A 64,419-nucleotide genomic window follows, 5' to 3' on the forward strand; every position below is an offset into this window, starting at 1 on the left:
CAATATATAGGCACATACGATGAAGGAAGGGTTGCCATGGCAAATGACATGCATCATTTTGGTTGAGTAGCAGGATAAATAAGTTTGCAAGCGCTACCTCAGATGCCTCTGTGGAGATGCAATAATGTATGCCCTGCTGTTTGAATGTTTCTCTTGAGCTTCTTCTCCTCCACCTTTCCATTATTCATTAAAAGTACAATATTCTCTTATAATAAGAGTTTAAAAGGGCAACTTGTTGCTCATTTACAGCACAGATTTACCCTCCTGAATTTAAGACTTCTGTAGAGCCTGAGGGTTTAAAAAAAGAATAACACAACAGATCACAAACATGCATCAAAATATACAGAGAGAAACATCAAATCAAATCAAATATAAGCACCAATTCTGTGAATTGGCCATATTTCCACTGGTATTTGTAGCACAATACTACTTATAATGTCATATTTTTATAAACTGCTTTCTGGTCATTGACAGTATTAAAGATATTTGATTTGATTTGACAGAGAGAAACATCATCAAATGCAAGATATCCACATCTCCAAAGTGTGTGTCAGTATTTTGGTCTACAATTCAGCAGCTGAGAATAAGCGCTTTCTTGTTTCTTTTTGCTGGGTAGCTGTATTATCATAGGCTCATCTTATCTACTGGGAGGCTCCTCTTAGTGGAGAAGTGGAGCCTCTCCTTCCCCATTCTCTGCCTTCATTATGAGAACCGAGCTACTCTGTCACTATAATTAGTTAAAGGGGAAAATCAGGTTGCATAACTTCTGTTCAGGCCTTCTTGGTTCCATGTTGGTCATCGTGAGAATGGTGAACGCTTGCAAACAAAGGCATTGTTGAACGCCTGACAGGTTCTGCAGACCTCCTAGATAATATACTTTCTATTGCACTGAGCTGCCTAAACATTTAAGACCTTTGTACAGTCAAACCTTGGTTGTCAACCGTAATCCGTTCTGGAAGCATGTTTGGCTTCCAAAATGTTCGAAAACCAAAGTGCAGTTTCTGATTGGTTGCAGGAGCTTCCTGCACTCTATCAGAAGCTGCGTTGGATGTTTAGCTTCCAAAAAACATTCAAAAACCAAAGCATTTACTTCCGGGTTTTCAGCGTTCGGGACCCAAAACATTCCAAAACAGAAGCGTTTGGGATCTGAGGTTTGGCTGTAACTGTGTAATTGTAACTGTGGGCTCATCCACACTGCTATTTGCCCCACCATTTTCTCCTGGGGAAATCCAAATTTGCTGCTGAATCAGACCAAATGACAATCAGGTTTTCTGCCAATTGCCATTTGTTCCGACTCAGCAATGAAGAGCATGTTTTCCAGGGGAAAGCTGTAGCTTAAATGCAAAACCACACAAACCCTTGCCTAGAAATAATGGGACGAGCAGAAGTGTGGACGAACCCTGCAGTTTGATTTACAGCAATTAATAGATCTTAAGGAGGAGAAGCGCCCATAACCCAATGGAAGAGCACATGCTTTACATGCAGAACATCCCAGGTTCAGTCCTTTGGCTTCTCCAGTTTGGACTGGGAAAGATGTTTCCTTTCTGAAACATTGGAGAGCTGCTGATTGATACTCAGTGACCGTAGACAACACTGTGCAAAATGAACCAATGGTTTGACTTTGTAAGAGCTCTCCATGCCTCAGCTGTAGATAATCATGCTTCAAATAATATATATATCAGCAGGTCCTTTGCTTTAACATTTTGATTTTGTCCTTCAGATAGCATTGATAAAGATAACTGAGGTGTAGATTCAGTTGTCGATAAGATGGTCCTTCATACCTTTCACTGGAGATGGATGGAGGAAGGCACAGGATCACACTCATTGACCCTGCCACCTACACACAGTTTGGATGCAACACTAAACCAGGGATGGAAAACCTGTGGTCCTTCAGACACTGTTGGGCTTCAGCTCCCATCACCCCCAGGCAGGCATAGCTAATGGTTACGGATGATGAGTGTTACAGTCCAACAACATCTGAAGGGCATCACTGGTCTAAAGCAGTGTTTCCCAACCTTGGGCCTCCAGCTGTTTTTGAACTACAATTCCCATCATCCCTGACCACTGGTCTTGCTAGCTAGGGATGATGGGAGTTGTAGTCCAAAAACAGCTGGAGGCCCAAGGTTGGGAAACACTGGTCTAAAGCAATGTGAATTATAATCCAAAAACAGCAGTAGACTCAAGTTTCAGAAACGCTGGTCTAAAGGGTTTTCCTCCCTTCTGAATAGCAAGATATCGTTGCACGTAAGGATGGGGGGGTTAATTTAGTTCACATTTAATTTTTTTCTAAATGATATGCAAACCGAAGCACAGCTATTCTTTAAAATTTGCACTCCTCCAAACTTCATAATGTAGTTCTCCAACCAAAGGAGGGAGACAAAAAGAATATATTAGGAGTAAACATGCACAAGAATGCATGTGTTCATGAAAATTGCATATACTAGGCAAGATTGCGTACAAAAATGGGTATCTTGAGAGAGTTGCACATGAGAATGTTTGCACATTGTTGTGTACAGGGGTGTTTTTATAAAGAAAATTGCAAACTGATACAGTAGTAAGAGGGTCTGAATTTAAGACTGGGAAAATTAAGAGCTGAGAAAAACCAGCACTGACAAATTTGTCCATTGCTAGCTTGCACACAATATAGTCGTAACAACATCTGTATATAAAAAATAAACAACTTCAGAAGTTATTTAGAATGGAAAATTATTAAGAAACCTTCAGCACATGATGAGTTAGTACAGCCAAAAGAGATCCAACTCCGTGGAGAATCATATTCCAGATGTAATGTGGTAGAAATACTACCCTTTAAATGTAAGCTACTTCTCATTATATAACTGAAGTGATGCAAAACGATTCGTGTAAACATTTTGCTCCTTCTGTGCAAAAAAATAAAAAATGAGGCAATGGAGGGGGTGCTTGATTTAGTGCCGATGAGCAAAGCCTCCCCCCTCCTTCTTCTTCTTTTACTCGCCTTTGGTTTGTGATCCATAGAAAATGATTGATGTGCAGCATTTCACATTGATCCTGGCTCACTAAATTGTTCCAGCTGAAAAAGCAACATTAAAAACTAACAATTTCCCTAGCTGGAAAAATAACAGATGACTTTATATGTTGGGTGAGAAGCTGTCTTCTGTCGTTAGTGTATTAGAAAAATCACCTGTATGAGCAAGCATGCATGAGCATAGTTTGAATGGCTGAGCTAACAGTAGGAGCATACCAAGGCTTAGGAAGAAAGGATCTGGGCTGTCTTCTCTTGCCAGGGACACTGGGCTCCCCTGCACATATTTTTAAAAGCCAAGGAGCCCTCTGCTGTTTTCCAGCCTTACCATTTTTTTTATTGGCCAGATGGGAACAGGAGGCAGTCAAGGGCCACTCCAGTCAAAGCACATACGATCTTGAGAACTGTAGTTTGTTAAGGGGGCTGGGAATTACAGCTCTGTGAGGGAGAAACTACACTTCCCAGTGCATTGAATATACCTTAAATGCACGGTGTGGATCTGCCCTCAGTCAGCAGAGGGTCATTTTCTTCCCTCCCCCCCCCATGGCCATTTGAAGAGGGTAATGTGGATGGCAGGTCAAAGGCTCAACCCTGAATACTCAAAGCAGCCCGCCAAGTAATTCTACTGGGCAACAGCTCAGTGACAGAACATCTGTTTTGCTTGTAGAAGAACCCAAGGTCAATCTCCAGGGAAAGAACCATGTCTGAAACCTTCAGGAAGAGTGCACCAGCTCTCTAGACAATTGGCCTCGTTGTCAAACTATTCAGCTGAAATGTACCTTCATTTTACGTACATGTCTGTTCTATTTAGTCCTGCCCTCTAGGACAGCTAAGGACAAGTCTTTCCCCTTTTCTATGGGGCCTTCCATGTGTACTTTTTATTGTACACTCATGATTCTATTGGGGCAGTCATACGTGATCCCCTTTTCAAAGCCGTTTGTGCCTGAGGAAGTTTTGAGGCAGTCACACTGTTTTATTTCCAGTTATATCTGATAGCTTTCCGTGGAAATCCTGTAACGTTTTACACCACAAATGTTCTGGCTTATTTATTTATTTTTGTCCCGCTTTTGTTACATTTTTGTCCCTCCAAACAGCAATAGCGTGGTAGCATTGGGGAAGCATCCCACAAAAACTAGTAAAGGTAAAGGTACCCCTGACCATTAGGTCCAGTCATGGCTGACTCTGGGGTTGTGGCGCTCATCTCGCTTTATTGGCCGAGGGAGCCGGCGTACAGCTTCCGCGTCATGTGGCCAGCATGACTAAGCCGCTTCTGGCGAACCAGAGTAGCACATGGAAATGCCGTTTACCTTCCCGCTGGAGCGGTACCTATTTATCTATTTGCACTTTGATGTGCTTTCAAACTGCTAGGGGGGCAGGAGCAGGGACCGAGCAATGGGAGCTCACCCCGTCGCGGGGATTTGAACCGCCGACCTTCTGATCGGCAAGTCCTAGGCTCTGTGGTTTAACCCACATCGCCACCCACGTCCCTACAACAACTAGTAGAGCAGAATAAATCCACCACAAATGCGCTACTGTGTCAATAACAAGTTGCAGAATGCACCTGCAATAAAACATCGATCTGTACAGGCCCTGGTGCAGAATAAAGTGGAGCTATCACTTTTTGCATCTTGGAAACAATGGTTCTGTGATGGAACCTAAAACCACATTTGCCTTCTATGAAGCCACGTCATTTTTCTGAATCATGTTTATTTTGTAATTGGCTGCTATCCCAAGATCCTTTTCACATGTACTACTGCCAAACCAGGTGGTTCCAATCCCTTGCCTCTGCATTTGATTTCTCTTCCCTGGTGCAAAACTATGCATCTGTCCCTGCTGAATTAAATTTTGTTACTTTCAGTCCAGTTTCCCATTCCATCACAGCCATTTTGCATTTTATTCCTGTCTTCTCAGGTGTTATCTATTGTTTCCCTCCCTCCCCCCATTGTGTGTCATCTTTATATTGCGTAGTGATTCCCCCCAGCCTTTCATCTAAGCTATTGATAACTTTTTTAAAACATTGAAGAGTGCTGAGCCCAGGACAGAGCCTTAGGAGGCTTCCTTCACCAATTAGTTTATCTAGCACTGGAATTCCACCTAGCGTTTCTGAGCTTATTAAAATCAGCTTTCCTGAAATCCAAGGCACATGTTTGACTACACACACCATGAGCCTTCCATGAGATCAATAATTCCAGCATTATATGGTCACTTTCCCTCACAGTTTACACTACTTTGATCTCATCAACCACATCTGCCCTATTGGTCAGGTTCATCCAGGACAATTGATTCCCTCATTCCTTCTTCCACCACCAGAAAGAAGTTCTCAGCAAGGCATGTCAAGAATTCTACGTTAGAGTTGTTTGGTGGAATCCCTGATTTGGACCGTCTTATATTTTTCACAACATTCATGTTCTGATGGGTTTAATAAAGCCTTTAAGCGGTTTGCAAAAAAGAGTAAAATATGATAATTATTTAAAAAAATTAGTCCTAGTCTGGCACTCCTACCCCTGCACCACATTGCTCTCCAGGGAATCAAACTCAGCTTGACCACACACACACACATGGACTGCACCTTTCTTGTAGCCAGGAGCAGTCCAGTGGGGTGAGGTAGCCCCATGGAACTGCCTTTCCAACACCAGCATCACTGCAGCTTACCTGGACTGGTGTGGGGCAGGGCGGTTGTGAGGTTGGGGCTGTGTGTGGTGGGCCTGTGCAGCCCCAACCTCCCTGCAGTCCTGTCAGGTAAGCTGGAGTCAGGACGGCAGCTCCATGGCTCTGCCCCACCATACTGGTAGCCAGTGGAGGCTGGTTCATAAAGGTTCACCAAAGTCAGTCGGCTTTCTTACTTTCAGCCAATCAGGGAATGGTTCCATCTGTCATTGGGAGTGGCTCCACCCACGTCTGGTCTCGCTGCTTTCCACCCCACCAGTCATAACAGGCACCAGCCACCCCTGGTACCATACCCTACTGTCTGCACTCCTGCACAAAAGCAGGCCCTAAACACAAATATTAGAAAGTCTGTTTGAACTCAACCCAGGAAAGAACCTAAGCAGAAAAATCAGAAGACCATTGGGAATAAGTGCAAGAGTGAAGCTCCAGTTGCAATCCAGAGGAGGACTGTGTCCCATGTACCAAAAGGTCTAGGAAACACTGATTTATTGTATGATTAACCTCAGGACTGCAAAGATCAGAGAAGAAATCTTATCCCATAGGCTTGTAAAATCTGAAATATAGTAACCAGAAGCATGAAGATGCTTGTGTTCTTCTGGAGCATATGAAGAACAGGTTATCTCTGTTTATTATATCTACAATGCAATAAATGTAACTGGACATATGCAAGACTGAAAATAGAACAGGTCTGCAATGGAACTTTACAAGGCGAGCTTTACCATCCAAGATCACACTATATGTCTAAGTTTATTTCTTTGGCGGTTTATCACTGCATAGCTTCATGGGAGAAGAAAAACTCGTATATTAGACATTTTTCTCTCTCACACACAGCTGTACTATGAGGTCATCTATTCCATCACACTGTCAATGCGAGATTGTTCCCTACAGGGCAATTCTGAGTCTGCTGTCTAATCCACTTTTAAGAGTCTCAAGCAACGGGGTTCCACCACTTGCCTTGGGAATCTGTTCTGCACTCTGGCATTCAAGTTACATTAAGTTTCACTCAGATTCAAGAGCAAAGAAGTGCTTTAGGTTGAACCTTAAAAATTGATATTTGGCAAGTATGTACTAGGCTTTAAAAAAATTTAAAAATCCTATCTCTTAATCAAACAATGGATCTGGAAGTACCACCAGAGCATGACTTTAGGGAAGAGGTCCAGGGCCACTCTCAGCAGAATGAGCAGGAGGGCTCCCAGGTATAGCAAGGTGGACTTAGCCCATTTTGGAGCAAGCGAGGATGTCCAAAGGACCATCTACAGGGGCAACCCCATATTCGTTCAGAGTCACACTTTGAGCAGACTCACTGAAAGCAATGGACTTTATAGTCATGATTTAGTTAAGTGCATTTTGAATGCGTCGACCCTGAATATTACCACTCTTATTGTTTACATTTATGAGAAGACACCTGACCAGCCACAATCCCATAACACTATATTTGCACAGGAACATGTGATCATTTGAAAGAGTCCCCCACCCCCCAGCAAGTCCCTTCAATCCAATTTTGCAACATACCAAAGGAACATCCTGCTTTCATATGAAAATGAATGAACTGCGATGGAAGGCTAAGCCATCCATGTCCACACTACAAATAAGAGTGTACAGCCAGTTCCAAAAATACTTGTATACACATGTACACAGGCAAAGGCATGTGAGTTTTGGGAAGGTTACACCTAGGGATGCTTCCTGGCAGCACTGTCCCTCCAGAGATTATTCTTCTGCAGCTGCTGACACATCTAAAGCTCTGGCCAGCTGCCCTTTGCCTCCAGGCACCTAAACTACCAAGCCTGGGACCTTCCACGAAGTGTTAGTGGAGTGAAGAGTGTGATCCAGTCAAAGAAATGTCTGTGCTGGCCATTAGAGCTGGAAGAGAGGGGACACAGGTGAACTGTAATCTTTGGTGCATTCAGTCAGGCACAAGTCCCTAAATTCCATGAGACTTGCTCTCTTGTCTTGGACATCTACTGCAGCTCTGGAAGGCATATTAAGGTGCAGCCAGCTTTTATGCCTCACCAGCTGCCTGGGCGTGCATGCAGCCAATGCCCTTTCTGCCAGAGAGGCACCCCCCCCAGAACAGGCCACACATTGGCCAATTTGAGGTGCAGCAGCTGGTGGGAACTTGAGCCAGCTACCCATGCAGCCAGGGGAAATTCCCTCAATGGCCACCTGGCCATGAGCATTCTGTTCTAGCTGTCCAAGGATGGTGACCGAGCATGGGGATCCGCAACAACCACCCACCCAGAGGAAGGGGTAAGCATCCACTCTGGAAGGAATATTTGCGATAGAAGCTTACATAATTTTATAGCAGTTTGACTGCCACAACTCCTTCTACCCCCTGAAATCCTGTGAACTGTAGTTTGCTAGGGCTGCTGAGCATTCTCTTGAAGACTCAAACCCTCTCACAGAACTACAGTTGCCACAGTTTCTCAGGAAAGTGAATGTCTATTAAACTAGGATAATTCTGTACTGAGACTGGCATCCACATGCACTATTTTTGGGCAGCTTCATTTGCCTCATCAGGGCTAGGCCTCCTAGAAAGAGCAGCTGAGACCATTAAGCTTGGGCTAGGGTTTCCTTGAATAAAGATTTAACTGCACTGACCTCAGGTGATTGTTTTTGTTGCTGACTTATGCCTGACAGCATGGGAATTAAAATTATCCCTCCCCGAGTCTTGGGACCACAATATCCTTCTATGTTGAGTCAATTGTTGTGCTGCCACCGCCAAGTAACCACATGGCCCCAGAGGTTGGTACTTTGTCAAAGGAGAACCTGCAGTCTGCCTCGAGGCACAGAGTTTCATTATGGCCCCTCTGCAAGGTTACCCTTGGCTTACATTTTAAGCTTTAACACATCCCTGTTGTTCCTCTCTTGAAAACCTTCAGCTTCCTAGGCAATTTCTTGCACTGGTGAACTGCTCTAGTGATCTTTCTTAAGGTGCCTTCATCCAGATGACCTATTCATTGACCATTCATCCTGATTTGTTCACACCACAGTTGCAGGGAGGTTAGACAATGTTGTGTCAAGCAATTGTTATCCCACGCTTTCCTGTGCGTACCTTCCCTACTGCAAAAAGATTGGTTTTGCGGGGGGGGGGTCAAGTTATTGTGCAAATCCACGCTAGTTGCGCATCCCAAATTTGCTGGTATGCCACTGAATCCCTCTCCCAAAATGACAGCAACCTGGAAGCAGTCAAAGTTTTTGGTTCAGATCTACCTTCCTGTCTTTTGGCCTCACTGTTTCTTTCACCGTCCTTCTGCTTTATGACACCCTTTTAAATATTTCAAAGCTGGAAACAGAGAATATCCATATCTATTTAAGAAATATTCCATTAGTTGCCCAGATTTAACTCCTCTTTCTCCACCTGTTCTCCCTCACCCAAAACCTGCAGCTAACCAACCACCGCTTATGAGGAAAAATGCTGACAACATCTTAAAAATCCCAGCCTCTTGCCTGCATGGAGACTGTCTCTCTCCAGCATGGCCTCCTGTAGTGCTTGCAGGTGTACGTCTTTAACCTTTCCCTCACTTGCCGAAACCATCTAGCCCCTTGCAGTGCTCAGCAATCCATAGCTCCAGCCTCCTCTTGTGTACACAGCTCAAATGTTGCAATTAACTTCTCCGCAAACCAACGGGGAATGGTTCTGAAACCACTGACCAGAGCTCCCTTCACATAATGATTGCAGAGTTTGTTTGTTTTTAATGCAATCGTATTAAAGGGTGTTTCCAATTAAACTGAGCTTAAGCTCATTTAACTGCCATGGCTTAACTGTCATCTTGACACACACAAAGGTGCACACTCTCCACCAAACACATTTGTGGAACGAGAATGAATAGGGAAATGAGTAGAACGCATTCAGATGTTGCTCATTTTTCATCGTTCATTCCAGTCACAGAATCTGGGTTTTCTGGTTGCAGAACTTGGAGGCTTCTAGTGCAGTCCTTGATCTCAGTCCTGGTGTCACTGCATGGCATCCTTGGGCAGGTGCCAGGGCCACAGCTCCCAAACAGGGTCCACAGTGGGCATCTTCACTGTCCCCGCTTTTTAAAAATAAAAAAAGAACAGATCTTTGATGATCAGGGCCAGGTGTCTAGGAGCTGCTACTTTAGTTTCTCACAATGTGCATGAGCAATGCTATATTGAGGCACTGATCAGAGAATGGCATTTTTCTGCTGCTACCACCAGGGCTTGGTTTTAGCAGGGGACCCCACCAGAAGTCACTTTGCTTAGGGACGTCTCATAGTTAAAACCATGTGGAAAGGTGACCACTTAAATCCTTCTTGCCACTAAAGCATTTCCCAGCCAAAATCAGGGTGACAATTTTGTGTAAAGAATCCATAATGAAACTGGCCATAAGAACATTGGAAGAGCCTGCTTGATCAGGCCAGCGGTCCATCTAGTCCAGCATCCTATTCTCACAGTGGCCAACCAGATGCCTATGGACCCAAGCAGGACCCAAACACAAGACCACTCTCCCCTCCAGCAACCGGTATTCAAAGGCATTGCTGCCTCCAACCGCACAGGCAGACAGTATGGTAGTCTTGTTACTGAGTGACAACGTTCATAGCTCAGTGGAGTGGGAGGCCAGCCAGCCAACCAGAAGAGTCTCTGAGGTGTACTTGTCTGAGGGAAGAGTCAGCATCCACAGTCAGGTTCAGTCCTAGGGTCAGGCAAACAGGAATCCACATGCTCAGATGGTTCAGGGGTCAGGGAATCCAATGATCATGGGGTCAAGGCTCAAGATAAGCAAGAAGCAGCAAGGTAAGGCCAGGAACTACAAGCATTGTTACCAACATCTGACTGCTGATGGAAGCTCTGCTTAAGAAGGCTGAAGCCACCTGATTCCCAGCAGAGCTTTCTCCTCCATGCCCTTGAAGGCTGATTAGCTGCAGGTGGAGTCACTCTGCCCTCTCCCAATCCCCTCAGGCTGCTGTTCAGCAAGCAAAGCTGACACCTGGCCCAGACAGGGTTGGCCCAAGACATTTTGGCACCCCTACCCACCGGGAAAGAAGGAGTGAGGGAAGATCTACATCAGGAACAAGGAGGGGAAGAAAGATTGACATCAAGATCTGCTGCCCCAGTGAATCCTGCCACCTGAGGCAACCACCTCACCTTCCCTCATGAGTGGACTGGCTGTGAAGAAAGATCTACATTGGGATCTGTGGCCCAGTGAATCCTGCCACCTGAGGCAACCACCTCACCTTGTCTTATGAGTGACTGGTCCTGGAGGCAGAGCATAGCCATCATGACAAGTAGCCATTGATAGTCTTTTCCACAAATCTGCTGAATCCTCTTCTAAACCCATCCAAGTCAGTGCCGATCCTCAGTTCCTGAGAGAGAGGGTGCCATAGAAGCTCAAGTGAAGAAGTAGATTAAGCTCTGTTGGAGGTTCATGAGTGCAAGTGTTCTGAGAGATGAAGAAGAACTTTTCTCCATCCATTTTCTCCATGCCATGCATAATTCCATCAACTCCTAACTTTCCACCTCTCACTTGCCTTTCTTCTAAACTAAAAAGTCCCTGTCCATGTGGCTGCAGGCCTTTAAACGTTATAGCAGCGTCATGGGGGGGACCCACAGGAAAAAAGGGCTCCCATTGTTGTTGTTCTTGTCATCCGTCTGTCTCAGGAGACTGCAGACTGCTGTGTTTGCAGGACTAAATTGACCTCCCCTTGTGCTAATGCAACACTTACAGGGGATCCAGGATGTCACCACAAAGGACTGAGTGGTTTTCCTGCATCTACTGAAGCAACAAGTGGCAGGCTGTGCCTAAGCATCCCTTTCTGATCAACACAATCCCAACGAGTTCAAAAACTACAGAGACACTCCCAGGTTCGTTCAAGTGCTTGAGGTATCCCTGCTAGAAAACAGTTGAGAATCCCAGTTCTGTTGTCTTTGGCAGAGCAACAGTTGCAGCAAACTCTCCTCAGGGAAACCTGGGGAGATATTGGATACCTTGCATTCTGCTGGTCATTTTCTATTACAGTTTCTGTCAAGTCCAGCAGAGCACGTGGACCGTCTTGAGGGAAATAAATCTATGGCACACTTGGAGGAACAAGTCCAACACTATATTACTGGCTGGGCTCCAAGCGCCTGCTTCACACTCGGTAACAGCTTGTGCACTTACTAATAACTGATCCTAGCAGCACTGCTGGGCTTCTCAGGTTACAGCCACGGACAGGTTTAAAGGGACAAAGCATAGCAGCCAGTTCTGCTCAAACTGGTGCCGAACCATCTGTCCTCAAAGTGTTCACAGGCTTTGAAAACACCTTTTTTGATGTGAAAGCACTGCAGTGCCTTACATGGCAGCAGAAGAGGGGAGCTTTAATGTATCTGATAGTTATCTCATGGTTAATATTCTTGTGCACACCCCAATCACAGAGTAGCAAGAGACTCCAGGGGTGTGTGTTCACACCCAGTGCTCAGTATCCTTGGAGCAAATGTCCGTGGAGACTCTGGTGTCTTTGGGATATAGGTCTTAATTTATACATATATGCCACCTGAGCATAGGATCGAGGGGCTCGCAGAATTAACACCCCAACAGAACTTGCTTCCCACATTGTTTTCAGAGAAGCCACAGCTCTGGGTCCACCACAAAGCAAGACAAGCCTCTGTGTCTCCAGCTTCCAGCATCTAATTTTGCAAAATAAAATAGATTTTCAAGCTGACGTGCAAATGTAGAGAAGTGAACGTGAGACTGGAAAAATGAGAAACTGAAAGAATCTGATAGATTTGCCGTTCTTTTCAAACAGGTGTTATATACTCACCAGTCAAACTGTTGCATTCCACAGAAGCTGCAGCTGAATTCAAGGGCCACCCAAACAGAGCACCCAAACAAGGGCCACCCAAACAGAGCATGTAGCAGCAATCCAGCTGTGAAGTTACCAATGCATGGTCCATCATGCTTAAGTTGTACTTGTCCAAGTAGTCCTTGCCATAGAGGCTACTTGTGCCTTCATCAACTGTAGGAGTTGTCAGGGACCGTGAGGAGCCCAAAAAGTGGAGGGATGTGTAGGCAGAGGAGACAGGTAGGGAGAAGGATGATCCAGGAGAACAGGCCAGTGATTTGTGGGGTCCTGTGCCACGCATGAGGCAGCTGCTGGTGGTGAAGGAGGAGGGCACTGGGCAACTGGAGACGGCGGAGGAGACAAGAGAAGAACCTCAGATTCTGGAGAGACTGCAGCATGGACAGAGAGAGTCATTGCTTTGGAAACCCCTGAGTCCCCCCTGCACGCTTGATTGTCTCCATATTGTAGGAGAGGCACCAAGATCAGCTCAAACTGCCATTGAAGAAGAGCCGATGGGTGCTTGAGCCAACCACATCTGACAAGGGAGTTTAAGAAGGGAGTGTTCTGTCCAAGATGGAACACGAGTCTGCAGTCTTAGGTGCCTAAACAGCTAGTTAGCAAGGACTGTTGATGTATTCACTTGCACATTAGGAGCTGATGTAACTGAGTGCTTTGCCAATAAAGAACTAAAAATCCAGTGGCTCATCCTCATTGGTTGGGGTGTGTTTGAACAAAAGTACTCTCCTCTCCTCCTTACAGCGGTGTTTCTCAAATTTGGGTCTCCAGCTGTTGTTGGACTACAATTCCCATCATCCCTGATCACTGGTCCTGCTAGCTAGGAATGGTGAGAGTTATGTGTACCACGTGGTCTGCCTAAAGTGTGGTGGAAAATGCTGACCTGTCACCAGTGTTGAAGTAATATTCAACTGCCAATCTGTGTGGGATGTGACATCACAGAAAGCAGTCAAATACAACATTTCGTGTTTGCCCAGAGTGGACATGCAGGGGGATGTTACTCCAGCCTGGAGGACTTCCTGTCACACCTGTCTGGAGCATCCTCCCCCTGCATGTGACCAGGTAGATGGGCATAAGCCTGGGAGATCCCATAAAAGGGCTGGTCACACAGCCATCTTCCCTTCTTCTTTGCTTTATTCCAGGCTTCCTCAAACTCGCCCCTCCAGATGTTTTTGGCCTACAACTCCCATGATCCCTAGCTAGCAGGACCAGTGGTCAGGGATGGCAGGAATTGTAGTCTCAAAACATCTGGAGGGCCGAGGTTGAGGAAACCTGCTTTATTCCATCTGGGTGTCTTTTGCTGTCTGCTAGCTCTCAGCCAGCAGCACATGGGCTCAATCCCCATATGGGATGAACCCACACTCTCTTCTGTAACCAGAAGCTAAAGCCTGCCTTCAGGATCCTACTGTGAACTGAATGTAAGTAAACTTCTTATTACTTTGAATAGAAGACTGTTATGTCTTTACTCTTTTTAAGAGGGAACAAAAGGGGATTTACCAGGAACTAAACCAGACCGGATTGCTTAATTTAAGAAATTCTAACGAATCTACCATCTAGCTTCCTGCAATATAGCGTGAGTGAGGAAGGATAATATTTAAGAAATATATCCTCTCCCACTATCCACAACGTTCCCACAATCTGGACATCTGGACATGGATTAGGAGGCGGTGCCATCATGTCCTTTTCATCAGGCAACAAAATGTCATCCATGTTTGTGTGTCTATAATAGTGTATTTTGAGCCTGGTTCTGAAACAAAATGGTCTCCTGAAGCTGCTTGCAAATGAAAATCCAATACAGAACATACAACAATGTGGACAAGTGCTGCAATATATATTTCTGGCACTTAGGTCCATTTAATTGTTTATAACAATAGAGTGTACTAAACCACTGTATTGGCCAGCAAAATAGATACTTCCAAATGAGTATCCCAAGTCATATGAAACATTAGGTTGGGGGGCGGGGAGGCTATTCTGTGCCATCCCTAAATGGCTTTCTAAAACATTACTTTGACAAGTGGGGGAAACTGCCCCATCATCTCCCACTGCCGCCTCAACTGGCAAAACTCATTACCTTCCTGGGTTATAGAATATCATGAAATATTACTGAAAAGTGAGTGTAACCAAATACACGACTGTGAGCTGGTGCCAGTTAATCCTGTATTAATATTTGTAAAAGCCGATCACCTGGGACCTAAATGTGTTCTATGAGCACCGGGAGGAAAGAAAGAGACAGTTAATGGGTTTTTCGCTGTGCTGCGCATATTGTTCCCATGTTGTTCAAGCTGAAAGTTGACTTGCTGCCAATACATATACAAGCAATAGTCAACAAGATTTACAGTTACTTTTGCACTAACACAGCAAGAGTGGAAAGGTTAAATGAATTATGTCATTTGAAGTTCAGCACTAACAACCGATAGGCCATAGACACATCCATCTGTGAGGTGCTATAATCTGTCACGGAGCAAAGGAAAACCATAGAAGCCTTGAGATGGAGGTGGAAGGTTTCTTCTCAGCCATCCAGTCCACCCCCACGGCTCAGTACAAAAAATCCAGACTTCAAGCATCCTCAGCAACAAATGGCTGTGCAGCCCCTGCACCTTTTTTGAAGCTAAGAGTCATAGGGCTGCATACATTCAAATGACATTTTCCCTGCAAAGAATCCTGGGGACTGTAGTTTGTTAAGAGTTCTGGGAATTGTTGATGACTGGCCGCTACCACGTTTTGTGGTTGTGAATTTCAGAGATAAATTATGCACTTTGTAAAGAAGTACTTTCTTTTTGTGTCTGTCCCGAATCTTCCAGCATTCAATGTCCAGGTTTGAGTATCTTGATAGAGAAAAATATCTCTCCATTCACTTTCTTCAAATCAGGCAAAATTTTACGCACCTCTATCATGTTTGCCTTCACTCACCTTTTCCCTAAACTAAATGGCCCAAATGTTGTAACCTTTTGTCACAGATGGGGCTTTTTTTTCAGTCAGAACTCACCAGAACTCTCAGGTGGGCACCATTATGAGAGAACAAGGAAGGCGTTCATAGTGAGTTCTGGCACCTCTTTTTCTAGAAAAATAGCACTGGTAATGGGGAAGGTGTATTCTAGACAGCGGTGTCACCTGAAGCTATCACTGACCATAAGTGACATCACAGGCACTATCCAATACGTGCCTGTGACTTTCATGTAATCAAATTCCAGGAAGCACTAAAAATCACAATGGCCCCACTAGCTGGGGGAAACATTTCACTTCCCCAAGAGTATATTGTTGATGGAGTGCTGGGAAAATACAACGTCCTGAGGAAAGAAGAGCTTCCTTAAAGGAAAAGGTGTGGTGGGATTCCACATAACAAATGAGCAACAACTGCTTAATGAGGTGATAGGTATGGGTCAAGTTGATCTTTCTTCTAACCTACTCTGGCCAGATGGTGAGTTTACCAGCAATAATGACTTTTTGATCTTCCACAGATGGAAGCCTCTATGTATGAAAATGTAAAATGGATTACATTCAAATTTAGCAAACATTGTGTACTCTACAAGTCGCAGCAAGCTGCCTCAAAAGTAAAGGATTGTTCCTTAGCCAAATATATGGCATGAGTGCACAGCAATGGCTAAAATCGAGGAGCGGCCAATTCTGCCCCCACCTGGATCCAAGCTGTAAACTTAGAACGTATATGATCTAGTCCACGGGTGTCAAACACAAGGCCCGCGGGCCGAATCCGGCCCGCCAGACCTCGTCATGTGGCCCGTGTAGCCGCCGCCGGCCGCCAGCCTTCACCATTTATTCTCGCTTTTTTTTTTTTACACAAGAAAGCCGCCTCTTCAGTGCATGCGCGGCAGCCTACAAGCCAGAGAACGTCTGCCCTCTAGCGGCGCCGGCCGTTCTACACAGGAAACCTCCACTTTACATGCATTCAGGAAACCTCCACTTGTTTTTATATTGAGTGCAACTGGCCCTTTGAGGGTGACCAAACTACTGATGCGGCCCCCGATGAAATTGAGTTTGACATCCCTGATCTAGTCAATCTCAAAACGCTATTTGTTACAAACAAATTATGCCAGACAGATTGAGCTTCCGTCTTTGATATGGCAATGTAATAACGACAGAGATTAGGGTACATGAAAAGTAGATATGATATTGACTCCAACACTTCCTCTTTTAACCAACTTCCATAGGGTGACTGAAGAGTCTTGAGAAATGAGACTTAAAAACAGTGGGGGTTTTCCAGATGACTTGTGGATTTGGGTGGGAAGTCAGGATCTCCCAAAAAAAGGATTCTCAACTGTAAGGGCTTCACATGTCTTCCCAGTAGCATTTAAGGCTATGACAAACAACTTTGATGTAACTTTCATTTACCAGGAAATATCTGATGGTCACACCACCACCTTAATTCTAGTCCAGGATAAAGAGAGGGCAATCCTTCAGTGGGGCCTAAGATTGGAAGGGTTGACCAGCAGTACTGGACAGTGGTGATTCTAAAGAAAGATGCCGATGTTTCTAACAGTGCTTTCATTCCTTTGCCCTAGGTATGAGGAAAGTATCCAGAGATACAGTCTTATCCACATGGCATGATTATGTCATGCTGCTCCCATCATGCACTCAGAGCTCCTGATTTTCCTGGACCTGCCTTCTGTTGCCACCTCCTGTTCCTGCCTTAAGGCTGGCAATTCTACTCCCAGTTCAACCGAAGAGGTGGTGGCTGGGCTCACACTATACCTTCAAAGTTCATTCAAAGCACATTCTTTCGCTCAAAGAACTCTGGGCACTGCAGTTTGTTAAGAGCTGCCAGGAATTGCAACTGTGAACCTATATTTTCGCAGGCCCTGCCCTGTGGAACTTCCTACTGGTAGAAATTCTGCAGCAATGCTTTGCCATCCCTTCTAAGACTTCTGAAAGCTGTACTGTTTAAACTGGCCTTTCGCAATTTGAATTTCTCTTTTTTTTACCAACTTGCAATTCCTGTTGTTTTATTGATGTTTCTGATTATGATTTATGGATTGATTTTATTAAATATTTAATGTTTGTAAGCCATCTTGACATACTGTATACCTGAAGGAGCGTCTCCACCCCCATCGTTCTTCCCGGACGCTGAGGTCCAGCGCCAAGGGCCTTCTGCCGGTTCCCTCATTGCAAGAAGGGAAGTTACAGGGAACCAGGCAGAGGGCCTTCTCGGTAGTGGCACCTGCCCTGTGGAACGCCCTCCCATCAGATGTCAAAGAGATAAACAACTACCTGACATCTGAAGGAAGTTTTTAATGTGTGACATTTTAATGTACAGTGGTGCCTCGCAAGACGAAATTAATTCGTTCTGCGAGTTTTTTCGTCTAGCGAATTTTTCGTCTTGCGAAGCACGAAATCCCATAGGAATGCATTGAAAATCAATTAATGCGTTCCTATGGTCAAAAAAAGTCCAAACAAAGCCAAATTTGGTACAACAAGAGTTTATTAAGTGCTCTTTAAAGTCACACATACTGTAAAGAGCATTTCAAAATTCAAACCCAGAAAAATTTTCAAAAAAAACCAACATGGCCCAATGGTCACAGAAAATCAAAAGAATTCCCCACAAGCTCCCAGATTGCTGCAGAAACTCCACCAACTGTTCCCCCAGCCACCCAGCACACAGAAATTCAAACTCAGAAAATTTTAAAAAAACAACCACATGGCCCAATGGTCACAAAAAAATCAAAAAATTTCAAAAAAAACCCACAAGTTCCCAGATTCTCTTAAACCCGCCCCCCCAACACCAAGTCCTTGAATCCCAAACACCCCAACCCAAAATCCGAAACCCCCCAAAAAAGTTTTAAAAGTTTAACTTACCAAATGGATGCAAAAGAAGTTCTGGAAAAGTTTTGGAAAAGCTTCAAAAATGAGCAAAGTCTGAGAAAAGGCTACCAAACCGCATGCTAACAGTTGCTCCTCGAAGTCAAGTCGCAACTGCAGCTGTTCGAGCAAAGCACCCTTGGTTTTAACGGTTTTAAGACAAAGGAAACGAAGTCGCAAGACGTTTTCGTCTTGCGAGGCACGCCCATAGGGAAATTCGTCTTGCGAAGCGATGCAAAAACCGAAAAACCCTTTCGTCTAGCGAGTTTTTCGTCTTGCGAGGCATTCATATTGCGGGGCACCACTGGACCGTATTTTTCACTCTATAACACGCACCTGACCATAACACGCACATAGTTTTTAGAGGAGGAAAACAAGAAAAAAAAATATTCTAAACGAAACAGCAGGTGTATGATTTTTGTGGTTCATGCTGTGGCCACAGACATGTGATCTGATGGTGAGTTTGGGGTAGCCCAATGCAAAAATCCTGAGGATCCATGTGGATCCGTGCTTTGTAGCCACGTTTTAAGTGGGGAGGGAAGGAAAAGCACTCAAGGGACAAGGAACACGCGTGGGGTGGGTGGAGAAGGATGCTGTTAATAATGCAGAAGAGGGGTATAAGAGGAGAAGGCTCCTCTCCTCTCCCGCTTTGCTCCTTTAAAGCAAGCAGGCTCTCTGTCCCTCTCTCCTCCCCACTCAGCGGCTCTTCCCCCGCTTTCCTCTTTCAAAGCAAGCCACGGAGGAGGGAAGAAAGGGGAACCATGGATCCTCTGCTCACGACTACAGCAGATCCCCCCGCCATCTGTAGGCATTTGCTCCATAACACGCACAGACATTTCCCCTTACTTTCTAGGAGGAAAAAAGTGAGTGTTATGGTGCAAAAAATACGGTATTTTTAATCTTTGTTAGAAGCCGCCCAGAGTGGCTGGGGAAACCCAGCCAGATGGGCAGGGTACAAATAATAAATTATTATTATTATTATTACTGTATGGAAGAGCAATTTAAAAATACTTAAATAAATAAAACTATTGTTTAGTTCAGGGATGGGGGAAACTGCAGTTCTTTAGATGCTGGACTGCAGCTCCCATTCATGACCATTAGCCATACTGGCTGGAGTTGACCAGAGCTTGAGTTCAAAAACACCTGGAGGACGTCAGGTTCCCCATCCCTAGCTTAGCATTTCACCCAACTGGCTGGTTAAGAGGATGAGTAACACTGAAGTGTAAAAAAATAAAATAAAATAAAATAAAGAATATCATCCAAGTAGCTATAAACCTTAACCCCTGGTTAATATGCCTCATGGAAAAAATGCCCGGACACTTCATTTAACTATTTATGTGTGAATATTGCCATATATTTGGTAAGTTGTCAAAGTATTATTTTCATTATTCCAATAAATACTATAAAAGTCAAAATAAAAATGCTACAAGTTCTGGAACATGTCCTATCTAAATCTATACGATCTGGAAATATTTGGCAAGGGAGTTCAGTAATACAAAACAGAAACAGAAAGGGTCCTGGGCTAAACTCAGGGGAAATGCCAAACTATTAATTACACATTAACTGAATGCTTTTTATTTTTCTGTTTAATAGCAACTACTCAGAGCCTGTGTTACAGTTTAACAGTACATTGATTTCCAATCTAAGTATGTAAGTTCAGGCCATCTTGGTCCCGAGAGTGAAAATGACGAAATAAAATTGAATTGCCCATTTTAGATACAAGTTAGGGAATAAGAGACGCAAATTCTGGTCCATTAGCACATTATTTGGCAAAAATTAATGATAAATCAAAGCTGAGGGCTGGCAAATATTCTCACAATTGGAAGATTGGCCACTTACTTGCAAATTTATTTTCTTCCCAAAATTATTTCACCCCCCTTGAGAAATAATTTGATAAATTACCCAAGCTGTAAAATATTTGCATTGAGCTGTATAACCAGCCAAACATTCAAATATATTTGTTCACTTCGGCCAGTGCAAGCAGGACTCCAGCAAAAGGGTTAACCCATCTCAGAGATTGCAATGCCCTTCTTGAGCCTTATCAAGAAAGAATATCATGTAAGGTAGCTCCATACTCATGGATTATGGGAGACAGCAGATCGGAGGAAGGCATCTAGCTCAGTGGTTGAGCATTCAAAAGGTTGCAGGTTCAGCTCCTGACAGCTCTCTTTAGGACCCCAGGTTTCAGCAAAACCGCCAGAAACTTCTGCCTGAGGCCATAAAAAGACATTGCATGTACTGTGTGAAAAGTCCTAATTGCTCTGTAACTCAAAGAGAGATACCACTCAGTTGTTGAGAATGCAAAGCTAAATCTTCAGCATTATTAAAACTGTCAGGGGAATATAAACAAAACATAAGTGACATGAGTTTCTAAGGTTTTCTCGACTCCCACTTTTTTTTAATGCTTTTTTATTAAATTTTCCACAAACAACAAATAAAACAATCTTTTACAATCAACATTTTGTGTCATCTTATTTACATTGCGTATCTTCACGCTGCGACTTCCTTCCTTCCCTGTGTCGGTTTTCTTAAAATATATCTTCTCTTGTAGATTCTTATTGACCTTCTATACACATCACAGGATTTATGTTAACCCTGCCGTAGTTTTTAAACTTCTACAGTTATTTCTTATATATACCACAAATTTACCCCACTCTTCTTCAAACTTTGTACCTTTTTGGTCTCGAATTCTATATGTCAATTTAGCTAATTCTGTGTACTCAAAAAATTTGGCCTGCCATTCTATTATTGTTGGGGTCTCCTGTAATTTCCATTTTGGGGCCACAAGTATTCTGGCTGCTGCAGTAGCATATTGAAATAATTTACGGTCTTCCTTTTTTACTTCCTTCCCTATTATCCCTAATAAAAAGATTTCTGTTTTTTTCGGAAATGTGTACTTGAAAAGTTTTTTCAATTCATTATATATTAGGTCCCAAAACTTTTTCATCTTTTCGCAATCCCACCACAAGTGGTAGAGATCCCCATCTTTTAATTTACATTTCCAACAGGCTTTATTGTTCAATTTATACATTTTGGCCAATTTGACCTGGGTAATATACCACCAGTACATAATTTTTCCTAAATGTTTTCTCGACTCCCGCTTATGGGTCCTTGATCCTAGAAATTTGGCCAGTCTTTCTCATTTCAGCCAAATTCTTTCTCATTCAGCAAAGCCTTGGAACCATTAAAAGCAGATTCCATTGGTATCTTCAATTATCTGCCTTCTTTTGGAGCTGAAGGCCAATAAGCACTTAAGTTGCAGAAACGTAGAAGAAAGATGAATGAAATAACATGTGCCCAAAACTTCATTCACCCCCCTTGGGGCCCCAATCTCATCCTGCACATCTACAGAAACAGAGACAAAAATATAATACTACCCTACCTTAGAAGGCTTTGTAAGGATTAGTGACATGATATACGCAAAGCGCTTTGAGCACTCAGGGGAAGAATGCTACATAAATTCTGATCTTTCCCCATTTGAAAGGACAGCATCCAGATTTTGAGGACTCTCTATAATAATAAAAATCAATTTTATTTATATCCCGCCCTCCCCAGCCGAAGCCGGGCTCAGGGCGGCTAACAACAATAAAACAGTACAACACAACACAACACTCTAAAATCATTCATTATAAAATTAATCCAAATCCAAATCTTAAGGGCTTAATAGAGCATTATTGCTTCCCCCTTCACGTTTGGGACATGTGCAGAGAGTTGCACACCCAAGCAGTGTACTGGGGCATTCCAGGGAACAGGAGATTAGTGCATGGCTTCCATATCACAAACCAGCCTTTTCTATTGCTCTGTGCTGCAAGTTACTCAACACCAAGCGTAATTCTTCAATATATTTTTTTTAAAAATAAACACTGGCAGAAAATCAAAGAATGTACTGAAAGCCCATGAAAGGCGTTTTCAAACTAAACATGGAAAGAATGCTAGAGATAGAAGTGGTTCTGTGGTATCAGATGATGTCCAGCTTTTGTAAGAGTAACATTTTTCCTTCATTATATGCTCCTTATAGAAAATGGAAATCTCTACATTCCCATATGCTCTGTGCCTTGGGTGTTATTCCTTAAACTTTTCTTTAAATTTCATCTCTCTCTCTGTCATGCACACATACTGTGCTGAAAAATGGACAGTGTAGCTGTAAATATTTTTCACTCTTTTAATAGGAAATCAGAATTCACATTTTTAACAGGTCTCTGCACACCTAACCAGTATACCTACCTTCTTCATAAGTATCTACAGGCACCACCACCCCAACTTACGTAGGGGTTACGTTCCGGGCCCCTGCATGCACAAGTGAAATTTATTAAGTGGGAGCACCCTCTAAACACCCTTTAAACATCCTCTCTGCTGCTCTTTCTTCAATCCATACCAAAAATACTGTATCCAAATATTCACAACTGTATCCAAAATACTGTATCCAAAAATACTGTATCCAAAATACTGTATCCAAAAATACTGTATCCAAATATCCACAACTAGAATTGAAGATCTGGGGCCAGCAGGAGGCAGGAGCAAGCGAGGGAAAGAGGCTGCGGCTGCTGCTGCTGCAGTACCCCACACGTCAGCTGTTGGATGGGAAGGCTGAGCAGCATAAATAAAGCCCCGCTGCACCTCTAGTCTCTTCAGGGCTTCATTCACCCTCAGTGACATTCTCTTCTAGCTCTAGGGAGGGTCTCCTCACAAGAACTCCTCCCCAGTTCTCTCCCGCCATTTCCGGGTTTGAATTGAATTATTTACATCCTACCAACGCAGGTATATGTAGTCACGTGTGAGTGATTGTGCATAAGTTGCAGAATGCCTGTACTGTATTTTGGAGTGACCTCCAACTGCTGCAAAATCTATATAAAAAAAGAAAAGAAAGCCTGACATCATTCACCTGCAACCCAGCACCGGAGATCTGCAATAGTTGGCCAATGCTTATAGGCACATTCCCAATCCCCATTTTGATGATCGTCCAGGCGTTTGTTGAATCATCCAAATATGTATTTTGGTGCAAATTGGAATGTATACCTGACGCAGGGCCATAAGTTGTAACACATGGCTAGCCCACAGTTGCAGCTGCTTTGAGGTTTTTACTACAATCAAGCGTACAAATGTTATTACCTAAATAAATTTCAGGCACCAGCATTTTGTGTTATTTTCACGAATAAACACATTTAAGTGCAGAATTTACTCCACCATATACATTTTTCTACACGTTAGTCAAATGGACAACTGAATTGCAAATTTCAAAGGATGTCTGTGTCTTGATTCATATTTCATTTAAGGAAGGGCAGATTAGATAGGTTCACCTGTAAATGCAACCCAAAACAAATTTATCCCATCCCTAACTGCAGCTCACCTGAATGGTGCTTTTGTTTCTGCCATTAGTGGATGTCCATATTATGTTTTTATATATGCTGTAAGCTACCTAGAGTGGCTGGGGAAACCCAGCCAGATTTGGGGGGATATATATATATAATTATTATTATTATTATTATTATTATTATTATTATTATTATTATTATTATCATTATTAAGCTAACACACACATTATTGTCCTTTGTTCCATGCTTCTCAATGTACTTTTTCCTTGCTCTATTTATCCTGCCACTGGCTGTCTTCTGCTTTCACACTTGTGTTCTTTCTTAATTCCACGCCTCTTCATATTCTGTCATTCTTAGGTGTCCATACTGACTGCAGTGTAAGTACGGTATGTTCTTCGCTCTTGAGCCCCTAAACAGTATTTGCCTGAGTGTCTGTGAGGGGTGAACCTCTAGACCAGAGGTTCTCAACCTTTTTGAATCCACAGCTCACTTGACCAACTACATTCTTTCTGCAGCTTCCCTGTGGGGCTCAGGAGCCCAGTTATGTCACCCCTTGCCTGCGGAGCTGGCAGCCCCACACCCCTTTTCAAACCCTTGAAAACCCTTGTGGAGTGTTCCTTCAGCCTCCTCTCTTCTCCCCTCTCCTCAGGAGTTGTCTGGGCAGCCACAGCTGCCACCCCTGGTCTCTGAGTTGCCCCCGCTCCCCCAAAGAGAGGTGCCTCCTCACACTGTCCTACAGGGGCCTGGGAAGCACCCACTGGCCATCCCCAGAGGCAACATTCACCTGGGGAGCTTGTAACTGGGACTGCTGCACCTGTGCAAGCCTTTGGGAAGCAGAGACGTGAGAGAGACGTTAGAGGAAGGGTGGAAGGAAAGAAGAACAGAGGCCAGTGTTGCCCACGGCACCCCGGTTATCATTCAAGGCACCCCAGGGTGCCACAGCACAATGGTTGAAAACACTGCTCCAGGCTGCTTACCTGACTCCTGTGTCGGCTTTCTTTACAGCGCAGGTGAACTGAAGTCCTTCTGCTGCTTCATCTGCCACTCCCTTACAGTTAGCAGGTTTGCGCAGGGCCTCACCTCAGTGGATCTAGTTGAGATATAAACAAATGAGAGTGTAGTTGGGCTTGATAATACGAAGGTCAAGATGTCAGCATTTCCCCTCCCTTTTGCTTTCAGTGGCTGCAGGCAGGGTTGAGTCATCTTGTATAATAAACTTCTTTTTTCAACTCACGTCCCAGAGCATGGCAACATACTTATTACTCAAGGCCAGGGTTGGTTCCTATAGGAATTGTGATAAATAAGAGGAAGCCCATGATGTACACAGGAAAAATCTGCAAGAATCCATGATTCATGTTTTCTGTCACAGCGATAAAGAAAACATAGCCCTGCTGCAGGTGCAACTATGCTCCTTTCTCTGGAAAATAAGCACAGCTCATCACGATTTTTATAACTGTGTAGGATATTTCAAAAAACATTTTGCCCTTTGTCACTCCCTGTTAACCACTAGTTTTCCTGCAGTATATTCAGTGTTTTTTTCTAAAAAATACGTTTAGGGGGACTCTCATTTTCCTACTCATATTGAAATACTGCTCTACAATGAGACCAAACTTAGATTCACAAAATGTTTAGGGGTATGCGTACGCCTGCGTCCCCCCCAGAAAAAAGCACTGAGTAGATTTAACCAAAACATTTATAAAATGCTCAATATCGAAACTGGATCATATCAAGCATATTTAGACTAGAGACAAAGAGCTGATGAAGGTATAATAGAGACATGGTTGCAAATAAAATCAGATTTGTAATCTTAGAGCTTGGAATCATACAAAGAAATGCACTTCCACGCAATGCAATTCAGGACTGCCAAAAGGACATACTCCTTAATGAATGGAATTAGCTATCATAACATGCAGCGGTGGTGAAAGGCTTAGATGACTTCTTTATTTTTTATCAAGATTTTTCAAGTAAATGAAGATCGTATTTGCATAATAGCAAACAAGACGCTTAAGACATAACGAGGAACTTAGTCCTGATGCTACTTGCGGATGCACAGGAATAAAAAGAAAACACACACAATCATGAAAAAAATATACAGACTGCAATATGGAAAGCCAATGATGATAGTTTATAGATTTTAAGCTAAGGACCAAAATTGTTTAGGTACATAATGGGCAATATAGATTTGAGGGGAAGACTGTTCCCTGTTGTCTCAAAACAAATTCAGCAAACAGAGATAAAGGGCTTATTATCCAAATTTACCTTTCCTCCACTCTTTCCAAGCGTGGACAGTGATTTAAAACAGCATGTTGGAGCACCTTTTTTTCCCTTTTTTTTTTTTTTTTTTTTTTGCTCCAGAGCTTTCCTTGCAAAAGCCCACTCTTTAAAGCTCAATTGGAGCAAACGTCATTCTGTGGAAAACATAAATTGACGTTTGTTCTGATTAAGATTTAAAGAGTGGTTTTCTCAGGACAGATTTTTAAAAAATCCATTTGGACATGGAACTTTAAAGTGCAGACCTCTGCCTGGCAAAAGAGGGACAAAAAAGCAAGTGTGGATAAGACCCAAGTAACTGAGAAAGATTTTTTTAGATTTAACCTCTCTAAATTGTCTGTTAAAAGTGCCCCTTTTTTGCAGCTGGCCTTCTGACGTGTTAGTAGGGCTTCCTTGCAAGAACAAAAGTAATCTTGTATCTCTGCTGTTTCTGAAAGTTATCCTCTCACAATTTAGATGAGTATCCATTATTAATCTAAGATGAGCTATCTGTAGACTGGAACCTTTGAAATGTAATATCTAATAATGGATATTGGCACTGAATGCTGTTCTTTCCATGCTTATCATCTGGGGCCCAGGACCTGCACATCTCTGAGGGATTTCTGGAGGCCAGATAGGTTTTTTAATATAAAAAAGGTATACACATTTTTTTAAGTTCCATTGTGCATTACACATTTATGCAAGGCTCTTTGGTAGGCTAAGAAAAAAGCACACCAAGTGGGACCTCTAAAAACGATTATGAACAATATCTTAAAGAAAGGAGAAACCCCAGAGACCTGGAAAGAGGCATATATTACGTTTATCCCCAAACAGGATGCAGATTCAACCCAGGTTAAAAATTACAGACCAATTTCACTCCTAAACACAGATTATAAGATATTTGCAGGAATTCTGGCAAGAAGGCTGAAGATTTTGCTATCAGAAATTATTCACAGGGACCAGGCGGGATTCCTGCCAGGTCGGCAGATGAGAGACAACACAAGAAATATAATTAATATGCTAGAATACCTGTCTGTTAGGATTGACAAACAAGCTATAATGGTGTTTGTAGATGCCGAGAAGGCATTCGATAACGTGATATGGAACTTTATGTTGAAGAACTTAGAACACATGGATGTGGGTAACGATTTCTTTAATGGGGTAAAAACAATATACACAGAACAGAAGGCCAAATTGATCATAAACAATATGGTGACGGAGGAGATAAGGATACAGAAGGGAACAAGACAAGGATGTCCGCTTTCTCCGTTACTATTTATAACTGTGTTAGAAGTCCTTATGAACTCAATAAGACAAAACGATAATATAAAAGGAGTATCAGTAGGACAGAATGTTTATAAGACCAAAGCCTTCGCCGACGACTTAGTAATAATGACAGAAGAACCAGCAACGGCAATAGGGGAAATATTAAAGGAAATAGAACAATTTGGAGAAGTGGCAGGCTTTAAATTAAACAAGACAAAAACGAAAATGATAGGAAAAAACGTGGACCCAAAGATAATTGAAACAATCCAACAACAATCGCAGATAGAGATGGTCAAAAAAGTCAAATATCTCGGCATCTGGTTAACACCTAAAAACATAGACTTATTTAAAAATAATTATGAGCCGATGTGGAAGGAAATAAAGAAAGATTTAGAGAAATGGGGAGGGCTAAAATTGTCACTCTGGGGAAGGATTAATGTAATCAAGATGAATGTCTTATCAAGGTTGATGTTTCTATTCCAGACCATCCCTATAATCAAAGGGAGTCGAATCTTTAAGGAATGGCAAAGGATAGTCTCAAGATTCATATGGCAGGGCAAAAAACCCAGAATTCAGTTTAAATTACTGACAGACGTAAAGGAAAGAGGGGGCTTTGCCCTGCCGGATCTGAAACTGTACTATGAGGCATCATGCCTATGTTGGATAAAAGAATGGGTAAAATTGGTGAATACGGAGCTGCTCGATTTAGAGGGCTTCGATAATAGATTCGGCTGGCACGCGTACTTATGGAAGAACAAAAGGAAAGAACACAAGGGGTTTGCGAATCACATTTTTAGAGGGCCGCTAATCGAAGTTTGGGAAAGATATCAAAATCTGTTAGAGCCGAAAACACCACATTGGCTTTCACCTCTCGAAGTAATGAGTACAAAAACCATTAATATGAGAAGCAATTGGGCAACTTATGATCAGCTACTAACTAAGGTTGAAGGGAAATGGAAGCTAAAACCGTATGAGCAAACAAAGGAACATGTTTACGATTGGCTACATCACCATCAGGTGAATCAGATGTTTAGTAGAGATATCAAAGAAAGAGGCTATGCAGATAAAGACTCAAAATTCCAGACAGAAATAATAAACAATAAAGTGAAAATTATATCTAAGATATATAGGATGTTGTTGGACTGGAATTTAGGCGATGAGGAAGTCAAATCGGTGATGATCCATTGGTCAAGGGATATAGGTCATAGTATACAGTTTGAGGATTGGGAGAAACTTTGGAAGGAGGGGGTAAACTTTACGGCGTGTACTTCGATAAGGGAAAACGTCATGAAGATGTTTTATAGGTGGTACTTGACACCCATGAAATTATCAAAAATGTATAAAGTGGATAATAAGTGCTAGAGATGTAAAGACATAGAGGGCTCCTTCTACCATATGTGGTGGGAGTGCAGAAGGGTGAAACAATTTTGGGAGAAAGTACACACTGAATTGAAGAAGATATTAAAGTACACGTTCATAAAGAAACCAGAAATCTTTCTTCTAGGGATATTAGGACAAGAGATAAAAAAGGAAGATCGCAGATTGGTATACTATGCGGTTACGGCAGCAAGGGTAGTATTAGCCCAGAAGTGGAAACTACGGGAAACCCCAACGGTGGAGGAGTGGAGATCTAAGTTGTCAGATTACGCAGAGTTGGATAGATTAACAGGAAAAGTTAGATACATAAGAGACCAAGTGTTCACCAAAGATTGGGAAAAGTATGTAGATTATCTGGAATGTATTAGTGAAAGGCAAATAACGCTAAAGGGATTTAGAGACGCACTGTGAAAGACTAAGAGTTATTGTGCAAAGCAAACAGGAATTAGGAATCGGTATAATGACAATATAAGTAATGAAACGTGTAATTTTATTTATTGCTTCGAATGATTTACGGACAGGCTGAAGGAAGCCCCGTAAGAGACAACTATGTTATGGATGATATGGAAATGATAATTGCTGTTTATTATTTTTAACTTTTCTTTTCTGTGTATTTTCTTTGTATTTGTGTGTTACCTTGTGTTCTTTTTGGAAATAACTAATAAAAAAGAATGAGGAAAAAAAAAAGAAAAAAGCACACCAAGAACTCTGGCCAATATAAGTTTCAATAGTGGGAGTGGTCCCTACTTGCAAATCAATAGTCAATTGTAACAAATACTAATCATTCAAAAGTATGTATTCTGACAAGGATTCCAAACTCAAATAGAGATTCCAAACTCAAACAGAGATTTCAAACTCAAACTCATAAGGATATGTATAACACAATAATTCGTTACAGTATTAGAGATAAGAGTTTATGAGTAGAGATAAGTTCATGTTAGTCCATAGTCAAATCTGATGTGAAGATCTTAGTTTCAATCATTGAGTAGAAGTCAGAAGTCAATTATGGATCAGAGACCAGGACAGGGCCCTGTGTCTTCCTGAACACGCAAACACTCAGATGGTGGACAACTTTGACGGCTGTAAAAAGAGGATTGGACAAATTCAATGGTACTCTGAGCCATGTTGACTCTTGCCCTCCTTCCACGGTCACAGACAGTCATGTTTCGGAATGACACTTGCTAGAGACCACAGGAGGGAGGAGTGCTCTTGCACTCGGGTCCTGTTGAGAGTTTCCCATAGGCATCTGGGTTGTCACTGTGAAAACAGGATGTTGCACTAGCATACTACGCAACTGTCCCATTTTAAGCATTACATCCTAGCTTCTGATCCCAATCCCGGATGCCCTGTTTTGGCTGCCATGCTCTGACCACGCCAGAAGACAGGACCAAAAGTTGCAGATTTTTTTCATCCTGCGCTGTGGAACATGTCAGTTGGAAGTAAAACATACCTTGCCCCCTCCCCCACAAGCCCACATCACCAATCTTCTTCCTCCTTCCACCATGGCTTTCCAGCCAATGTACTTCCGGAAGCCATTACCGCTGCGTTTCAAATCTTAGGAAAATAAACTTTATACTGTTTCGCTGGTTGCTCATGGAGCTAACCTAACATAAAATGTAACCAGCTCCCATAACCTTAATTTTATAGTAACAAACAATATTTCAAAGGACTTCTGCTTATCATGGGAATTCTGAGACTTCACTGCACGCTAGGTTTACAGATAAATGTGCCATGAAAATAAGAGACTTTTTGATTGCTTTGAGGTGTTGTTTTTTCTACAATCAAGCAGTGTATGAAATAAAATTAATTTTTGGCATTTAAAAAAAAAGAAATCAACCTGCAAAAGAAAATGCCTGTTTGATTAAATTCAGAGCTTAATCACATAAGCCCAATATTTCCTCTCTATCAACTTCAGGCCTCTTCTTGCGTTTTTAAAGGCAAGGTTCACGGCTGTCTTCTCTCACAGTTTTCTCTTGGAGGTAAATTCATTAATTATAGCTGCATGTATCTTCAAACACAGGTGTGGCTTGTGAAACTGTACCCATAAGTAAAGATTTATTTCCTCACATGTACATTCTGTTTTCTTTTTTTTCCCCATGACTGTGCTTGCACTGGCATTCTGCATCAGTTTGGGATATATATATATATATATATGCACACAATCAGCTCAATCCAATAATTCCTTGCAGGCACAGAACTTCCATCGCTCATACAAACCCGCAAGCGTTTTCCCATACGCTTTAGTGGAGGGGGGAGTTCTGTGCATACATCCCTTTGCTTTCCCACTACATCTCATTAACCTACTTACAGACCTGTTTTGCACCATGTCTTCTTCTTCTTCTTCTTCTTCTTCTTCTTCTTCTTCTTCTTCTTCTTCTTCTTCTTCTTCTTCTTTTCTCTCTCTCTCTCTCTCTCTCTCTCTCTCTCTCGTACTGCAAAACATACAACTGCAAAGAATAAAAATGTGGTCTACTATGAATGGTTTCACACAAACTATACCACTGGCGGGAAACCTGCAACCATCAAGATGCTGCTGGACTTCAATTCCTGTAATCCTTGCCTACAAACAATGCTGGCTAGAGCTGATGGGAGAGTCAGGTGGCACCTGGAGAGCCACATTTCTAGAGTAAAGGGGAACTCCTGCATCTCGTGCAAGAGGGAAGTCGTGTGAAGAGCTATGTATGCTCCCAGAGCAGAAGCCACTCATGTACCTCTCGGCAGGCAGAGCAGGCAAGTTGTCCCTTCGGCTGACATCACACTGGAAAGGGACAACCTTTGCATGCAGATAAATGTTTGATCCCAGGCAATTCTTGTCAAAGGTGTCATGCAGAAGGTGGTGGCAAAGAACTCTGTCAAGCCCCTGGAGAGCCACTTCCAGTGAGATTGGCAATGCTAGGCTAGAGACGGAGAAATAGTTTGAGATGGTAGAATGAAGCTTCCTTTCGTAGAATCACAGAATTGTAGAGCTGGAAGGGACCACAAGGGTCATTTAGTTCAACCCTCTGCGATGCAGGAATCTCAGCTAAAGCATCCATGACGTCCAACCTCTGTAATCCTTTGTTTACAAAGAGAACTGTTCATAAACCATCATCATCCCATGGTGATGCTATGCACCACGTTTAACTATTAAACTCTCCTGTGTTAGATCTGTTTTCCATAGGAAACTGCCTTATGTCAGGGCAGTCTATTTGTCCACCTCAATCAGAACTGTCTGCTCTGAGTTTATTCTGTTCATATATATATATATATATATATATATATATATATATATATATTGTTTAGTTGTGTCCGACTTTTCGTGACCCCATGGACCAGAGCACGCCAGGCAATCCTGTCTTCCACTGCTTCCCGCAGATTGGTCAAACTCATGTTCGTAGCTTCGAGAACACTGTCCAACCATCTCTCTGTCATCCCCTTCTCCTTCTGCCCTCCATCTTTCCCAACATCAGGGTCTTTTCCAGGGAGTCTTCTCATGAGGTGGCCAAAGTATTGGAGCCTCAACTTCAGGATCTGTCCTCCCAGTGAGCACTCAGGACTGATTTCCTTTAGAATGGATATATATATTATATATATATATATGCTTTCGTAGATTTTCACGGGTACAGGAATGCAGGTTTTGGTGTCCTCGGGTGTCTTCCCGTGTAAAAGTTGGGGTGTCTAGGCGACGTTTCGACGAGGTCTCACTCGTCATCTTCAGGCTGGTGCTTTCGGCTAAATATATTCTATATTCTAAATATAGCACATTAAATATGGCCATGCTATATATATATAGCACATTAAATATGGCCATGCTCAGATTCTGCTCAGTATCCTGCCAATGCACCAAAATCTGAGAAGTTTCACCCAGAAATAGAAGTTATTTCCACAAATAATTGGCCAATTTCAAAGCTGTTAGGAAGATTGTTACCTAGCACCACTGGTGTATCTCCATAGTGAAGGGTGCTGTAGACATTACTTTATGAGCGCACTCCCTAAGAGATCCTGGGCAAAGCCTCAAAGGATACCAATGATTCAGAATAATTTGTGCATGTGTGCCATTAACCGCTAAATTTGTCAGTGCTTTGCACGCTATAATGACTTAGCAATCTTTGCATGTTTTCTAATTACTGGAGCCCCTTCTTGCTCTTAAAATTATGCCTTCATGTTCTATGTAATTACCCTAAAGGGGTGAGATCAGAAGTTGTGCGTCACCTGCAAGATTAAAAAACAAAAACATGGATTTTATTCTTTCTCCCTTTCATTCTCTACCTATATTGGCCAACTAATCATATCAATAAAAGTACCTCTTGCTTTTCAACTTGCAGGTGATAATTTGGGCATTTTCCAGAGACAGTTACTAAAGGTTGAACCTGTTTGTACTGAAATGATTGCTTCAAATGTAATTCCACTTGTGTCTTGCTCCTTAAATGTCACACTGCAGTGCCCCCTGCTGGTGGAGATATCCTAAAGTTTGAACAAAATCATTGGAGTTGCTTGTGCTTTTTAGCGACGCTCTTCTCACAGCAAGAAACATAATATTTTGCAACAATCTTAATCTCATAGTTTTTCTTATCCCAGCACTTTGGGAAATCTCACAATTTCTCTTCTTGAAAAAGACATAATTGGTGCCTGTGCAGCAATGCTGTCTTGCCAGCTGTGAACTACATCCCAAATTGGAGCTCTGTTGCTTAAGCGTTTCATAGAATTGTAGAATTGCAGACTTGGATAGAGTCCTGAAGATCATCTAGTCCAACCCCTAGCAATGCAGGGATCTCATCTAAATCATCCATAACGGATGGCCATCCAAGCTGTCCAAGAGGAGGAGTTTGTCCAAGAGGAGGAGTTTGGATTTTCCAGGGAGTCTTCTCATGAGGTGGCCAAAGTATTGGAGCCTCAACTTCAGGATCTGTCCTCCCAGTGAGCACTCAGGACTGATTTCCTTTAGAATGGATATATATATATATATATATATCCATTCTAAATATAGCACATTAAATATCACTACCCGAAGGAGTCTCAAAGTGGCTAACATTCTCCTTTCCCTTCCTCCCCCACAACAAACACGCTGTGAGGTGAGTGGGGCTGAGAGACTTCAAAGAAGTGTGACTAGCCCAAGGTGCTGCATGTGGAGGAGAGGAGACGCGAACCCAGTTCACCAGATTACGAGTCCACCACTCTTAACCACTACACCACACTGGCTCTCCAAGGAAGGAGATTCCAGGTCCTTTAATTGCAGGTGTCGAGGCCTGACGCTGGAATCATTTGTATGTGCTCTACTAGCAAACTGCAGTCTCTCCCCCCACCCCAAATGTTTGGAGGAGCCAGGTTCACCTCCCTCCCAGGAGTGGTTAAAAGCAGCTTCAGACCTCATACTTGTGAGATCCTCGATATCCAAACACAACCAGTGGCAAGATTGCAATCCCCAGGCTACTTCTTTCACCTCTCACAGGCCTTTTGGTTCACCACATGACCCAGAAAAACTGCCTGTGGACAAACGCCGGCTCCCTCGGCCTATAGAGCACGGTGAGCGCGCAACCCCAGAGTCGTCCGCAACTGGACCTTATGGTCAGGGGTATCTTTACCTTTTTATGCCTTCTGGATTCCTAGGTTGGCAGGCTTGTGTTTCTTCAGGTTATCTACGGTCCTGACACTTCTCTTTCTTTAGAAATGAAGTGCTGCTTGCTGAGCCTACAGGATCTGAAACAGCGTGCCAGAGAAAGCAGGTGTGGCATATTTATTTTTATTTTTTGATGGTGCACTTAATTATTGCTGATTTGGAAGTGGGAACTTTTTGATACACACCAGCATAAGCCAATGGTGCTTTTTTTCTGCCAGAAACTCTTTTACAATTGTTTGCTATACCTCATAGAGATCAAACAGGCATGGTTATGAGTGGAAATTTTGAAACTGTGCCAGATTCATTAAAAAGGATACTGGCTCATGAGTAGGGGTTGATTTTGGGTTCAGAGGGTGTTTTCTCTCTCCCTCCCCCCCTTTTTTTTAATTTGCATTGCAACATTTATTTATTTAAAAACATTTTCCTGCTGTGTCTTGTACATGCAGAAACACCTGTGCTGTTACAGAGCTGACCTACTTATCCAAAAATAATTTTTCCTGTGTGGCTGTAACCACTTAAAAATATGTTATTCCTAGGCAAACTAAATTCATAGGGGAGATATTCCAGATCTTTTAATATACAGGCATATTGGATGGCTTAAGAGACTGGCAACGGGTGGCAATATTTTTTAACCTTTTGTGTTGTCAGTTCAAATACAGTGCATTCAGCATACACTGTACAGATTTCCTCAGTCAAGCTGCGTATATGTTTGAAAGTGCTTAGCCAGTTTGGTCCATTGGAGAATGTATTCGATTTATGCCTAGGACGATGCTCGCCCCATTATGAACTCATTTGGTGTCCTTGGGTCAGTCAGCCTCAGCTATCCATCTGTAAAATTAAAGAATTATTTGCATGCTTCTTATCTACGCCGTGTAGGTATGGGAAATCAGGACACATTTGCTGACAAGATACAAAAGGCACCAACTATCTGCACTTTCCAGAAACAAATTTAGTTCTGAAAGGCTTCCTCAGCTGGATAAATGGATCTTTGCCATGGATATCTTATTTTGTAGGGTTTTGGTTTTCTTTTAGATGTATATGTTGTTTTTGTGCTGTTTCTAAACTGTTTTTGCTGTGTTTATTGTACATCACCTTGAGACAATTGTATCAAAAATGAATAATATCATCATCAAATTGCTTATTGGACCCCACATAGAGCCTTAATAGCAAAAGGACTGACAGTTCAAACTAGGAGGGGGAGTCACTTGCCCAGGAACAAGGTCCACATTTAATCCAGATTCACATGGAGCAATTTTTTTAAAAAAGGCAGCCCCTTCTAGGATTCACATAGCCATTGTTCAAAGTTCCAGCAAGGCTTTATTTATTCAGACATGCAAGTTCCCTTTCTGCTTCAGCACAGCAAGATTACTATCCATAATCTCTGATTCAAAAAATGCCGGCAGACTCTTGGAGGGATGGAACAATCACAGCCTCTGGAAAGAGGATCACTATGCATTTGGTGACTGAAACAAGATCATTCACATTGTTCCATTATTCCTCCAGCTAATGCATCTTTTCCTTTATTTCCCCCCATGTATTGTTGCATCTCAACCAAATGATCCTGTATTTCTTTGTTAGCTTCACTTGCGCCTTTCAGATATTTGCACAGCTCCTGTATACCTTGACATAATGCTTTGCATTTTGTCTCCCATTCATCAGCAAAAGTCTTGTATGAATTAGACAACTCAATATGGGTGTTTCGTTCATTGTGGGATCTCTCTTCCATACTAGCTCGCTGCTGTACTTTTGCCTCCTTTACTTCTACTAAAAGATCTGCCACCTGTTTCTGTAGATTTTCATTTGATTTTTTTAGTTCACTGACTTCCTTTTCCATGCAAGACACTTCTTCTTTCTTGTTCTGCAGGTCATACTGAAGACCCACAATTTCACTTCTTTTTTCCCAAGCAAGAACCAGAAGTTCATCTGTTTTTGCCTTCAGTTCTGTAGCCAACCAAATGTTCTGATTATGCAAGAATTCTTTTTCATCCTCCCATTTTTTCTCAGAATACTTTATTGATCTCTGCAGCTCATCCAGCTTTAACTGTAGCTCTACCTTTGCAGCATTGGCTACTGTGAGCTCTTCTTTCAGACGTTTTACATCTTCTTGAATGCGCTCCAACTCTTGAGCTGACTTCCCCCCTATAACTTTGGGCGTCTTGGCCTTATCAGCCAATTCCAGGAAGACAGGCTCATCCCCTCCACCAGTGGGCAAAATGCAGGCCTCAATTGGCCTCTTTGGACTACTAGTGGCATCTCCCACTTCTGGCATAAATTGGCTCTCAGGCAATCTTCATTTCTCCAAGATAAACTGCTCTACCTTTGGAACATTCAATGCAAGGCCTGCTTGGGACACACTCTGCACAGATCCTACCTCCTCATATTCTCTGGCAACCTGTTTCTCCTTTATTTCCCTTCTAAACATCGCTAATTCATACTTCTTCCTCTGCTCCCATTCTATCTGTTTCTGATGCTCTATCTCTCTCTGGTTTCTTTTATTGTCCTTCATCATTAATTCCAATTCTTTCTGATTCTCTTTCGTTTTCTTCCTCTGTTCCACTTCCAGACGTGTCATCTCCAGCACCTCCTTTATCTTCCAGTAGTCTATTGAGTCAAGATCCATAGTTGCATCCTTTCAAGCCTCTTTTGACCTGGGTGCTTTGTTACAGGGCATTCTCTAATTTCTCTCCTCAGACCCAAACAAAGTTGTCATGCTTGTTCTGCAATCAAATTTTGAAGCATTTCAAGGTGACTCGCTGATTTTATTACACTGTTTCAAAAATCCCACTAACATGTATCTCACACATTCAAATCTTACAAATTCTCCTCTCAGATGCATAACTCTTATATATTAATAACCCATAACTTCAAATCCCACACCGCTGAGGCCAAATTGTGAATCTGCTCTAGCAGATTTAGCTCCTATATATTAGGATCCTACTCTGCTACTAAATTTTGATCCCACTCTCACAGTTTTAACTCCTATCTCACAGCTTTGGATCCCACCAGGCTGCCAACAAATTGTGACATTTCCTGGGCAAATCTACAAGCTCCTGTCCCCAAGTTCTCACTAAAGTCAGTTCCTCAGCTACTCCTCTAAGTCCAGACTAAAAATACATGAAACTGCCTATTCTACCTTTAAGAACAACTGTCCTAACTCTGTTACATATACTTCAATTATGCCTCTTGTTCCCCCTTTCCCTCAGACTCTCACAGCCAAATCTCTCTCCTTTCAACTGTCATTTTCCAACTGACTCTCTCTACCTGTCATTCAACTTTAACTCCGCCCACCATTCCATTCCACTTCTCTGCTGTCTGTCCTTATTGCACTCACTCTTCTGTCACAGTCAAGCGAGGCCCTAACCAGGAAGGTGCTGCTATCCCGCCATAGAATCCCAACCACCAAAGTCTGAATCCCCACCTGAGTCATGCAGCAGTGCCTCCAGTGCTTTTTTTTTCCTTAAAAAAATGTTTAGGGGTACTTTCATTTTGACTCAAGAAAATCACCATTTTATAGTTCAAATCAGGGAAAATAAATGCAGTAAATGGACAAAAGTACAGTCGTACCTCGGGTTAAGAACTTAATTCATTCTGGAGGTCCATTCTTAACCTGAAACTGTTCTTAACCTGAGGTACCCCTTTAGCTAATGGGGCCTCCCACTGCTGCCGCGCCACCACCGCACAATTTTTGTTCTCATCCTGAAGCAAAGTTCTTAACCCGAGGTACTATTTCTGGGTTAGCGGAGTCTGTAACCTGAAGCGTCTGTAACCTGAAGCGTCTGTAACCCGAGGTACCACTGTAGAAAGAACAAGCTTCCATTTGAGATTCAGGAAACGTTGGGAAAGGAAATGAAGCTGCCATCGGAGGTGGTAACAATGAAACTGACCAATCACCATGCTAGATTCCAATTCCTACTTCACACATTAAACGCCCGCTTCTGTCTGAGATTCAGGAAACACTGTGACAGGAAATGAGGCCGCCATCGGGGTAGCAACAGAACTGACAGTTTTAGTTTCTTCTCCCGTTAGATTCACAAAATGTTTAGGGGTATGTGTCCCCCCAGAAAAAAAGCAGTGAGTGCCTGTAAAGCAGCAGCAGCGGGTTCCAATTAGATTTCACTGAAAGCCACCACTTCCCCACGAGCAAGGGAAGTTGCAAGGAAAGCAGGGAACCTGTGGGGGCACCACCTCTTGGGGTTCTGCTGCCTGAGGTGGCTGCCTCAGCCTGCCTCATGGCCAGGGAAGCGCTGGTCCTAACAAACAAAGGAATTGAGGAGGGGGTGAGATCCAAATGAGGTGGTTTGAGGTGGGAGAGGTGTTTTGGCAAGCAGGTGATGGTAGGCAGGGCTGGTGAGTGAAATGAGCAAGGACACAGCATAATAAATATATATACACTTCCATTTCCAAGAGTGTGAAGGGAAGATGGGGCGGTGCTGCTTTGTCTTTGAAGCTCAGACATCAAGCAACTGAAAATTTGTCAAAATTGTGTGAGTGATGTATTCATCACCAATATGGCTCATCCTCCGCCCCCCCCCCCCCCACACACACACTTTCCCCATCACTTTGCTTACTGCAGAAAGTCTTATCTTATGGGGAAGAAACGGCTTTGTTGCACAAGAGCTCCAAATCAGCTTGAGTTGTCTAAGCTGAATTTGCCAGCATGGGATTGAATTCCCCCGAAAACAGTCTGAGAGCATACTCTATCCCTATCTGCTCTGATATTGCTGTCCATGTACACATGTACATGGGCACTTGCTAAAGCTGCTAGGGAACTGAGCCAAAAGGGAGAAGGTGCTATTTTGTATTGCAAATGTGTGCCGCTGCATTTCTGAGGGACACCTGAAAGGCTGCCAACAATGTATTTGACTTGTACATTCCTTAAGCCCCTCGCACTGAAGCAACAAGTGCTCCCTTTCCACATCTGATGTATTTTGAGACAAAAGGTTTCTTTAAGATGTCCCCCCCCCCCCCCCGCAAGCCTTCAGGCTCCTCCTGATCCTTTTTCAAATTACAGAGATGATGGTATACCAGGGAGAATTGTGATTAGTCTAAACTCTCCACAGCTGCGAGGGATGGATGTAAAAATTCCACTTGAGGATCCACAACTTCTGGACTCAATTTACCTACATGACACCACGACCTAAACCAAGGGAGTGCTTGAAAAAGACTTGGAGAGGCATCAGGGCTATTCAGTTTCTTCCATAGCATCAGCCACTGAGGGGCTCACAACCGCCCTGCCCAACACGTCTGTCATTATAGGGCAGTGATATTATAGGAGCCTTGAGAGGTGGAGGAAGGGGAACGGAACAATATAAAAAGCTCCAAGTACAAGAAAATCTAAAGAGGGCTTGCAATTCATTACTTATGGTGCCAAGAGGATTATAAAACACCTTGTAACTGAAAGGCTTCGCCTGTAGCTGTTAAGGACTGCAGGCTTTGCTTTTTCTTTTTAAAGAAAAAAAGGTGTCAGACAAATGTTGAGCGATCTTGGCAGGAGAAATCCAGCAATAGGTTTTCTGTCATTTTGCTTAGAAGAGACAATGATTCTTAGTTCAGAGGGGCTCTTCTGATTGTTTCCTTGGGTTACCAATCAAACACAACATAACAGAGCATTCCCTCTCTGTCACTTTTATGAATGAATAGAAAGAGACAATAGTGGCCACATGCCAAGGACTTTGAACACACGGCACACCAAACAGCATTTTATACCTATACACATTTGGAATATTTCATGGTACCTTTGCAGGTCCGAAGAATAATAGTTATTATAAGGCTGATAAAATTCAAGAGAGGAGAATACACATGTTTCTTAATTACACTTCCTGTATAAAATGTGAAGCTGTACTGGTTTGCAAAGAGGATGGATAGACAGATATGTAATATATATAACGAAAAATGGTAAGAGTAACAAACATGGAGGTAGTCTGAGCTGATTTGTTCCTCATAAAATATATGCTCCATCATCATAGCTTAATAAACAAATTAATTAAAGTGTAGAGAGAGAGAAATATATGGCATTACTTTCAATAGTTGACCACCTTTCTTTAAATTGGTCATTCTTAGTGTTGTATATTTTCAGTCCTGAAATGGAATATAAATTTAAGTCAACAGGGCAACTATTTGTCATTTGCCCTGCTAGCAAGCTAGGTGGTGCTGTTGCTTGCCTTAGTATATTTTATAGAATCATAAAATCGTAGAATTGTAGAGCTGGAAGGGATCCTAAGGGTCATCTAGTCCAACCCCCTGCCGTGCAGGAATGAGAACGAGCAGAGGCGGCCACTTTGAACCCACAACCGCTCAGCCACATTGTTTGATTTTGTATCAAAAAGGGAGTGCTCTTATTTTAAAAGAAGACATCACACAGTTGCAAATGCCTTCTTCCACTGCCACATAAAAAGACACAAGAATTTATCATTTCACAAAAAGAAAAAAGAAAGTGGGGGGAAGGAGGACCAAGTTGGCAACATACAGCTTCAGGGATTAAAAAGCTGTAGCCCTCCAGGTGTTGTCCAACTCCAAGTCCATAATACTACTTCAGTGGCATTTGCAAACAGTTGTACCCCCATAGTTGATTGCTACAAATAAAGATGGATTCACATCGAACCTGGGTTTGAAAGGCATACATAGTACCTCGGGTTAATTCGTTCCAGAGGTCCATTCTTAACCTGAAACTGTTCTTAACCTGAAGCACTACTTTAGCTAATAGGGCCTCCCGCTGCCGCCGCACCGCCGGAGCACAATTTCTGTTCTCATCCTGAAGCAAAGTTCTTAACCCGAGGTATTATTTCTGGGTTAGCGGAGTCTGTAACCTGAAGCGTATGTAACCCGAGGTACCACTGTATTACAGCCATCTTAGTCCTATAGTAACTTCCAGGAGAAAATTCTATGCACCCTTGCAATCTTACACACCTGTCTACGCACGTCCCACAGGCATCAGTGGGGCTTAGTCCCAGGTAAGGTTGCACAGGGCTGCAGCCTTGGAAAGTAAGTGTCATTGAGTACAATGACGCTTACTTCCGAGTAAACATTAGAGGATGCTCTGTGGTCCAAACCAGAGAAAGAAAATGTAGGAGGCTGACATATGACATCAGGGAGAACAACTAATAATAATAATAATAATAATAATTTTTTATTTATACCCCGCCCTCCCCAGCCAAGGCCGGGCTCAGAGCGGCTTACAAGCAATAATAAAAACAAGATGAATGATTACAAACTTAAAAACAAAAATAAAACACAACAATTAAAATAATGGAACATTAAAATATTAAAATGTAGCCTCATCGCAGGAGGAGAAGGAAAAGAAGGGGGGAAAAGAGAGAGGGGGGGGAGGGAGGGAATCAAACTGGCTCCAAGCCAAAGGCCAGGCGGAACAACTCTGTCTTACAGGCCCTGCGGAAAGAAATCAGATCCTGCAGGGCCCTGGTCTCATGAGGCAGAGCGTTCCACCAGGCCGGAGCCAGAGTTGAAAAGGCCCTGGCTCTGGTTGAAGCCAATCTAACTTCCTTAGGGCCCGGGACCACTAGGGTGTTGTTATTTATGGACCTTGAGGCTCTCCGTGGGGCATACCAGGAGAGGCGGTCCCGGAGGTACGAGGGTCCTAGGCCGTGAAGGGCTTTAAAGGTCAAAAGCAGCACCTTAAATCTGACCCTGTACTCCACCGGGAGCCAGTGCAGCTTGAAAAGCACTGGGTGAATATGCTCCCATGGCAGAGACCCCGTGAGGAGCCTCGCTGCAGCATTCTGTACCCGCTGGAGTTTCTGGGACAGCTTCAAGGGCAGCCCCGCGTAGAGCAAATTACAGTAGTCAAGCCTGGAGATGACCGTCGCATGGATCACTGTGGCCAAGTCAGGGCGGGAAAGGTAAGGGACCAACTGCTTTATGCGGCGAAGGTGGAAAAATGTCGCCTTGGCTGTTGCTGTAACCTGCGCCTCCATGGAAAGGGAGGCGTCAAGGATTACACCCAAACTCTTAACGGAAGGCAATGGCACTAATTGGGCCCCCGCAAGAGAAGGGAGTTGGTCCCTCATCCCCATGCCATCCCGATCTAGCCATAGGACCTCTGTCTTCGAAGGATTTAGTTTCAATCGGCTCCCACGAAACCATCCAGCCACAGCTTCCAAGCATCTGGTCAATGTGTTTGGGTCCGAGTCGGTGTGGCCGTCCATCAGCAGATAGAGCTGAGTGTCATCAGCATATTGGTGACAGCCCAGCCCAAAGCTCCGGATAATCTGGGCAAGGGGGCGCATAAAGATGTTAAAAAGCATCGGGGAGAGAATTGCGCCCTGCGGCACTCCACACACCAAGGAGTGGCGCGACGACATTTCCCTCCCTAGTGCCACCCTCTGTCCCCGACCAGAGATAAAAGAGCACAACCAGTTACGGGCTATGCCCTGTATCCCCACGTCTGCGAGGCGGTGGTCCAGAAGATCATGATCGACCATGTCAAAGGCTGCTGACAAATCTAAAAGGATCAGCAGTCCTGACCCACCTCGATCCAGTTGTCTACGGAGATTGTCTGTTAAGGCAACCAGAGCCGTCTCCGTCCCAAAACCAGGACGGAAACCGGACTGAAATGGATCTAATGCCGATGTTTCCTCCAGAAACCTACCAAGCTGCTCAGCAACCGCTCTCTCAATTACCTTACCCAGGTATGGGAGATTTGAAACTGGGCGGTAATTGGATAGGTCTAAGGGATCTAATGAAGTTTTTTTTAAGAGTGGACACACCACTGCCTCCTTCAGTTCCCCTGGGAATGTCCCCGTGTCAAGGGACAAATTGATAATTTCAACCAGAGGGGTCCGCGCAACATCTGGACACTCCCTAATCAGCCAAGTCGGGCACGGATCAAGGAGGCAGGTGGTGGGCCTACTAACTTGGAGGAATCTATCCACATCAGTAGGGAGTATCCGATCGAAATGGTCCAACACTGGACCTGAAGTCATTCGAGGGGCCTCCAGTTCAGTCACTGTATCTAAATTGGCAGGGAGGTCAACTGCGATTCAGTGCAGAATAAAAAAGGGGTTGCGCTTGTCGTAAAACAAAACACGTACCAATTCGAAAGAGCAATTTAAAAAAAAAAATGCTTATTGTAAAGCTATTTTGGGAATAAATTTATAACTGCCCTAGTTGGAAAGCCAAACCCCAGTGCTCTCTGTTGCACGGTGCATCCTTATAGATGTCTGCCAAAATGTTTATAATGATATTTTAACTGTGCTTAATCTTGTTAAATCATTTTAGGAGGTAGTGGCGGCGAAGCAGCCTAACAGGAGACATTGCACAGGCAGACGCTGCATTCCAAAGCGAGCTCAGTTGTTGTGCAAGAGGCAACACGTATGTTCTGTAGTCGTGGCCGAGTGGTTAAGGCGATGGACTAGAAATCCATTGGGGTCTCCCCGCGCAGGTTCGAATCCTGCCGACTACGTGCGAGACAAAAAAAACATTAATTTTGTTTACGTGCTTCGTGAATGTGACGTTCTGCTTTTAAATTTCAACCCCAGACTTTAAGGAATGGGGCTTGTTCATTTATTTAACCATTCTCCACGGCGCTTAGACGTGGGGGCGGAGGGGGCGGGGCGCGCCTGCCCTCGCCCTTCTCCCCCCCCCCCCGCTGCTACCATGGCAACGAGGGGAAGGGGGTGAGAGACGTGAGGAGAGGCTAAGATGGCGGACGACCTGGATGAGCTGCTGGACGAGGTGGAGAACAAGTTCTGCCGCCTCTCGAGGCGAGACTGTTCGGAGCGAGGCCGGCCGGGCCAGGGGCGGAAAAGGAACCGCTTCCGCGAGGAGGAAGAAGAGGCCGAGGCCGAGGCCGCCGCGGCAGGGGAGAGGGCCAGGTGAGCACTGCGCATGCTCGCGCCTTTCTTCCCCCCCGCCCCTCCGAGATGCCCCTAAAGAGGAGCGCAGTTTCAAAGCGAAGTATTAACGGCACTTCCGGTTCCCAGTTAGCGTGTAGTGCAAACTTCAGAAAGCTCCGAAGCCCTTAAAAATAAAATCCTTCATTTTCTAAGCGTCTTTAGGTTGCACTCACCAAACCCTAAGCGAAGTTACTACGAAAGTAGCCCAATTGAATTAAATGATACTTCCGAGCAAGCATGCAACCGTTTGCGCATCTCAGGCTTTCCCCCCCTTCCCCCCGCCCAGCCTTTGGGCAACCCACGCAAAGAAAAAGAAGAAAATACAGCACCAAAGAAATGCTTCGGCGGAACATGCCTTTCCCTTGCCTTGTTTCTTGTGCGTGATGATGATACTCCTGGCCCGCACAGGAGCGTGTTCGAGCGGAAACCAGAAATGAGGGTTGTGCGCGACTCTTCCGCGTGTTCTACCTCTGTGGCTGCCGCTTGGTCTCTCCGTTCTACTCCCTCCCTTGTTTCCAGGCGACGTGACGCGCGACTACCCAGCTGTTACTGCTGCCAGATTCTTAGCTTGCATGAACACACCAGCGTTTCCCAAGTCCTTCAGACTATCCCCATCTCTGCATCTTTTTAACATTCTCCAACCATAGCTCTCAACTTTTCCCTTTTCTTGCGAGGAATTCTATTCGGAGTAAGGGAATTTCCCTTAAAAAAAAGGGAAAGGTTGACAGCTATACCAACACCCCCTCTGGCCTATCTCCCAGACAGTTTACCCCTCTTCCCCTTCCACCAACTGCTCCACTGAATTAAGTCAAACCCAGGAAAGATGCATCTCAAGCCACAGTTGCAGGCCACAGTCTGTGCATTTATTTTATTTCATAAAACTTAGGCACTGCAAACAAACTAACAACGCGGTTTACAGAAGATAAAACAGTAAAATAAAATATAAAAAATCACAACCCCGCTTTAAAACGTGCAAAAGTTAAAATACTAAAACAGCTTGAAATTACCTCAGCTTTCTAAGCATCTGGACAGGCTTGCATAAGTAGCAAGTATCACGGATGTACAATCTTTGCTTCCTGTCACCTTTGTGGGAAACTGTGTTTGGCCACTGTGCACACTGCGGATTTTGTTGTTGTTTAGTCATTTAGTCGTGTCCGACTCTTCGTGACCCCATGGACCAGAGCACGCCAGGCACTCCTGTTTTCCACTGCCTCCTGCAGTTTGATCAAACTCATGCCGGTAGCTTCAAGAACATTGTCCAACCATCTCATCCTCTGTCGTCCCCTTCTCCTTGTGCCCTCAATCTTTCCCAACATCAGGGTCTTTCCCAGGGAGTCTTCTCTTCTCATGAGGTGGCCAAAGTACTGGTGCCTCAGCTTCACAATCTGTCCTTCCAGTGAGCACTCAGGGCTGATTTCCTTGAGAATGGATTGGTTTGACACTGTGGATACTTGGAGACAAAATGTTTCATTTTCACGTGTGACAATTGCCACAGGAGTTTTAAGTGTTTGAAGCGGCTGTCCCCATACTTTGGTCAGCGTCTTCTAAATAAACTTACCAAAGGATGCTCCTCTTCCATTTATTTCCAGATTTTCCAAAGTATTGACAAAAGGTGCTAGTGAAGAAGAAGACATAGATGACATAATTAAAGATATCATCGACGAAAACAGCTATGCCAAAAATCTTGTGGTAGGTCAAGACAAAGCAACCTCTGAGGAAAGGGAAAGTTCCGGGGGGGGGGGGAGTGTCAGTCAGAACCTTTGAAGAAGAAAGCCAGATGAAAAAGGAAAGTGGTGAAAGTCTAGAGCAAAAAAGACAACCTTCCCCCACAGTCAAGGACGGGGTTCCCTCAGGAGTAATCCGTAAGGGCTGCATGGTGGTGGTGGGTAGAACCAAAGCCAAGGAAGCAGAGAAAACGTGTTCTGGATTCCCTAATCTGGAATAAAGCTAACACTGCTTTAGTTTTCACATCAGATTAGAACTTCTAGTCCTATGCACCAGCCAGAGCTGTTTACTCCAGTCCAGAACCCAAAGTTCACATTAAGAGAATGGGTACATCCTTACTGGAGGAAGGAAGATGCTGCCTGACTGATGGAGCAGTGTGGTTCCCCATGTACCTTTGCTGCAGCTGACTGCGGAAATGGGAGCAATTTGTGAAGCCCTCGTGTTGTTTGCTGTTTTTCTATCCTCTGTCTTCCTCTTCTTCAAGTAGACTTCTGGTCCTTGTTATTTGGAAATAAAAGCAGGAAAACTTTACCGTGCTCCTGGTTTGTGTTAAGAGGTCCCCATCTCTCTCTCTCTTTATTAGAAACATAAATCTAAGTCACCTAGCCCTGCATCTGAAAATAGAACTACCTCCGTTCAAGCTCATGGTAAGAGGTAAGTAAAAATTACATGAGTGAGAAAATGCTTTGAACAGTAAACAGCTAATTTCAACTTAGCTCCATTGACAGTCAGTAAACAAAAGAATGCATGGGTTGGATCAAGTGACTTAGTTGCACTAAGACTGCAAGCCTGTACACACTTACCTGAGAGTAAGTCCTATTGAACTGAGTGGGATTTACTTTTTGCTGTTAGTTCTCATTGAAATCAATGGGACTTGAGTTATTTACATTGCACCATTGGGTAGGTCACTGCCCCCAAAGAGCTTACAATCTAAAGTGCAGATAAGCAAAACAACAGTGGAAGGGAAGGCAGAGGCAAGTTGGAAGAATGGTATGGCTATTTCATTCATGTGTGCATAGGTTGAGGCTGCAATCTAATGCCAGGTTATCGGAGACTAAGCCCCATCGAACACGGTATTTCCATATAGCTATTTCTAGGATATCACTGTTCATCAGAAGCTAACTGTGTATGTTTTCTCAGAAGTAAATTTGTCTATGTTCAACATGGAAATGAGAAAGTTCTGCCAAAAGATCCATATAGGGTATGTGTATTTTGAGGGTGGATTAGATGGAAGAGTCTTACCCGGGACGCAGTTTCAAACTGCAGTGGTACCCTGGGTTACAGACGCTTCAGGTTACAGACTCCACCAACCCAGAAATACTACCTCAGGTTAAGAACTTTGCTTCGGGATGAGAACAGAAATCTCATGGCAGCGGCGGCAGCGGGAGGCCCCATTAGCTAAAGTGGTACCTCAGGTTAAGAACAGTTTCAGGTTAAGAACAGACCTCCAGAACGAATTAAGTTCTTAACCTGAGGTACCACTGTACAGGACAGCAAGGAAGAAAGGGCAGATCCATTTGAATCATTGCTAACTTTTCACTTTGATTTCAATGGCACCTTAGTGCAACTAGCATAGCATGGATCAAACCCTATGTTTTCAGTGGACAGAATGCTGTGTTGCATTATTGCTGGTTAGGGCAGCCAGATGCAAAAGAGAACAGGGCTCCTACATCTTTAATAGCTGTGTGGAAGATGGAATTTCAGCATGTGTGTTTGTCAAGCTATGCTCTACGCTTTAGCTTCTGGTCTCCCTAATGCTGACAGTTTTGTGAGTATGTGGGAGCACCAATTGATGATTATGAAGTAATGGTCACATCAGTTCTTCTTTTAACTATATAGAATATGCAATGAAATGAGGGCGGGGGAATTTTAATAGCTTTTCAGAACTTAAAGCTCCATGTTGATGATGATGTTTGCTTGCTTTCTAGTCTCTGTTGTGTTTGGTAGAAATCCTGCAGGATCTGGAGTATTTCCCTTCCAGTTGGGTTTTTTGCCCCCAAGATACATATATCATGCAGATAATAATATTACCATTTCTTCTGAATTGTCCTGCCTTATAGTTCTACAAACAAAAGGTTTGTTGAAAAGGTACACATGCTCACTAGCGTAATGACACCTGAGAAATCAAACGATGCAAACTTTGCAGGCAAATGGTTTAAGGTGGGGTTTCTTCTTCTTCTTCAAAACTATTTCAAGGCTTTCCAATTTAATTCTTGTAGATGTTGCCCTGTATATCTTGGTGGAAGCAGCGCACCGCATGGTATAGGAACAAATATTTCTCAGAGGTAGGCATTAAAAAAAATAAAAATACTGGCAATTGCTTTATGAGACTTTCATGTTTCTCTTACTGCTATATTAGGAAGGAACATACTGTAAGCTGCTGCTTTATACTGAATCAGACTGTTGGTCCATCTGGCATAGTATTGTCTACACGGACTGGCAGCAACCCTCTGGCGTTTCAGACAGAGGCATTTCTCAGCCCTTCTTGGAGATGGCTGGGCCTGAACCTGGGAGCTTTTGCACCATCCGTGACCCTCTCCACCCCCACCCAAGCTGCTGCACACAGTTATCTCAGCCTGTGGTCTGGTAGCCACAAGGAGTCAGTCTGAGTTCACTATTCAGCTGCATCAGCCAGTGGCAAGGCAGGTGAGAAAAGCCCCCAGCACATGCAGGATTCAGCCTATGTTTGTTTAGATTTCTGTATACCACCAGCATTTGCGTGTACAGATCATGCTTACTCATGTTAAAGAAGCATATGAATCAGAAACACAGAGGATCTTGGATCTATGTTCACATAGTTTCACAGACATGATCCTCTTGCGAGGAGGAAAGTGGTGAGAGATCAGCTGTGATGTGCCATAAAGGTCAGTTCCCATAAGGATTTTTCCTAGGCTAACTTCTTCCTGTAAAATGGAGGCACCCAAGCTTTTACCCATACATAGAAAAAAGGGTGAAAATTGAATTAGTAAATACCAGAGTTGCAGCCTGAGGTTTTATCTTATTGAATGGTAAGAACCGATTTTATTTAGTGGAGGTTAATTTTAAACAGTGGCACTGAAAGCTTAGAGTGTAACCATTCTGTTTAAAGGTTAGTCTAGTTCTGGTGTGTTGGGATAGGAAATGTGAAACAGAATATTCCTTTCCTTTTAACAGCTGTTTATTATATTGTGAGTTTTTTCACACTTCTGTCAAGATTTAAGAAATGCACCTATTATGAGATTGGATAATATGCACAAGTTTAATAAGTTAAGAAATTAGTTGATTGAACAGTTCCATGTGTTTAATCTATAATGTTTGTAATCTTTTTTTGGACAGAACCTGTGATCAGCTGCGGTGTACTGCATGTGACTTCCGCGTTTTGCAATACGATGACTTTCAGTGGGATCAGTCATGTGATTACCTCTTTTTCAGGTATGCTTTGTGGGTAATATTGATAGGAATATTTGATGTGTCCTATATGGTAGTGGGGTATCATATAAATGTTGTGGTCTGTAAATGTTCTGATATCAACTTTACAGAATTGCAGGTGTGGATATTTCAGTACATAGATTGGGGGGAAAGCCTATAGCAGAAAGGCCCAAAGGCTTTCATTTCAGTGGCAAGGGTAGAGTGTCTTTGTTCCACTCTGTGGCTAATTGGGCAATGATTGGCTGTGTAGTTCTGAGGGAGTTGGTTTATTTATTATTATTATTATTATTATTATTATTATTATTATTATTATCCCATCCATCTGACTGGGTTGCCCCACCCAGTCCAACAAATGTAAAAGAATAATAAAACAAGAACGCTGTTGAAATAGAATATTTTTGATTGGTAGGAATAACATGCCTGAATTCCGCAAGTTGAGGACGAAGATGCTAACCAAGAAAGGATCGAGGGCCTATGCTTGTCAGTGCACTTGGAAATCAATAGATAAATTAACAGACCTCACTGTGGATCGACAGCTCCGCTGGGTTTGCAGCAAACATGTTGAATGAAGTTGTCTTTGTCATCCACATGCTCATTTCTGTATGAAGACCATCTGTTCATCGCTCAGCATCACGAGTGGTGAATTGAGTGTGTTCCGTGTACACTTAGATCTTGATAATCCAAATACAAACCGTGGACTTTGCCTTGTCTGCAATTCCCTTGTGAACTAATGGAACTGGGGGGGCATAGTAAGCTGGAGACCTTCCTTGGCCTAGAGGACCAGGCTGGCAGAACTGTTGAGTACTTCCAGCATAGCAGGGAGTCAAGCTGAAAGGCATCCCACAAATGTAGAAGCGAGAGAGACATCTGAAAAGAAAGAGAAATCTGCCTAAGCTAATACTTGGGTTACAACACTTTTTGAATATGCGTGTGGGATATTTTGGCTTTGGCTTTTTACCTGCAGATGTGTATGTAGGGAGCCTATCTTCAAATTCATATCATTTCGGAGTTGTTTTAGCAGGATGCTGAAGCTTGCTTTCAGAGCAAGAGCCGATGGGAAGGAAAATGACACGACAGCTCCAGCATTTTAATAAGCTCATTTCAAGTTGTGAGCCAGGTCCTTAGGCTGCAGTCTTCATGCATGTCACCCCAGGAATCAGCCCCACTGGACATGGTGGTACTTGCTTCTAAGTAAACATAACTAGAGTTGAGCTAGGGTGGAGCTTTTTCTGCTCCCTTAAGTCTGCAATCCTGTGCACACTCACTTGGAACAAAGTCCCACTGAATTCAGTAGGACTTACTTCTGAGTAGAATGCATTGGATTGAGCCACTCAAAGCTGTTCATGTAAATGATATTGTGATGGAGCCTAAACAATTTTTTTGCAATGATATTCAAAATCAATGTATTTTTTTGCGGGGGACAAGGGTAAACGTCCTATTAGGTGTAGGGTTATTCCACCTTCACTGACACTCTGCAAGTTTTAAGTTATCAGAAAACTGTTGTTAGATGTCTATTTCAGTTGTCTTTTGAGACTGTCAGTGCATCCACATTCTATGTTTTAATCTTTGTATCGGAATACCAAATATAATCAAAGCGGTTCAGAACTCTTGCATTCCCATTTCCATCTTAAAAAAAGAATTGAGTCGATGGGTGATGCCCAGGGTTAGTAAGACCCAGAGCGGACATATTGAAATAAACTGGACTTGCATAACTAAATTCCCTTGATTTCAGTGGGTCTGCTCAGAGGATGACTTAGCAGGGTTGTATGATTTTGAGTTGTATGATTTAGCTGATCCTGAATTATTTTCTCAACCAACACATGTAGCACTATTCCAGGAGTTTTTTCTGTAGCACTGAAAGTTTAAAAGGACATTGAAGCGTAAACAATTGTAGCAAGCAAGTGGTACTCAGAATGTGGGAAACAATAGCACATTTGGAAAAAAATTGTTGCTCATACGATCTCAAAACACATCATCCTATGCAAGGAATTTCAGTTGCTTTTTAGACCATGTAATCTACTTGTAAATAACTTAGATATACTTTCTTTTAAACAAAAATATGGAATCTAAAAGTCCACAAGGCAGAAATCGTTCCCTCTAATTTCTCTGTAATGCTAGAGTTATTAAAAGTTGTATTCTTGGCATATCTGAATAAGTTGGTTAAATTTCATATATTAATTGCCTGTTGTATTGGTTCTTTTTGGCCCCCATGGTGTCTTGATAGCTAACATGCCTGAAATGTTAAATACATGCATAGTTTGGTATTTATGAAATAAGGAATGTGAAACCCACTGAATAATTAGTAAACAGCACTATATAAATACTTATTATTATTATTATTATTATTATTATTATTATTATTAAGAGATGGGGTTGGGAGTGAATATAAATATTGGTTACTGATGGGAGGCAGGGTTTGGTGTGACTGATCCTAGCCAGATATAGCTGGCTGGACCTAAGGTGTTGTTAGACCAGGAATGAGGAGTCCAAATGTTGGACTCCCAACTCCCCACAGCCTAGCCAACAGTCAGGAAAGTTGGGAGTTGTAGTCCAAGAACATCTAGAGGGCATCCCTGACTTAGACAATGGTTGACACAGCAAACACCACTAGATTCTATCATCTTTAAGAGCTAGTTCTGTGCAGTGTAAGCCAGGAGGTTCCTCAGATACAAATTCACTAGGTGACCTTAGAGAAAGCACTGGTCCTACACACACACCATCTGCAGTATGTGGAGAACAGCACAGGCCAGTCTTATCAGGTTACTGTTGGAATTACTGAACTATTGTGCTTGAAGAACTTCAAAAGCCTAAAAGGTGCTATATACACTGTTGACCTGTGCCTCAGTGTGTTACAAACAAGTACAGCAATTTGACTTCTTAAACAAGACTTCAACTCGGGTGGTGGGAGGGGATTAAAGAAAAGGATCTGATCCAGACTTGGATTGTAAATGAAATAGAAACAGTAATTGGCAATTTAAAATATTGCAGACTATATCTGAAAGATTTTAAATATTACACATTTTACACAGCACAAGACATTAAGTATCATATATTTAGGTGCCCATAAAGTGTTTGATCATCTTCATTGGTCCTTTTCATTTTGTGTCTTGGAAAGAATAAATTTTGGCAAATATTCTACACAGGTAATCAGAGCTCTATATTGTCCAATAATGACAAGAGTCCACGTCAACCGATGTGATTGACAGAGTTTTAAAACATAGGGGACCTGAACAGGGGTGTCCCCTTTTCCCTTTGTTATTGGTTCCTTCATTAGAACCATTAGCTGAAACCCTTTGTAAGAATACAAAAATGTTGAGTGTCATAATAAATGAGCAAGAACATAAAAGAAAGCAAAGCTAATTCACATTGATAACTGAATCTGGGAGGGGTGGTATTCAGAGTAGAATGTTACTTGATTTCATTTGACTTACCTGGTTGATTTTCTGTTACACGCTCTGTGTGGGTCACTGACGTATTATTCTTTCCTACCTGTATTACTATCTGATAATGGAAGTTGTACTTGATGTTTTGTTTGTTTTTTAAAATTAAAACACACGCTATAAATGCAAAGCACAGTATTATCCCCTGCAGTCCTGTAGTTTTCATTCTCTCAATAATGTTGGCAGCTCAGGTCTCTGAAACCTGCAGGATTTAGGGGCTAAGTGGGCATGGACAGAGTTGATTATTTGGTTCTGAGCCATCTGTTGGGAAAGCGGTTGACCTACATAGGGAGGGCTTCACAATGCCACGTTTGAAGCCAAATAGGATTCTTTCCCCCCTCAAGAGTTGCTGAAAGGGGGGCTTATTTACGTGAACCCTTTGCTCATGGCGAATGAGATACCTGAACTGTTTGCCATGAAAAAACTCCATGAATGGGATTGCAAAACCTTCCAGCGACTATTCAGGGTTTAAGAGCATCCCACTGCAAGCAGGCCAAGTATATGAACTAGCCCCAGGATGATTCACAAAAATATCTTCCTTTTCCATGTTTTTTCCCAGCACACACTAGCTTTTGGTCAACCCGGCTTTGACTTGTACAAGTTGGTTTGCTGAATGCTTCAAATCAACATTCATACTGAGAGACCCCGATCACACTTAGAAATTGATGGAACACATTGTTAGCAACGCTGGTCTGTGTCCACTCTTGACTATTATTTATTATTTTTATTTATTAAATTTCTGTACCACCCTTCACCTGAGGATCACAGGGGAGTTTCCAATATATGGAGAATGTATAAGGTAATCCTATTCAAAATGGGAACCTTAGAGTGTGTTTATAATTTTAATGCCATCTGTGAGTCTGGTACTTTTACAGAGTATAAGAGGATAGGTTTTTGCTCTGAGGAGCTTATAAAGGTCACATCTACACCATACATTTAAATCTCATTTATACCACTTCTACAGTCATTGCTCCTCACCACCATCCCCCCCCCAAATCCTGGGAATTGTAGTTTGTCCCCACAGAGCTTCTGTTCCCAGCAGCCTTAGGAAACTACCATTCCCAGCCATCTGCTTTAAATGTAACAGGGGAAACAACAGAAGAAGGAAAAGCTGATTGGTTCTTCATAGTTGACTGAAAAATCAATACTGGTTGTTGGCAAATAGAACAAAATATATACGCAGAGATTTATGGATAATTGACAGGTGAGTGATCACCACCTGCTGTGGGCCTGCTGGGGGAGGGGGAGATAAAAAGCTGTCTCAGTGGGGCAATAAGGTTCTTCAGAAGTAAAAACACTGGATTTCCCCTGTTATGTCTACAGTGGTACCTCGGGTTACAGACGCTTCAGGTTACAGACTCCGCTAACCCAGAAATAGTACCTCGGGTTAAGAACTTTGCTTCAGGATGAGAACAGAAATCGCACAGCAGCAGCGGGAGGCCCCATTAGCTAAAGTGGTACCTCAGGTTAAGAACAGTTTCAGGTTAAGAACGGACCTCCAGAACGAATTAAGTTCTTAACCCGAGGTACCACTGTACTTTGGTTCTTCTAGTATGATGCTGCTCCTGCCCTGTGCTTTTAGCATTAGCCAGGCACCCAAAATTAAGCTGAATCAAATCAGCATTTTATTTCTATATGCAGCTTTTAGCAGCTTATTTGGGAGCCTGTAACAGCCCATTCTGCCCTCCATCTGGCTAAAAGCACACATGCTAGATTCTACATTCCAGTCCACGATTTTAACTTCTTCAAAGGTTTTTTTTATGTTCTCAGATCACAACAAGGAGGATTTGATTGTCCATCTAGGTAAACTAAACATAGTATTCCTATTCAAAACTGCAGAGGGCAGACTTACACCAAGGTAGGTCTCTTGCATTTGTGTTTATTTGCACAGGAAGTCTTAAGCACTTCTTAAAAGCTGACCCAGAGCTCCTTCAAACCACTCCTCTGGCTATAAACTGAGTAATATGAACCCAAGATATCAAAACCTAGTTTTCTGTATGTTGCATAATGCGTGATAAAAATATGTCAAACAATAGTTCTTTCCTCCGCCCCCATTCACTTTTTGACCTCAGATAGGGGTTCCCACCACCACCAACATCTTTACGTTGAGTAATTTATCAGTTACTGAAGCTGAGTGTTGTCAGGAAAGACAAAAGAAAGTACATCTTCACACAGCACAGGGTTTATCTCCGGAACTCACCACCACAAGATGTCATCAAACTGGATGACTTTACAACAGCAGGGTAGGCATAAATTTAAAAAAAAACATCAAAATCAAACACAAAAGGGCAATATGAGGTGGAGGGTGAATCACTATTCTTATTTTCCTATGTTAAACTATTCATTTCTTTAAAAAAAAACAAAAAACAGGTTTTTTCATACAATTAACTGATGGCAGTTGTAATTAAGTGTTTGCAAGTGACAACCTCCAGGAAACTTACAGATTACAGTGTTTTCAATCTCATAACTGGGGGCGGGGGTGATCCTGTGGTAAAATCGACTGGGCTGAGCAGGTTAGGATGCAGCAGATCTCTGTCTTGGTTGGCATTAAGTTACCAGCCCCGGCTTAGCCGAAGAGATGCCAGTGTAACTTGTACATCCTGGCTGAGCCAAAGCTGGCCAGTGTAAATTACCTAAAAAGGGGTGTTCCAGGAGTGTGGTGAGGGCAGAACCAGAGAGAGAGAACTTAGTCTGGATCCTAAACCCAGCCCTGACATGCAACCTGGAAAACCTGCATTAGAACATTATTATTATTATTATTATTATTATTATTATTATTATTATTATTATTATTTTCAAATGTAGTTTAAACGAACTGTATTAGAAATAGATGCTGCTCCCGAACCTCCCATGTTTTGAAAAAAAAAGTTTGTTTTCCCTCTGCCAGGCTCAGGCAGAGCAGCAGCAGTAGCTCGGATGCAGAACAGGGTTTATGATCTGGTGTGGCTTTATGGTGGCTGAATTTAACACCAGATTCTTGTGCATAGGGTTGCTCCCCAGCTTTTTTTTTTTTTTTTAAAGGAGGGTGGATATAAATAAGGAGGTAAATTAAAAACAAAATTGTATGTCACCAACACCTGCTAAATCAGATCCCAGTCAATTTTAGGGAAATTTGAAAACTTACATCTCTACGTAGAATCAAGCTGAGAAGTTTGCACAGAGAGGAGTGAGAGGATCTTCATCTGCACATTGAATCATATGGGGGATTCATTTATATGGGGCCTTTGGACACAATCCAGCAGAGGCATACTGAAGACTGCAGTCCTAAACACACTTACTTGGAGCACACCCCATTGGATTAAATGGGACTTCTGAGAAGACGTGCATAGAATTGTACTGCAAGTGTAGAATAAGCACTGAAGCATTTCCTTGTGCCATTCTATTTCTCCTAAACACATACTTACAGGAGAAACCTGTAATGCAACTTTCTCTGGTGTCATTCTACAGAATTGTTTGGAATAAAGGGAATAAGGAAACATCAGGCACATAACTGTAGGATTGTGGCATTTGTCTTCACTACTTGTGTTTCCTCCTGTTTATTTGTTTTGCTTGCAAAAAGCTTACATGGTGTTGTGTCCTGTCTCCAGTGATCATTAATTCTCATTTGCTCATGGGGTAGGTATATGACAATTAGCCTTCATCCTGATCTGCTTGGGAGCTGTTTACACAGCTTCCCATTTGTTCATCCTACACTTTTCAATGTATTTTTTCCTGTCACTTTCCAAACTGCAAAAGTCCCCTTTATAAAAAGAAAAATGGTTTTGATGTGCCAGGGCAACACTTAAATCCATTCCAACTGTGCAAGCCTAAATATCAGGCACATGCATGGGTCCCTCCTGCAAAATACTGTCATTCTGGAGGCCACACACACTAACATGATCCTTTTCAGTACATGCAGGACTGCTCTTGCATCAAAGGAAACACTTGTTCATATTTGTTAGATCCTCTCCATCCTTGCTGCCTTCCCTAATTCTACACTATTTCTCTGTTTTAAGAGCACAGCACTTTCCAGGGACAGAAATTGTAGAAGGCATTGGTGTTTTTGCTGTAAGGGGTGGGTGTGGGGAACAACTGTGAGGTCTGTCATAATCCAGATGTGCAGGAAGTTACATCCATAAATCTCTGTGCACAATGAGAGGAGAATACAGAATGGATTAGAGCGTGTTTTAAATAATTTCCGCAGCGAACTGTTCAAAAAATAGCATGGTGTGTAGACTATTGCTGGACCACCATTGGGGCAGAGAGTACGTTTGTTAAAGTATGCAAAGGACTGATGAAATCACTTGTATTCCACCAGAGCCATTTTGTGAAATTTGGGCATCAAGCCAGAGAGAAGCTGCCACTTTGTCAAAAGCAAGGAGAGCTGCAGTGGTGCTGGTATGTGTGAGAGAGCTCAGGGCTGCACACTGAAATAAGCCCAATATAATCCCATGGAATTAGTTTTAGTTTACATGAGTGTAACTGAGCACAGAATTTCACTTAATATCCCATGACAAATCCTATTAACTTCAACAAAAATCCCGGTTTGGCTATGATACCTGTTAGACTTGGGAAGTTTAACAAAGGAGATCTCGTTCTGCAGACTGCAGATGCATGCTAAGTATTTTAAAGACTCAAGGCATAGTCCATGACACAACTTTGCATAAAATTTGTTTGTGCTTGTTTATAGATGCAAATATATGGCAACTTTCAGAGGAGCAAAACAACAGTTCTTGCTTTTGCTCTCGGGGTGCCAAACTTTTGGGGCCAGAGGCGCATTTGTGGACACAACACACATGCAGTCTCTCACACACCACAACCTATTGGCTACAGCAGAATGCTTCTTTCAAGTCTGATTTAACTAGAAGAGGCAAGGTGAGTGACAGTGAATGCCTCTGTAGGTGCAGGTACACCCACGGGCACCATGTTGGCAACCCCTGCTCTGAGTTATGGGTTGCCAACAGGACTTTATGGTCCCAGGACACTGTAAACAAATTGAGGTGGTAGGTGGAGGTCTTACCTGCATGGTGCTTTGCACTTCTTACAATCACTGCGTCTGTGGTCTTCCGTTTCCTGCACTCTGCTTCCAGCCCATGAACAGTGCAGGATAGCATCTGCCAACTGAAGCCATAACGTGGCACAGGATAAAGGGCACATTAATAGAACCTTGCAGTGCTGTGGCTGCATTGCTGACATTTGATCCTACAATCCTCACCTGCACTTAGCCAGAGAAAGAAGAGGACCATAAACAGGGTTAAGTATGTAAATTGAGCCTATGGATTCCCATATAATTGCTACTGTTGTTCTTCAGAGGGACAGAACAATATGGATAAAAACCGTTCTCTGTCGGCAAGATTATTCCCTTCTCTTCTGTTATGCTACTGACTTTGAAGGGAGGTTTGTGGGGCCATAATACAGAAGTTAAAAATATGTATTCACTAATTGTCTAGAGACACCCTGTGTTCACATTTCATAGAATTGGAGAATTGTAGAGTTGGGAGGGAACCTGAGGATCATCTAGTCCAGGCTTCCTTAACCTCGGCTCTCCAGATGTTTTGGCCTACAACTCCCATGATCCCTTGCTAGCAGAACCACTGGTCAGGGATGCTGGGAATTGTAGTCTCAAAGCCTCTGGAGGGCCAAGGTTGAGGAAGCCTGATCTAGTCCAACCCCCTACAATGCACAAATATGCAGCTGTCCCTTATGGGGATCAAACCTGCAACCTTAGCGTCATCAGCACTACGCTCAAACCAACTGAGCCATTCAGATTCGTCTTCCCTTGCAATTTAAATCACGTTGCATCATACTGTAGCGTTGGTATTTATTCCCACCTCCCCAAATATGAGATGTTTAGGAGCAGCATTGCAGGGTTTCTTTTCTCTTGGATGATAGAGCGCATTGGTAGCTTCCTAAATCGGTTGTTTACAAATAAATAAGCAGAGCCTATTGGGAGCAAACAGACTCCGAAGGCAGCGCAATCACTAATCTTGCATGAGGGTCCCACAGAGCACCTGAACCTCAAAGATGCTTCAGCAGAACCAACTCCATCTAAAAAATGAACGTCTTGTCTCTGACCCCAACAATCATACAGCCAGCTCCCTCCATTTTTCTCTCTCTTTCACACAGGCACACAGGATCTCAGCCGCAAGTAGATTTCCCATTCATCTCCTTGCCACCATATCCTACTGAGGAAGCAATCAATTCCTCACCATCAGTAAGCACTTAGCTTAACAAAGGAAAACCATCCTCTTCCCATCTTGCAGCATGACCTTCCTTGCCCAGATATTCTCCTTCACCATTATTCTCTGATTAAAGGGAATGGAATTTGGCCTCGGCCAATGCATGTAGGATCACTTTCTTGTGACCTTGCTGTTTACACACAGAACACTTGACTCTGAACACACCCAAGCTAAGCTATGCAAAATGAGCTTATAAACACATGACCAAAGTTAAGTCAGTGCTCTCCAGATGTTTTGGTCTACTGCTTGGAGCTTATGGAAGTTATACTCCAAAACATCTGGAAGACATTCAGTTGGGGCAAGAAACAAACCCACATTGGATCTCCAGCGCTGTGAAATGTTGACTTGGGATGTTTCAATGAGGTTTTTCAGATCATCCTTCTAATTTTCCTTCTCCCCCCACCCCCCTCTGCCCTCTGTGTATACAAACTGCTGCTATTTTTTATTTCTTTACTGGAGAAGAGAGGTGATTCTACTGCGGGAAGAGTTCAAAATTGCACATTTCAATTGGAACTCTGCAACAGTCATAATTACACTCTGAAAGCACACTTAATGGCTAGGCTTTGGGCTCTCTTAAAACCAGACTGATGTCTGTACATGTTGGAAATCTACATAGCAAAAAAAGCAGGTGTGTTAGATCAAAAGAGTCCCTAGAGACAAGGGGCACAAACCAGCCCAATTTAGCAGTAACTATGTTCTGTGGAAATGGAATAAGGTTTGTTGATCTGCTGCTTTCAATGGGACTTTTGGTGGGTTCGTACCAGCCTAGTGGTTGGGCCAAAAGTGGTTTGTTCTATGGTTTAATGGTGGAAAAATCCATGCAACATCATTCCAGGCTTTAAATAAAGTACCGTATTTTTTGCGCTGTAAGACTCACTTTTTCCCTCCTAAAAAGTAAGGGGAAATGTGTATGCGTCTTATGGAGCGAATGCAGGCTGCGCAGATATCCCAGAAGCCAGAACAGCAAGAGGGATTGCTGCTTTCACTGCTCAGCGATCCCTCTTGCTGTTCTGGCTTCTGAGATTCAGAATATTTTTTTTCTTGTTTTCCTCCTCCAAAAACTAGGTGCGTCTTGTGGTCTGGTGCGTCTTATAGAGCGAAAAATACAATACTTTAACCCACTACTATCTTTCTCCTTTGAGATTCTATCCCTCATGGATGTCAAAGATTAATTTCTGGCAGTCCCCAGCAAGCAAATGCCACCTCTCCCATAGATGTCCTTTATACAGGAGATCCAGTGCTAACCTTTCATTACAAAATGTCAGCTGTTTTCCAGCCCTCCCCTGTAATTTTATGGTTGAAGAGATTAACAGAGAGATGCCTGGTTCCTATCTGGCCACAACAGTTCAATTAAACAAGCTGGTCTTGATCCAGTTGTACTTTGTGGTATATACGAACACCAACCCTGAGTTGAGGATGTTCTTTACAGTCTGTTATCAAGATTATCATCCAACAGAAACTAAACCAACATAATGACATGCATCGGACCTGAATACATTCCCCTATATGTGCAGATATCCCTTGCTGGATCAAGAAAATAATACTAACCAAATTAAGCGTGACAGGCAGCACAGAAATTTTGGTGGGTCTATTTTGTCTCCATAAATAGGAAACAATGACTTTTGGGGCCATGGTTAGAGATTCAGACTGAATGGTGTACAGCAGCCACAATATGATGACAGTACAGCAGAAAGTAATTTTTGCACACATTTAAAATTCAGCAACATTTTATAATTCAAAGCTCTCTTCTTGAATTTGCAAAGTTTGCTTTGGAAATCTGTTGTGTTGAATATATTAAGCTGCTTTAGGTGAATCTTAACCATTTGGTCCTACTCTGTCTACTCTGACTGGCAGAGGCTCAGCAGGTATTCCTCTTGTCCCTGATATCTTTTAACTGGAGATGCTGTCAATTAAATCTAATGCAACTGCATATAGATATAGATATAGATGATACAGATGATATAGATGATATATAGATATAGATATAGATATAGATATAGATATAGATATAGATATAGATATAGATATAGATATAGATATAGATATACACATACCATATTTTTCGCTCTATAGGGCACACTGGACCATAGGGCGCACCTAGTTTTTTTTTTTTTTTTTTGGGGGGGGGAATAAAGAAAAAAAATTATCCATCCCGCTGGCTGTCTTGGCTTCCTCTTCAGCCATGCACAACCTCTCCAGCCGGGAGAGGCTGCGCGTGGCTTTGGCAGAAGCCAAGACAGCTAGCAGAATGTATCCCGCTCGCAGTCTTGGCTTCCTTTTTAGCCGCGGGGCTGGAGCGGGGGAAGCCCGAGCTACTCCTGACCCCAGCCCCCAGAATGGGTCCGGGAGCGGGGGTGAGGTTGCATGCAACCTCACCTTCGCTCCCAGAGCTTGCTGCTATAGCTGCCCAAAGCCCGGGGTGCGCAGAACTGTGCTCCCCAGGCTTCAGGCTGCAAGCTGCTATCCGCAAGCCTTGGGAGCCCGGTGGGAACTCCTGCCGCGCTCCAAAGGCTTGTGGATAGCTTCCTGAAGCCTGGAGAGTGAGAGGAGTCGGTGCGCACCAACCCCTCTCGCTCTCCAGGCTTCAGCGAAAGCCTGCATTCACTCCATAGGACGCACACACATTTCCCCTTCATTTTTGGAGGGCAAAAAGTGTGTCCTATAGAGCGAAAAATACGGTGTGTGTATATATATATATATATGCTTTCGTAGATTTTCAACACGGCAAAGAGCAGCACAAGAGCTAATTGGTAAGTGGGAAGAGCGCTAGAGAGATGAGGGAGACATCATTTTTTTATTATTAAAAAAAAACTAAAGCAAAAAGGAACTGAGGGAATGATTACTACTGAAATGTGACTAAAAATGTTTTAAGGTAAAAAATAAAATAAAATCACCTGCACAGATTGTGCTGCATCATATTATAATATTGCAAAGGGTAACATTTGTACGCTTGTATCCTGAGCCTCTCAAGTCAAAGCCCATGTACAAAAGCTGCAGGAGGCAGAATTCCAGACTGGTAGAAACTCAAACAAGTTGGAAAGTGGCAGAGCATATTCAAGAACCTCTAGGTTTACTCCTGGCTTGAAATCCCAACCACATTTATTTTTTCCAGAAGGAGGCAGAAACTATATTGATTGCTAAGGAACTATACAAAGTAAGTAGCACACACTTCCTTTTTCATATTTGCTAACTGCAGAGAAATGAAACATATGTCAGCTTGTGCTAGGGTGTTTTTTTTGTTTTGTTTTTTGCAGTCTGGGCTGTTTTGAGATTTTCCTCTTTAAGGAAAATCTGAAAACGAAACAGCTGAGAACAGGAGGGTCCTCTTTCGTCCTGTGGCTGTAAGTCGTCCAGAAATCCTCCCAAGATACTTTAGGATGTTAAACCAAGAAAACAAACCCACCCACCCTCCTCTCATCATCTCAGTTTTCCGCTAGGAAACTGTGGGACCCCAATTTGTCATTCTTACAGCAATGCAAAACAAAACAAAACAAAAACAAGCCCAGCTTGCAAATCGCATTAAACATTGACGCAGATAACTGAAAATTTATCGCTATGGTTCCGTGGCATTCAGGAATGTGGCTAATGTCTCAAAGTGCTTCAGACCCACAAAGAAAAACAACTTTGAATTCAATGGGCCAGAAAGAAGCAGCTTGTGACCACCCTCTGGATAGAATGGAACATTCCGACTTCCAATCTCCAAAATGTTTTGCTCCCTTTCATGTTCCCTTCTGTCTCTTAGAAAAATTCTCTTTTATAGTAAATACAGACCGGAGCTCCCTATCTATAGCCCTGAATTTATACACAGATGAACACAACCTTGTAGCATAGCATGATTTGCATATAATGCTAAATGATGGTTTAATAAAAAGAGCAATCAGTAAAATACTAATGCAAAAATAACGAGCGTCCAGTGGATGAGCTTCAATGGTACCAAGTGTGTAACAGGCCAGCACTCATTTCTGCATTTTGTGCTCTGGGAAGGATTTTCATTTCAAAAGGATGTTTCCAGTAATTGTGGGTGTTTTAAAATAAATAAAAGCCACGAAACTTGAGACGTGTGTATTAAAAGCCACCTGGGGAGAGCTGCCCTATCTTCGAAAGGCTATGATTCTCAGCACCAGTCCTGCCCCTGTTCTCATTTTCATCTTACCAAGGCTGATGCAAATTACTACTCTATTAACCACTTCACTTTCAGATGGAAACTTTGGAAAAACAAGAAGGCAAATGCTACACTGCAATTAACTGGAAATTGCAGCCTGCAAGGAAGGGGAAGGGATCCTAATACTAGCCACTTAGCTGCACAGTGAAGAAAGAAGCATATGGCTTTAATAAGGAAAACCCTAACAGGATTTTCCATCAGTAGCTGGAGCCGTGCCTGGTACACAGCACGAGACATGCGAGCAGACCAGAAGACAGCACAGTCCTTCAACGGTGCTAGAAACCTCTCGGAACTACAGGAGCGGGAAGACAGATTTAGTTTGTGTGTGTGTTTGTAGCACGCTTAATAATAAAGAAGAAATAGAAGAAATCTCTGCTACTCTTACATTATTTTAGTCAGGTGCAAGGCATCCTATTTTAACACAAGGTGGTGCTGGATGACTCAGGGTTTCTTATTCCATCTAGGAAATTAGTGAGGTTTATTAGACTATCGCACCTAGAATAACCAAAAACAAAGCTTGTCAGGGCGCATTTGCCTTAATTGTTACAGAAGGCATTTTAACAGGCATAATTATAGATTGTTGTTGTTGTTAACTGGAGTTCTTAAACGCAATCACTATGAGCTGGCAGGTGGCCACAATACAAAAATGCAAGATTAAAAATAGTTAAGTCAGGGCAGGCCTGAAAGATATACACCTATCAGGTGTCTTTAGGTAAAGGTAAAGGGAGCCCTGACCATTAGGTCCAGTCGCGGATGACTCTGGGGTTGCGGCTCTCATCTCGCTTTATTGGCCGAGGGACCCGGCGTACAGCTTCCAGGTCATGTGGCCAGCATGACTAAGCCGCTTCTGGTGAACCAGAGCAGCGCACAGAAATACTGTTTTCCTTCCCGCCGGAATGGTACCTATTTATCTACTTGCACTTTGATGTGCTTTCAAACTGCTAGGTGGGCAGAAGCAGGGACTGAGCAATGTGAGCTCACCCCGTCGCGGGGATTCGGTGTCTTTAGCACCTGATAAAAAACTGTGCAACGGAGGTGCCAGATGTATCTCTGTGAGGAGACAGCTCTCCCATAATGCCATCACCTGACAGTGGAACTGCCAAGAGGCTTCCTTCTGTCTATGTGAACACCTGAGAGGGTCTGTAGGGAAGCAGTCTTTCAGATAGTTGGCTTTCACCTTCCAAACATGGGAAGTGGCACCCGCCAAAATCCCCTCAGATAAGAGCAGGGACAGAGGGAGGGGTGGGCAGTAGGGGCAGGCAGCCCCAGGTGTCACCACTGAGGGGGGTGACAGAATGTTGGGTGGCACTCACTGTGGGGCCTGCAGCGTGGCCCGAGCCACACGTCTCTCCTGGGAGTGACGCGGTGGCTTGGGTGCCCGCAGGCTACGCTCTGCCCCAAATGGTCTGCCCGCCGTTTCCCCCTCAGCTGTAGGGCGGCTGAATGGGAGGAGGCAGGCAGACTCCTCAGAGGCCCTGCGGAGCGCCCTGACCCGGCTAGCCTTGCCCCGCCGGCAGCCACACACGCCGTCCAAGGCACCC

At 43.1% G+C, this 64,419-nt stretch overlaps 1 protein-coding gene and 2 long non-coding RNA genes across 8 annotated transcripts in view; 1 reads left to right on the top strand and 2 right to left on the bottom strand.

Moving 5' to 3' along the window:
• Positions 1–269, bottom strand: part of LOC310849567 — a 3,642-nt gene extending 3,373 nt beyond the window's left edge. The window contains exon 1 of the long non-coding RNA XR_014566985.1: positions 98–269. This is a non-coding gene — a long non-coding RNA (uncharacterized lncRNA). The remainder of the gene's footprint in view (positions 1–97) is intronic.
• A 22,152-nt stretch (positions 270–22,421) lies between these two features.
• LOC310849552 lies at positions 22,422–37,392 on the bottom strand. Of its 6 annotated transcripts, none has more exons than XR_014566961.1 (7): positions 37,208–37,392; positions 34,040–34,154; positions 31,190–31,375; positions 30,791–30,910; positions 24,563–24,675; positions 22,753–23,117; positions 22,422–22,676 (listed from the first exon to the last, which is right to left on the bottom strand). It is a non-coding gene; the product is annotated as an uncharacterized lncRNA (long non-coding RNA). The 6 variants fall into 6 exon arrangements; XR_014566962.1 differs by lacking the exon at positions 31,190–31,375 and adding an exon at positions 32,762–32,921 and having other exon boundaries at positions 30,791–30,925; positions 37,208–37,390; XR_014566963.1 differs by lacking the exon at positions 31,190–31,375 and adding an exon at positions 32,762–32,921 and having other exon boundaries at positions 37,208–37,388.
• Positions 37,393–43,181: 5,789 nt separating this feature from the next.
• CFAP418 (cilia and flagella associated protein 418) lies at positions 43,182–52,639 on the top strand. Its single transcript, XM_083749851.1, has 6 exons — positions 43,182–43,904; positions 45,515–45,614; positions 46,234–46,304; positions 47,870–47,935; positions 48,966–49,061; positions 49,468–52,639. Exons 1-6 carry the CDS (start codon positions 43,732–43,734, stop codon positions 49,625–49,627), a joined length of 666 nt encoding a protein of 221 aa, XP_083605977.1. The 5' UTR covers positions 43,182–43,731; the 3' UTR covers positions 49,628–52,639.
• The last annotated feature ends 11,780 nt before the right edge of the window (positions 52,640–64,419 follow it).

This window comes from Podarcis gaigeae (assembly GCF_964106915.1).
Source record: "Podarcis gaigeae genome assembly, chromosome: 7".
Lineage (NCBI taxonomy): Eukaryota > Metazoa > Chordata > Lepidosauria > Squamata > Lacertidae > Podarcis > Podarcis gaigeae.

Bases quoted from the DNA above. Each gene is read 5' to 3' on its own strand.
- CFAP418 (XM_083749851.1), top strand. From the start codon at position 43,732: ATGGCGGACGACCTGGATGAGCTGCTGGACGAGGTGGAGAACAAGTTC. The intron at 43,905-45,514 runs GTGAGCACTGCG...ATTTATTTCCAG, and splicing joins GCGGCAGGGGAGAGGGCCAG to ATTTTCCAAAGTATTGACAA. The intron at 47,936-48,965 runs GTAGGCATTAAA...TTTTTTGGACAG, and splicing joins GGAACAAATATTTCTCAGAG to AACCTGTGATCAGCTGCGGT.